The sequence below is a fragment of the Copadichromis virginalis genome, linkage group LG19 (assembly GCF_057382275.1).
Source record: "Copadichromis virginalis isolate Kocher_CV1m ecotype Utaka linkage group LG19, C_Virginalis_male_GT1.1, whole genome shotgun sequence".
Classification (NCBI taxonomy): domain Eukaryota; kingdom Metazoa; phylum Chordata; class Actinopteri; order Cichliformes; family Cichlidae; genus Copadichromis; species Copadichromis virginalis.
The window spans coordinates 9,752,143-9,823,313 of NC_140636.1; the positions used below are offsets into that span (position 1 = coordinate 9,752,143).

At 40.6% G+C, this 71,171-nt stretch overlaps 5 protein-coding genes and 1 pseudogene across 6 annotated transcripts; 3 read left to right on the forward strand and 3 right to left on the reverse strand.

Moving 5' to 3' along the window:
• Positions 1–13,190: 13,190 nt before the first annotated feature.
• LOC146685531 (uncharacterized) lies at positions 13,191–19,736 on the reverse strand (annotated as a pseudogene).
• LOC146685532 (uncharacterized) lies at positions 16,785–18,321 on the reverse strand. Its single transcript, XM_085442372.1, has 3 exons — positions 18,159–18,321; positions 17,740–17,915; positions 16,785–17,571 (listed from the first exon to the last, which is right to left on the reverse strand). Exons 1-3 carry the CDS (start codon positions 18,319–18,321, stop codon positions 16,975–16,977), a joined length of 936 nt encoding a protein of 311 aa, XP_085298498.1. The 3' UTR covers positions 16,785–16,974.
• An 8,010-nt stretch (positions 19,737–27,746) lies between the features above and the next one.
• On the reverse strand, positions 27,747–32,824 carry LOC146685533 (G2/M phase-specific E3 ubiquitin-protein ligase-like). Its single transcript, XM_085441825.1, has 10 exons — positions 32,524–32,824; positions 31,795–31,877; positions 31,560–31,612; positions 31,230–31,272; positions 30,005–30,075; positions 29,714–29,803; positions 29,279–29,589; positions 28,985–29,163; positions 28,530–28,699; positions 27,747–27,999 (listed from the first exon to the last, which is right to left on the reverse strand). Exons 1-10 carry the CDS (start codon positions 32,813–32,815, stop codon positions 27,747–27,749), a joined length of 1,545 nt encoding a protein of 514 aa, XP_085297951.1. The 5' UTR covers positions 32,816–32,824.
• Positions 32,825–35,325: 2,501 nt separating this feature from the next.
• Positions 35,326–37,054, forward strand: LOC146685534 (uncharacterized). The gene is made up of 4 exons (XM_085442419.1): positions 35,326–35,395; positions 35,534–35,785; positions 36,352–36,441; positions 36,613–37,054. The coding sequence occupies exons 1-4, from the start codon at positions 35,326–35,328 to the stop codon at positions 36,870–36,872; spliced, it is 672 nt and encodes a 223-aa protein (XP_085298545.1). The 3' UTR covers positions 36,873–37,054.
• Positions 37,055–57,669: 20,615 nt separating this feature from the next.
• LOC146685535 (histone-lysine N-methyltransferase set-1-like) lies at positions 57,670–61,067 on the forward strand. The gene is made up of 5 exons (XM_085442179.1): positions 57,670–58,245; positions 58,940–59,060; positions 59,144–59,306; positions 59,425–59,617; positions 60,939–61,067. The coding sequence occupies exons 1-5, from the start codon at positions 58,207–58,209 to the stop codon at positions 61,065–61,067; spliced, it is 645 nt and encodes a 214-aa protein (XP_085298305.1). The 5' UTR covers positions 57,670–58,206.
• Positions 61,068–64,570: 3,503 nt separating this feature from the next.
• On the forward strand, positions 64,571–70,467 carry LOC146685536 (uncharacterized). 2 transcript variants are annotated; one of them, XM_085441815.1, is made up of 7 exons: positions 64,571–64,668; positions 64,880–64,985; positions 66,682–66,752; positions 66,853–68,818; positions 69,117–69,275; positions 69,354–69,410; positions 69,840–70,467. In XM_085441815.1, the coding sequence occupies exons 4-7, from the start codon at positions 67,156–67,158 to the stop codon at positions 70,085–70,087; spliced, it is 2,127 nt and encodes a 708-aa protein (XP_085297941.1). In that variant the 5' UTR covers positions 64,571–64,668; positions 64,880–64,985; positions 66,682–66,752; positions 66,853–67,155; the 3' UTR covers positions 70,088–70,467. The 2 variants fall into 2 exon arrangements, with proteins under 2 accessions (XP_085297941.1, XP_085297942.1); XM_085441816.1 differs by having other exon boundaries at positions 69,357–69,410.
• The last annotated feature ends 704 nt before the right edge of the window (positions 70,468–71,171 follow it).

Here is a 71,171-nt window from a genome sequence, read left to right on the forward strand (position 1 = left end):
CCCGCTGAGTGTTACATACATGCCTCGGTGACCTTGCTATAATGAGTGGGTGAGTCGCGGGCATCATTATGGCCCCTGCCCCACAGTGATGACAGTCAGCTGGGCGGGGCTCCAGCTCTAGCTCTGTCGTGAATACGAAGCAGAGATGTCTGTGAGTTTTAACAGCCGAGGGATCACAGCAGGTCCAACAGAGCTTGTTAGTTGTGTATAGTCATCCGTGACAGCTATCTGCTGGGTGCCTGGTGGTCCTGGGCACCTGAGGCCTTCGGACCCTGCTCTCAGCTCGTTCCAGGTGGCTGGCCTCTAGCAGGGTTGCCTGTTGCCTCTGGTCCTCTCACCGTTGGCCGTTGGCACCCCACCTGTGGCCTCCCTTCTTCTCCTGCTGGGATGGGCACGTGGATATCACTGAGATGTGTGGCCTCAGGTCTTGGTTACTTTTGGGAGCTACGGAAGGCGCAGTTGTCCTGGTTCCATCTCTGTCTATGTTTGTTTGTCTCTTAGAGGTTCAGTAGTTATACTTACATTGATGATCCCCACATTTCTTGTATCAACACTACAGTTTGCTGGTGGTGTAATGGTGTTGGGGATATTTTTTTGAACATATAGTACCAACTGACAGCAATGTTTAAACACCACAGCCTACCTCAGCCTGTGGCCTCCACAGTCACAAAATATCAGTCCTCTAGAGCACCTTTGGGATTTTGTGGTATAGATGAATGGCTTCATGGATGTACAGCCAAGAAATCTGCAGCAACTGTGTGATACTATCGTGTCAATATGGACCAAAATCTCTGAGGAATGTTTTCAGAATCTATACTACTAATAAAGCAGTTGTGAAGACAAAATAGGTCCAGCCCTGCAGTAAATAAAGTGTATCTAATAAAGCGGTTGGTAAGTGTACGTGTCTGTGACTGTTCCTGTTCAAAGCATGCCTCTGCAGAGCAGGCAGACTGTGGTTTGCAGCTCTCTCAACAACTGCTCATCCGAAAAGCACGAGTGAGTGACTCTAGTCATTTGTCACAGGAAACTGAAGATAATAAATAAAATGAAAACATGTCAAGCTTTCTTTGTGACAGCCAGTTTGAATTTTAGGCCATCTGAGTGATGATATATCACAAATGATAAAAGGCCCTATGGTTTTTATACTCCTATAAGGTTCTGTTTGAGGGTTAAGACTTGGTTTAACGGTTTGAGTTTGGGATGTAGCTGTGATGGTTAAACTTGGGGGTAAGAAGCTGTGAGATGCATTAATGTCGATGAATGTGCTCACAAAGCAAACCAAATGTGGGTACACAGAGTGGAGCAGGCAGCAATCCCTGATTTTCCAAACAAAGCAAAGGAGGTCATCAGCATGATCAGTTCAAGATGTCGAGAAAGGCAAAGGACAGCCAGAGACTTCAAGAATTGTTAGTAAGATGTCTGTGTTGTCTTGTCTGTAACCTCAAAGTAATCTCAAACAAAGCCAGCACTTTAGCATCCTGTAGGGGGACGTGAAAAAGGCCTTGTCCATGTGACTAAACAAGTCACATGGACTTCGTCTACATGTGGTCATCTACTCAAATATTGTGCTCAGCAAAACTCTTGAGCCTTATTACCTTATTAACTCATTCACTGCCAGCCATTTTCAAATCAGGTAACTCCCCACTGCCAGGGTTTTTGAGCATTTTTACTCATTTTTGAAGAGCCACAGAAAACTGTGTGTTATGATCATATAAACGCTGAACCTACCAAAATGAAGAACAGACTCTCTTCTTTCATCCAAAAAAAAAGCTTGTTTCTACCATTTTCCATTCTTTAGTAATCAGCTGTAGAAGAGAGGTGGGTTCCACCAAAAATGCCTGTTTTGACCAAAAAAAGGGAGAAAACGAGCTTTTTGTGAAAAATACATTTCAAGCAGAAAAGTGCCTTTGACACTAATATTTCTTGCTTTGTGACACCTCTAACATATAAAATAGTTTTTCACTTCTATAAAACAGAAATAACACTGAGAAAGGTTATGTTTTATCAAAACAATTTATTTACAAATATATGAAAAAATAAAATTCACTGACAAGCTGCCCGAGGTTGTATTCTGGCCCCTCCCATTGAAAAACGTAATTGACGTCTATAGACGTCGATGGCAGTCAACGTAAGTTTTTCAATTGACGTCTATAGACGTCAATGGCAGTGAATGAGTTAATAAGTCTTTCCAGGCACAGCATGTACCTATTTCATGGAAGGATGGTGTTTTACTGATTCAAGGCTGAATTTTAAAGCTAAAGAAGAAGCATATAAGAAAGGGGCACCAGCAACTCTCACCTGTTTGGTTCTTTTCCTTGGTGTTGTGGTTTGGATACTTAGCTATAGAGAACAGAAACTCACTCAAATTATTATACGGTCAAACATGCAGACTGAACTACAGCTGAACCTAGCATCCCTGTACACCAGACATTTAGAGTGGTTGGTGGGTTCGATTTTTCTTGAGGACTTGTGCTCTTTGCATAGTAAGTTTTGTTTTCTTTCTTCTGAAGAAGGTTTCTGGTCCTAAAGTGTAGAGCAAACGGCTTTAAGCAGCTTTGTTCCAGCAGCCATCACTGAAATGACAGCTTTGTTACTTTGTAACACAATGCTCTAAATTATCATTAGTTTTTTGTTTTCAGTCTTTTGCTCTATGCTTACCTGGTGCCTGTTATGTTTACACTGAGTGTGCATGTGAGGATAGATGACAAAGGCCTGCAGACCAGACTTTATTTGTGCCTGTACCTTTGGGCAGAACTAAAGTAACCGGAACTTGAACCTGAAGGTTGTTACCTTCAGGTACAATTCATGAGTAATGGCAAAAATATTTTGTTGAAGCTTACTTCTTATGCCTAGCAGGCACTAAGAGGAAAAAGGAAGTCTCAAGTCATGATGTCAGGGTAGCAAATTCCTTAGAAATGTCAAAAATGTAAAAGTCATCTCATCCAGCAGAACCAGGAAGCCAAAATCTGAAGTTGTTTACTCATTATATTCATGTAAAAGAATAATTATATCACTAAAGCTAATAGCTTTATACAGGCTACTGGGATACTTTGTCACTGAAGGTTTACTAGGACATTTGGAGACACTTATTTAACTGGCATTCTTAGCAGAAAAACAACTTTTGCGTATTTCTATTTTGAGAATCTGTGTGTCAACAAAACCTTACCCGTAAAAACTCAGTTCGTCCTTGAATTTCAAAGGCACGACTCTCTTAAGGCTCTAAAACCACACAGCTGCCAAATAGTGGAAGCTGACTGATGCTGGAGAGGTCTGATTTACACCAAAGTCAATAAAAAAAAAACTTAGACATTTAAGTTTTATTAACAGCAGTGGTGGATGGAAAAAACAGATTTGACATGCCTGGTGCCGCTGCGAGAGCGGAGCGTCTCCACATTGTCTTGTGTCTCGTCTCTCGCCCCTCGTCCCTGTCTGACTCTCTCTGACTACATCATATCTTGGCAGGCAGATAAAAAAAAAAAAAAAAAGAAAACCTCTGGAGGGTTTTTTTGGACATTGAATTATAACCACATGAGTGTAATTACTGCATTCGGGGGGGAAAATTGCAGTCATTTCTAAAGTGAGCGCTTCAATCAATAAATCTAAGTAGAATGAGTGTCGGCTTTTAAAGACGCTAGATGTGGTGAAGTTATTTGTGTTTAAAAAGCAATTAAAACAGTAAAATGAAGTGCTTGTGGAGTGTGTGGTGTGTTACATTTCAAACACATTTAGTCATCCCGTCAGCGACTGGGACACCCGTCTGTATATCAAAGCAGGGAGACATTTATCAGTGTTGACTTTAAGCTGTGAGGGGGAAGAAAAGATAAATGACATGAAGTTTTTGATTTGGAGCTTTGATCTAATGAGGAAAATGTGAAACAGAAAGACTTGAATATTGCTTAAAAATATTGTTGCCGAACAAAAAAATGTTTAGGGTATTAAATTCTCAAGCTCTTCACGAAACTGGAACTTAAGACGCACTTTAACTCTTACCTCTGTCGTATACGTGCTATATATTCTGTATCACCTCATTTCTCAGACATTTTGGATGGTATGTGAAGAGTCTATTTTTTGTGGTCAACTTCTTGGAAGTAAAAGAAATAGATCCAATTTTATAAGGGTTGAAACATTATGGTCAGATGAGTGGCTCGGCGCATCTTTAAAATGGCAAGGCTTGTGGGTTTCGTCTCAAGGTCAGCAGAACCAAGAGTGGCACAAGGATAAGCAAACTATAAATCAACAGGTCACTGGAAGTATGTTGGGGAAGAAAAAGTCTAGTAAGTGGCAGCTCCAACTTTCAGCTCCTTCAGATGTCCATGCCTTGGCGGTTCTGGTCTTGCTAATGCATGAATAAGCTAAAGACATTTAGACAGGATGTTATGAGTATTTGAAATTATGTCCTTCCTGTTATTTTAAACAAAATTCATCAAAGATTTTAATTTTAAATAAAGCCCCACATACTTGAATATTATTTGGCTGTGGCTGAAATTGTACAAAATGACTATTTACGTGGTAATAACAGGCCAGACATAGGTCAACAGAAAGAATAGTTTCACCAAATACCCTCAAATTACAAGAACACTGGATCCTAAACTTCCCATGGACTGTTCTCTGCCTGGAAAACGTCTATCCCCTCACCCTTCCAATTTGTGACATGGTGATCCTGTTAAAATGACCAAATCCAAGGCAGGAATAGTCCTAATAATGTCCCCCATGACATCAACAGGGCTGTTTTCATGTGCATTTTCACAGACTGAATAATACTCACCATGACTAGTAAACCCATTTAGATCCTGTAAAAAAAGAGTATCCTTTGAAGGCAGATTTATAGCTCAGACCTTGAGATATAAAAGTTTTTATTCCTCTGTGGCATTAACATTACACTTCTTTTGCACCTCCTCCTAATTTCCATTTGATCTAATTATACTATAATGTCTGAACGCAAACCCTCGTGCAGTGGAGGACATCATTATTTGATCCCCTACTAAACTTTCTTTAGATGTTTGCTCACGTCTAAAGAAGTTAACAGTCCCTAATTTTTATGGCAGTTTCATAGCAGAGAGGCAGAATATCAACCAAAAATCAAGAAAAGGCAGATTGCATAAAAGTTAGAAATTCATTTGCATGATATTCAGTGAAATAAGCATTAGACTTGCGCTATCATCAGCAAGAAGCTTGGAAAGAAGGTGATGGCTCTTGGTGCTCTTGAAAAGCCTCAGCCTGGACCTCCATGCATGAGCTTGCCTCATGGGGTGAGAATGATCAAATGGATCAAAATCTTGCAGCATTCATAAGATCCCTCTGTTCAATAATGGACATACGCCAGTTTCAGTGAACATCTAAATGATTCAGAGAAGCTCTGTGAGAAAGTGCTCTCATCATTATGAAACCAAAATCGAGCTCTTTGGCATCAACTTGGCCTGCTGTGTTTGGAGGAAGAGAAATGCTGAGTATGACCATTCTTACACTCTAGCACAGAGGTGGTTCCATTTCTCTGTTAAGAGTATAGACTAAGGAGCTTGGAAAGAAACACCTTGGCTGATTGTGACCTACACCCATTTTCACACCTTGGCTCATGTGATTAGGTAGAGCAGACCTTCCCAAAGTGTGCCACCCCCCCGCATGGGGCGCCTACACAAACGCAAAGCAGGAGATGAAGCATCGCTGAATATGTTTCCAAACCAAGTTCATTCTAAGCCAAAGACTAGAAAATATGGTGAAGCATATCTGCCCTTTGGTTTCACCTGCACAAGTGCCAAGGTAGGTCTCCCCTGCAGAATTGGTCTTTCCTTCGTCGGGAGCACGGGCTGGGCTCTCCAAATCACGGACAAACAGTATCCCACATTCTTGATTTTTAGTTCAAACACTTGTTGTAATGACTAACTACTCCTGACATTTTGGAGATGTTAGCTCTTTATACAGTAAAGTTACAGCGGGATACAAATAATATCAGGCTGATCCTGCCACGATTTGTTCCCCCTGTCTAAATCACGGACAAACAGTATCCCACAGTTGTTTATGTTTTTAAACCCATTTTGCACAGAGAGGCATGTTTTTTGAAAAATGTATTGATAGCAATGTTGAATATTATTACACAGGAAAAAAACAACTACATGTAAAATAATTACACCGTGACGCCTCTGCCTTTCTAAATGGAGGGACAGTAACTGCGTGTTTATATGTAAGTGTGTAAAACCTGCAGATAGTCAGATTAACAGTATTTTGTCTCTATCTGCCATTCTGCAATTCCTCTCTTGTAAGCAATAACGTGGCGCACAGCTGACATGAAAAATTAATTGTTTACTAAATGTTTGATGTGTGAAATAAACCGCAATTGAGCAAAATATGGGTGTGTGTGTGGTTGGAGGATGTGTTAGTGTGTGCGTGGGGGGGGACATTTTTCTGTAAAACAAAGTGGGGCCCAGCGAAAAAAGTTTGGGAACCACTGTGCTAGACAGTGATCATGATTACCACCCGCGGGAGCGCGCGCAGCTGCTTAAAGCTGTAGCGTTCAGATTACTTACAGCTACTTCCATGCAACTGATATAAGATGCGGTGAGCTGAACACAGCTTCAACCGTCTGTTTGTTGAAAAATAGTAACGGAGCGCATTTTCTTGTTGGTAACTGTAACGGAGTTGTAACGATAGGCATAGTAATTAGTTAGATTACTCGTTATTGAAAAAAGTAACGCCATTAGTAACGCCGTTACTTGTAATGCCGTTATTCCCATCACTGGTAATAGTTTAACAACAAAAGTATAGATATCCCCCCTCCCAAAAAGACCATGTTTCCTTTTAGTTGAAAAACATTACACCCAGGTAACCTGCAGTGTTGAAAACATGTTTCGTACCCTACAATCAGTCCTACTCTGTAGTAAAATCAGCGACATTTGACCGTCCTGTTGCTCCCATTGAAATTTATACAGCCTATTTAAAATCAAAAACTTAAAAAATTACCTACTGTGTTACCACTTTCCTGTTTGAAATGGAATGAGAGAAGCTGGTCATTTTGTTATATGTGCCGATATTAAACCTAAGGTACTAACTAGCCAACTGACTTGATGCCCATTAACCTTATAACTCCTGTTGTGTGTGTGTGTGTGTGTGTGTGTGTGTGTGTGTGCTTGTTTGGTTTTGTGTACAGAGAGATAGCCAGGTTCATAATGGATATAAGGACGTTTTTTCTAAAAAGGAGCAACATTTAGGTAAAAGTGTAAGATCAAATGATCCATCAATAAAGGATCATGTTGGATCAGTGTTTCAATATTTATATCTTTTATTAGATGTACATGTGGTTTGGTTATTTGCCTTTCGGTTGAAAGTACACAGAGAGAGGACTTTATTAGTATCTTAATAGTTTTTTTTTTCATAATAATGTAATTTTTGCATCCAATTGAATACAATCTATTTGTGTATGATTGTCAGTCCAAAAAGGGAGAGAGGAAAGATGGGAACGTGAGGTGAAAGTACAAGGTCAGGAAGAACCAGGTAAGAAAACAAACAGGGAACAGTGACAGGCACAACAGAAACTGTTAAAATGACAAAGAGAAAAAATTTTTTTTACTCATACCATCTGGAAGTTGTGTTCTCCCTGCATTAAAGCTGCTATACAGAATCTGCAAAAAAACTAGGTTGAAAAGTTTTTTCACCCTCTTTAACAACATTCCAACATAACATTATCATTGATTGGGGAGTATAAGGAACAGGACTCCCTTACTACATTTATTTATATTATATTAAATTATCTGTATAGCACTTTAGAGCACACCTTTCACTTTATTAAAAGCACCTTTTGTTCCACTACACTTGCCTTGGTTCATCTCGCTGTGTTTCCAGCTGCTAAGGGCCGCCCTGTTACAGGGAGATTAAATTAATGATATATTTTTATGTGGTTCAGCTACAACTCTACTAAAACCTCAGCCAATAATAGGTAGGGCAACTTTTAGACCATCTAAATCTTATGATTTAATAAAGAAATTTGCAGACTTGCACAGAGATGGTAAAATTATGATGACTGAGAAGGAGATGAAGACATAAGAATGAGGACAGGGAGGAACAGGGGTTTAATTGCACCAAGGAGACAGTCAGAGAGAACTCGGGACAACTGGAGACATTTAAGGATGCAGGGACTGAGAGAGACAGGGAAGAAGTCTCATCGTGACGAGTAAAGTTTATGTTACCTGGCTGGGCAGCTCTCTGGGTGCTCAGCACCCCTAAAGCTCTGATCCTAGAATTGCCCCTGCTGCCATCAAGGCTTTTGAAGGAGAACAGGTAGATCCTCTTAAACTACTTTACAGCTTGGTTAGGCTGATCAAGTCTGTGAGCAGCAGGGTGCTGAATCCACTGGCAAATGGTGATGTACTCAAAGAGCCAATAGAGGGATACATCAGATCCAAACCATATGTCATGGTTGGCTGTGTGGCAGGCAGAAGTGGTGGACCCAAAATGCAGGACTCTGAAAACGCAGCTTTATTGCTGGACAAACTCTTCGTAAAATAAAACCCACAAAACCAAAGCAAAACCGAGACTCTAAACAGAGGTGCTGGAGGACTGGACATAACAAACACACAGCAAGTTGAGGGTAACCGACGTTATCGACGCGACAACAATAACTAACTGACAGGGACTAAAATACACTGGCAGGCACATGAGGAAACGAGGAACAGGTGGGCACACAGCTGGGACTCAATAGGCAAGACAAGACAAGGGAGTAAAGCAGAATACACTCACATGAGACAAGACCTTCAAAGTAAAACAGGAAATCCTCAACATGAACTCAGGGACACAAACAGGGCACAAGGGGAGGACACAGAATACCAAAATAAGAATAAACTAGAACAGAAGACAATAATCATACTAAACACAAAACGCTGGGTCAACGACCCAGCACCATGACACCATACCTTGGTTACATTTTTGAGTTGAAAGCAGCTGAGTTGCACCTTGCACCTGAGGATGAAAAAAAATGTCACAAAGTGGTGAGTAGCCTTATCCCTCACTAATGAGTCGAGAGTGAGACTGCCGGACAACACTGGAGCATTGCAGTACATGTCAGTTTTCAATGTGGAGGAAACTCTAAAGCACAACAAGAGCCCTGGAGAAATAGAAAAAATTGCTAACCTCCTTGGCTTCTCCCATGAAGCGATAGATAAGAGTGTCCACCAATGGCATGCTATCCATCTTAGTAAAAGGAATGTGACAAAAAACACAATGGACTTCTGGAGTGAGTTTTGGAAGTACAGGGATGCAGCTGATATCAACCCGTTTCAAGAACTTTCAAAGGCTGATGTGTCTGTATTGTCCTTGCCACACTCAAATGCTGAAGTTGAGAGAGTATTCAGCCAGATGAGTGTGGTAAAAAGCAAAAAAAAAACACCAGCTGCCTGATAATGTTTTGCAGCTTTTTGGCACATCAGCTGCTTACTCATTTAAGTCAAGTGCTACAGTTGCTGAACATGAGATGAAAATGAGGATAACCCACTCTTTTTGTGAGCCAGCACAGCCTGTGTGTGTGTGTGTGTGTGTGGAGGGATGTCTGAAAAAAACAAAACAAAGCAATCAGCCTGAATTAGGACCAGACTAATCTTTTTTTCACAGTGACACTGTTTATTTCTACTGTCTGTTTTTGGTCCATTTAGATTGCTAATGTAGTTTGTTAACAAAATGATGGTTAAAAACTTTTACCCTTAGTCTTGTGTGGTTTAAAACTACTTAAAAAGCGTGCCTATTTCGGGTCACTTTTGCTGGTCACAAGCCCAGATAAAGGAGGAGGGTTGGAATAAAGATAAATGTAACTTGTAGTTCTAAATATATTCTAAATGCATTTAGGGTGTTTTTTACTCACTTTATGCCTTTTCCGCGATGTTATTTCTCTTTCCTACAGCGTAGTTTACAAGCATGACCAATTATGCAAATTCGGCGATGGCATCACTTAGCAACTTCTAGAACAGCCTATAGCAGGGGTCGGCAACATGCGGCGGCTCTTTAGTCCTTATACTGCGGCTCCGTGTGGTTAGTTCTTTTTAAGATAAGATAAGATAAGATAAGATAGCCTTTATTAGTCCCACACGTGGGAAATTTGTTTTGTCACAGCAGGAAGTGGACAGTGCAAAAGTTATGAGGCAAAAATTAGAATACAATAAGAATAAATACAGTACACAACTGTACAGAATAGAATAAAATAAAATACTATATACAGTAGAATAAAATAAAATAAATATACAATAAGATAAAAATAGAATACAAATACAAATACTATATACAACTGAGTAAAAATACAACGATGACAGAAAGGATTATTGCACTTAGTATTATTGCATATGTATGGATGTGTGTGCTTGATCAGTTAAAGTCTTTATTATGGAGTCTGACAGCAGTGGGGAGGAAAGACCTGCGAAATCTCTCCGTCCCACACCGTGGGTGCCGCAGTCTCCCACTGAAGGAGCTGCTCAGTGCTGTCACAGTCTGCTGCATGGGGTGGGAGATGGGGTGCATGGGGTGGGAGATTTTTAACTTGTAGTTCTAAATTGGAAGATTATTGTGATGTTGAAATATAAAAATAAAATTATATTCTATTATTTTTTCATCGCTCAAAATAAGCGTCACACTCATGGAAGCCGGTATACCTGCCGAAACGCCGTGCATTTATCGAGACTTTCAACCCCAGATAGGCCAATTATAGATCTTCGGATCCACATTATGTCAGCAACTATTCTCCATTGTGAACTATGTTAAAAACAAACACCCCTCACGCCTCACAGACGACAGCTTACATTCCTGCGTAAACTGACTTCGTATATTGTGTTGACTTCAGTGTTTTGTGTTGTTTTCACTTTAAATTTGTAAAAGGAAACAGCTGAAAATTTAAATAGTTAAAAGTTGAAATGTGAATAGTTGGTTTTTGTATTATATGATTTATTTATTACATTTTATGTGGAGTGAATAAATAAAAGTATATTTATGGTGGCCCCTAGAGACAAAGCACCTACAAACCCTGAAGCACGTACAAACTCCAAAACACGTACAAACTCCAAAACACATAAAAACTCCAAAACACATAAAAACACGTACAAACTCCAAAACACGTAAAAACTCCAAAACACATAAAAACACGTACAAACTCCGAAGCACGTAAAAACTCCAAAACATGTAAAAACACGTACAAACTCCGAAGCACGTAAAAACTCCAAAACATGTAAAAACACGTACAAACTCCGAAGCACATAAAAACTCAAAACACGTACAAAAGACAACAGAAGTACTCCAGGATGCTAGGGGCAGTGTTGAGCTTTTGTTACCTAGTGGCAGTGTTGCCAACTTAGCGACTTTGTCGCTATATTTAGCGAGTTTTCAGACCCCTTAGCGACTTTTTTTCTAAAAAAAGACGTGAAAGCGCCTATCGCTTTTACTCTCAACAAGCAGCGGGTGCTGTAACGCAGTCAGTTCTTCTTTTACTCTTATGCTGTTTTGTGGATCACAAGGTTTAAAACTACTTATAAACACACACACACACAAAGTAACTCCACCAGAGCGCCTATTTCGGGTCACTTTTGCCGGTCCAAGCCCGGGTAAAGGAGCAGGGTTGGAATTGTGACATTAAAAAAAACAGTAATTGCTAAAAGAAATTTAATTTGTAGTTCTAAATAAACTCTAAATGCATTTAGGACGTTTTTACTCACTTTATGTCTCTTCCACGATGTTATTTCTCTCTCCAACAACATAGGTTACAATTACATTAGCATGACCAATTATGCAAATTAGGCGATGACGTCATTTAGCGACTTCTAGCGATTTTTAGGACAACCAATAGCGATTTTCCTTACTGAGGAGTTGGCAACACTGCCTAGTACCAACAGCAAGTACCAACGACCGGATTTGGTGTGTGGTAATAACAGGTAAATGAACTTTTTTTTTAACTTATTTGACTATATATGAATGCTTGTGTATAAATACACAAACAATACACGCATGCTTTCAATTGTGTAATTTAAGTGATCTAGGTAGCTCTGTTTTAGAAGTTCAGTTCATGCTAGAAATGTGTTTTGGAGTTTGTATGTGCTTTTTGGAGTATGTACGTGTTTTGTCTCTAGGGGCCACCGCATATATTTATATATAAACATGTATAAATAAAACCACTTTTTTTTTTTTTTTTACATTAGTAATTCCTTTTGTGCATAATTTTATATTATTGTTAATAATAAATAAATTAAAGCAACAAAACAACCTGAAGAGCCGGTTCGGAGCCAAAAGAGCTGGCTCTTTTTAGTGAGCCGAACTGAAAGAGCCGGTTCTCTTAAAAGAGCCGGAAATCCCATCACTACCCGACATACACCACCAACAGCACAGATAGCGCAGACGTAATGGCAGCGAGGTGTGATTGCGGGTGCCGCTCAGGTGCGTCCGCCTCCCCTGTAGCGGCGCTGCAGACGACGCCCCGCCGCACGCATTAACCAGGTAAAATACATATTTAGGCAGAATTTTGCAAATATCTATTTTTCCTTTTTTTTTTTAGCAGCATAGTGCTTTTTGCCTCTTGAGAGGTCAGCTCAGCTAAAGGTTTGCTTGCAGCTATGGTGGCAATGATCAAAAGTGTGAGGGCTTAATTTACAAGAGCTGTGTGCCTATGAATGGCAAGTGTAGGTGTGTTTTCTCTTTCCAGTGCCCGTTTACAAATGGAATGCAGCAGCCCTGTGAAGTCTCTGTGTCCTGTGATGTGCTGCTTCATTAACCAGATTCAGGATGTGCATTTATCTGATAGACTGTTCGTCTGCTTTGCTGACAGCCATGTATAAAGCTTTACATAAACAGATACACTGCCACTGGATTTTGGAGGCCATTTCCCTAGCATAAAGTACCAAAGGTCTCTCGTTGCCTCAGTGTGTGAGACCACATACCACCAGGGAATGGCAGCCTTATTTAAAGGGTTTATATGAGTGATATCATCACAAACCCAGAGGGTTTATACGAGAGGCTGATCCAAAAGCAGACTCAAGAGCTGACTTACTTTTTGATCAAGCTTTATTTACACACCAAAACAAGGATTATCTGTACACGCGTGCACACACACACAAACACACACACATGGAGAGATTTCTGGCAAGCAGTTCTGAAAGAGAGGAAAGACTGCAGTGAGCTAAGACTTTATTACAGAAGGTAGCCGTGGTTTGGGGGGTGCAGGACTGATCTGATTATGGTCAGAACCAGTCTGCTTGAGGAGAGGATGGCTGTAGAGGCTGTGCAAAGGGCCCAGGTTGGAGGTCGTTGAGTAGCGACATCATACTTTTTACAGTTTGGCTGAAGAAGGGAGGCGTTGACTGGCATTCAGTGGGCGCAACAGGGGAGGCCAGCAATTTGGATGGAGAGGAATTCTCCAGAGAAGCAGGGCTAATCAGAGTAGGAATGTTAGGAAAGGAGAATGTATCCGGCTGTGGAGCGGCAGGGAGGTGGTTAAGGAGTGACCACACGTCTTCCTGAATGTCAGCGAAACCAATAGGCTCTTTTTGGTGTTGAAAGAATGTGGCAGAAGAGGTAAATGGTGTGGATAGAGAAGTATATACAGGAGAAGCAGGGTTGGTCTGATTTAGGTGATGACCAGTGAGTGGAGAGGAGGGCTGCTGAGACTGCTCAGAAGTGAGGAGGGGGTCAAGCTGTTCCACCACTGACAGCAGTGCTTCATCAGTGTCACTGACAAAAGTGGCCTGGAGCTGGACGGGTGCAGCAGAGGAGGCCAGTGATGCAGATGGGGAGAAATCCACACGAGAAGCTGGGAGGACCGGATTTACTTGACACACAGGTGCATCAACTGTTGTCTGTGTGTTCTGCAGCTGCACACACGCTGACTGCTGATCAGGAAGGTTGGTAACAGCTGGCTGTCTCTGTGGCTGTTCAAGAGGCTCCTTCGCAACTGAATAGGAAGAAGATGGCTGTGTCTGAGCTGGCGTCACACAAAGCCTCTTGGCCTGTTGATCTTCCTGTTTAGGTTCATGTATGAACTGCATGTTAGCACTTTGGACATACGTAGTTTTCTTTGGTGGACCAGTCTGGATGTTCTGTGGCGTGACGGCATCTCTCGCTTTCAGCCTGATCAAAATATTTAGCTTGTTGTTCTTTTGAGAGAGAGACCTCCACTGAAGACAGACAATCATGAGAACCCACTGTCAGCATAGATAAATACTCAGCTACACTGTTACTACAGGACAGCTGGCACACATGCATAAACATGAGCATAAAGCATTAACAGATGCATAAATATATGCAGAGTTATGCTGGGCTTACACTGCGATTTTTTTCAGTCGCGCGATTCAGCTCCTGCTCAAACTGTACGATTGACTCGCAGGGGTTAGAAGTTCATAGGTCACGATGCAGGGTCTCACACTATACGACCCGATGCTCTGATGCGACCTGAGTGCTCACACTGTGCGTACATGCACAACACGTTGTGTTGTTGTTTCCGGAAGAAGAACCCGGAAGTCAACCGCCAATAAACAATAAGAAGAAGAAGAATCCGGAACTGGGGAGATTGTCATCCGAGAAATTTGAAAATGCTCACCAAAGAGAAACGCGCTGCCTTAGCAATGTGTGCCATTCTGTGTGCAGAAAGATCTAAAAATAAAAAGCGACTGCGTGTATGGACAAGGAAATGGCTTGGAAAACGTGGGCAGTACGGTCTGTCAATTCTACAACGAGAACTGGAGGTAAGCAGCAACAGCTAAATTGCACTTACCTACAGGACTTTATCTGCATGATGATGGGTAAATGTTTGAAGACATCTGATGCTTCTACTTTCAGTAGGCAACATTTAATTTTAGCCTATTAGTATTTTATTTAATTGGATTACTGGCCATTAACTACAGTACTTTTACATTTTACTTGAGTAGCATTCTAGTGAATGACTTGAACATCTACCAAAGTGATTTTTGGGACATCTTTCTGCTTTATACAACATTGGTTAAATATCAGTCCGACTCTTTAATTATCAATAACATTCAACCACTATTATGTCGCTTTGTTCTTGTGTGTGTTCTTGACTTTGACTTTGTTCTGTGTAAACAGGTAGATGATATGAGGGGTTTTCGGGACCTTCTCAGAATGTCTGTAGAGGACTTTAACTATCTACTGGAGAGGGTTAGTCCTGTTATCATCAAGAAGGATACACACCTCAGGAAGGCCATCAGCCCCAGGGAAAGGCTTTCAGTTACCCTACGATTTTTGGCAACAGGCAAGTGTGTGAACATGAAAATTCATACTACATAAGCTGCTACTACTGCATTATATTCTACATCTGTCACCTAAAATCTGTCACTCTACGAAGCTGCATCCATGTCCACTATCCACCTGACATTATTTAAGACACTTTGTTCTATTTGACAGGTGAAACCTTCAACTCATTAAGTTTCCAGTATAGGATTGGAAGCACCACACTGAGCACGATTGTCATGGAAACATGCACAGCTCTTACCTGTGCACTGCATGAAGATTACTTGAAGGTAATTTTGACAGAAAATACATTACCCATGCTCACACTATTGAAAGATTGACTTGCACATTGTCAAAAACGTCCTATCAGTTTATACAGCAAGTTTTCACCAAAAACAATTCTGAGTCACAAAATGTATTTGTTCAGTCTTTGTTACATGTGTATATAAAAAAGTAAAGTGAACTCATAGTGTGACAGTGACTTGAATGTATGGTTAAGAAAGGAAATCATGAATTCACCAGAGATTCTTTTTGCTGTATCACTTTCTACTTGTCTTTCACAGACACCATCAACCGAGTCTGAGTGGAAGGCCATTGCCAGAGACTTTGCAAACAAGTGTCAATTTCCACACTGCCTGGGAGCTATAGATGGTAAACACATCTTCATCCAACCCCCTCCCAAGAGTGGCAGCATGTATTTTAACTACAAGTCCAGGTTTTCCATCATTCTTATGGTTGTTGTTGATGCCAATTACAAGTTTGTGTATGCAAGCGCAGGGACACAAGGTAGGGTCTCTGATGCAGGAGTGTTTGCCCATTCAGACCTGAAAGAAGCAATGGACACAGGCACACTGAACTTTCCCCCTGCTGATACCCTGCCAGGCACTGATGCTATGATGCCACACATGCTAATTGGAGATGATGCTTATCCCCTCCGACCAGATCTCATGAAACCATATCCATTTCGAAACCTTAACACTGATCAGAGAATATACAACTACCGTCTGTCCAGAGCACGTCGCGTTGTGGAGAACGCTTTCGGAATTTTGGCGAATCGCTTCAGAGTGTTCAGAACAACAATTTGCCTGGACCCAGACAAGGTTGTCACCATTACCTTTGCGTGTCTTTGTCTGCACAACTATCTCCGGGACCACAGATCTGACGCCTATGTACCACCTGGCTATGTGGATTCTGAGGACGCCAACCACCAGCTGGTTGAAGGAGCATGGAGAAGGGAGGGAGAGCTTCAGTCAGTTTCAATGGGCCTTGCACGGAACCCCTCAGTGGAAGCAAAGAAACAACGAGATGTCCTTTGCGAGTACTTTGTCTCACCTGCAGGGAGTGTTTCATGGCAAGAAGACATGGTGTAGGAAGACAGAAGGGTTTTTTTGTTTGTTTTTTTGTTTAAATTGCCTTGTTTACTTTCCAAAATTTACTAAATAAAAAAAAAATCCCTTTGTAAATACTGACAACAATAAATCTACCTCTGGGAAATTGCAAAAATGGTTTGCTTTATTACATAAATACAAAAATATCTTCCATCAAATTGTGCAAATAGTTCTGCAACACTCCACAAAATTGAGGTACGAAAGACACATAGTAATAGTGTCACCAAGAAAATTCTAATGTACAATTTCAATTAACTGTTGGAACATTTAAAACATTTGAATGAAGCTGTAATTTCAATGGACTGTGTTTACAGCAGGAACTAGTAAACTCGAAAATATTCTTAGATATAACTGTTTGAAATGTATTATTTAAGTTACTCAGAGTTGAGCATTTTCAGAAAGGACATTGGCTGGGTTGATGGGGCCTGGCAGTCTGGGGGGGGGGGGGCTGGACCTGATGAGGTTGGGTGGGATACCAAGGTGGCCTAACCTGCGAACCTGCAAATTGAGAATGGTGGCCTCCCTGCTCAGCCTCCTGCGTGTCATAAATCATGTTCATGATGTTTCTCTTGAGTCGCAGCTGTAGAGCTCTGTCCTTTATGTTTCTCAACTCTGAGGCTACTTGTTGGCCAAACAGCTCCTCAGAATCTGCATTAGATGCTGATAGCGTTTGCTGGACCTGCTGAAGCAGGGAAAGTTTGGTCATCTCAATGCTGTGCTCTGTTGATTTTGGTGCATGTTTTTGCACTCTAGGCCTTTTAACAAGCTGACCTGTGGACTCTGAGATTGGTGGACTGTTTGAGGTGTTTTCCTCTTCCTGGCTCACTGAAACTGGGCTAGTGGTGTTTGAAGACATAAGGACATCTGCTTCAATTCCCATAGTGGACCGATCCTCATCTCCCTCCTCTGTTGCGCCTATGTCCTCTGACTCTGTTCCAAGCTGTAGGAAACCGTACCAAAAGCAGACAAAGGGAAAGTGATAAAGATCTAAACAGTATTAGTTACATCAGACACTAATTTTACACTGTATACTTTGTGGCATTTATTTTACTAAAAACATTTCAACTGAGAATTACCTTTGACATCATTCACCACAAATATCTCGTCAAAAGGTGTGTGTATCTGTGTATGCTTTTAAACTACTTGGTTATGAACTTACTCTCAGAGTGGACTCAGTCTGTCTATGGACAACATGTGCCTTCAAGAAGTCCAAATGTTTTAAGATCCAGGTCTGTTTGGGAGTTGGTGGTTTCTGGCCACTGCCACTAGGTTTCGGTTTTAGCAGTTTGCCATACTGCGTCCGAAGTGATGCAACCCGGGTTTTCACCTCATTCACTGAAAAATTTACATTAACATGTACTTTTTATTTAAATAGTTCAGATTCAAAGCTCTCCTCATACTAAAGTTAAAACTGCAGTTTGAGAGAGTTTTTACTTGGAAATTAATTATAAAAAAAAATATTTCTGATAGTCGATTTATAGGGTTTTACATCTGTCTCTTTCTCTCCCTCTCTTTCACTCAGTCACAAACACCACTACCACCATCAACTTTGCTAAATTGCTAATGACAAAAAATTACCAGGAAGCTGCAATTGGGCAGCAATGTCCACCCAACTCCTGTCACGTTTGTTGCGGTCATGGTAATTTTTTGAAGCCACATCAAAAAGGCTCGGATGAGCTTGCCAAAGTTCAACCAGTTGTGCCTCCATCGCTTGTGTCCATACAATACGCTGCGCTGCCATGCTACTCCGTCTTTTCGCCGACGTTTATGTGTTTGCGCATGCGCAGTGTGTGAAGCTGTGGTGAGCTGGTCGTGAGGTGTCAATTGCTCCTCGTTACCCCACGTATACTACACGATGCACGACGCACGATGAAGGCCAAAATCGGGCCGATCGCCAAAACGGTCGCACGACTCAAAAATCGGCTCAAAATGGGCCAAAAATCACACAGTGTAAGCCCAGCATTACACACTTACCCTCTTTGCCACAACTGCATTTACGGCTGCACTGCCAGTTATATTCAGTTCCGCCGTCATCTTTGGCCTCTGCTCCTTCAGGTAAATCATGAAGGCGTTTGGCGGCTTCTTTATGTACAGCCGGTCCGCATCCTGTTGGGCTTCACATTTCCTTTTTCTACAGGAATAAAACACAGAGTCAGAGCACATGTTAGCATTGTGTACAGCTGTGAGCAAAGTAGTTTAAAAACATGAGTAAAGCTGTGAAACTGAATGTAAGGAGGCACCATTAAAGGAAGCTGATTACAATAATTCGCACAAACATCTGCAGATGAAAGACAGACAGATTCCTGCAGATCACTGACACAAAGCACCACAGAAACTTACTTTGGAGTGGAGGTGATGGATGGGGGAGCAGGAGGGACAAAATCCCAGACTGGAACACCGTGCCTACACAGATGCAGAGACGGATACGAGATAACAGAGCTTATGAAGATACAGATGTTCAGCAGCTGTGTTCACTGGTGTGTTTGTGTGTTTTACGTACAGTTCTCCAGCAGGATGCAGGTACTGGATCATGTTTTGTGGAATCCCGAGCACATTACGCTTGAAACACACAAAACACACAACCGATGATGAGAAAAGCTGAATGCTGTGATCTATCCACTCGGTGTAGGAAGTGATCAGTGGGAGGAGAAGATGTGCATAAAACTACATTCATACATAGCTGGACTTTGATCTCCTGCGTTATTCTTTGGAATTATGTTTCACTGGCAGCGACTAAGTTTACTGTTCAGCATTTTAGAGTCAAATAAAACTTTTTCTTTCATGTGGACTGAAGAATGCAACAGTTTTAAGCATCTTTATCAATAAAACTTCAATGAGTCCTGTCACTACCTCTGGGTGTCTCAGCTGTCCCTGGCTATCTGTCCCTGGCTGACTGTAGAGGTGAGCTGGTGCTGAGACCATGAGTGGAACCAGCTGCTGATACACAGGAGGAGCTGGTTCTGGGAGGATGTTGCTAAAGAATCCTCCAGTCTGAGGATCTGATGCTGGCTGAGGGGGAGCAGGTGTCCCAGTGGGGAAAGGAGGGAGAGGCAAAGGGTAGGATGTTTGCCCCAGAATGCCAACTTCAGGAGTGGAAGGCGCTTCTTCCCACTGCACTGTTTCCAAAATATAATTGTTTGGGTCCCTGAGGTCCATTTTAAAGACAGACGGGTTGAGGGGGTCGCTCAGAAGAATGGAAAACTGCGTCTGTCTAAGATCCTGTGGCACACACAATTATAAAAGGTTTTGCTCTCTTTAGACTGCGTTCTTACATCTCATATAATACAGAACTAAACTAAGGACAAGTATTATGTGGGAACAAGGTGTGAGTTAACAGTTAAAATCAGTTAGAGCGAATGTCATATTAAAATTGATATTTACTGATGATAAGATATTTAAAAGTGTTATATTTGTACTAATTCAAACTAAACAGAGAAATACAAAAAACTAACAAACTAATTAACACCCTGTTAACCGTCATGACTTCACTGCATTTATATAACAGCAACTGTTCTTGCGTTTGTAACACAAACATTTTATATATTCAAGAATCTGTAATTCAATAACACTGACAAGGTACATGAGCACTTAGAATTTGATGATTTAAACAACATTAAATTTTGTTTACTTTTAATTTTGCATCAGCTTAGCCAGTTACGACATTAAAATAATGACTTTTGTGATTTAAAACCTGATCTTAGAACAATGCTGGGTCATGTGTGATGTGTCATCGTATGAGGTGTTACATTTTGACTTAATTCTGCTCAATTAAGTGTTTTGATCTTTCATTAAATATGGCAACTTTGTGTTGTGCTGCAAGTTGAAACCCACTGTCCTCATGAGCACAGTATCTAACAACTCACCTGAGAAAACTGATTGAATTCAGCTGGACACAATGGTTTTCAGTGGGAGAAATGTTTCATCACTCATCTGTGACACTGGAGAAGTCACTTGAATGAGTGACAAAACAATTTTCCTTGGAAACATCCAGGGGAACTAAACCTTCGGGCATATCCTTGCCTGTAATTCATTCATCAACAAATGTTTTTTATGTATAAATCTTTTTTTTCAAGTTCTTGTCTCTCTTGGTTTAATTTTAGTCTTTGCAGCATCTCAGAAGAAAACCACTGTAAACTAGCTTGTCCCTGCGGGCGGTTTATCCTTCAAGCTCGGGTCCTCTACCAGAGGCCTGGGAGCTTGAGGGTCCTGCGCAGTATCTTAGCTGTTCCCAGGACTGCGCTCTTCTGGACAGAGATCGCCAATGTTGTTCCTGGGATCTGCTGGAGCCACTCGCCTAGCTTGGGAGTCACTGCACCTAGTGCTCCGATTACCACGGGGACCACCGTTACCTTCACCCTCCACATCTTCTTGAGCTCTTCTCTGAGCCCTTGGTATTTCTCGAGCTTCTCGTGTTCCTTCTTCCTGATGTTGCTGTCATTTGGAACCGCTACATTGATCACTACGGCCGTCTTCTTCTGTTTGTCTACCACCACTATGTCCAGTTGGTTAGCCACCACCACTTTGTCCGTCTGTATCTCAAATCAAATCAAATCAAATCACTTTTATTGTCACATCACATGTGCAGGCACACTGGCACAGCACATGCGAGTGAAATTCTTGTGCGCAAGCCCCACAAGCAACAGAGATGTGCAAACACAACAACACAAACGAGCAAAATACAAGAATGGCCAACCTGAAACTAATAAATATATGTACAATATATGATAGTGTATGCATTTCTGGATGTGTATACTAAATATTTTCCTACGTGTGTGTGTGTGTGTGTGTATATACACATTTTTACAAATTAAATAGTAAAAAAAAAATAATAATAATAATAATAATAATAATAATAAAATATATAAAATATACAGAGTTGAATATGTGCAGAACAAGTGGCATTTATATACAGTGTGGAGTAGAGCAGGGCGATATGGCCAAAAATATTTATCACGATATATATTTGAAAATTTGCGATAACGATATAACCGACGATATAATTGATGCGAGACAAAATACAACTCCACAACATTACTAGCGCAAAAAGACAACCTTCCATTTATTTTCACTTAAACAAGAAGCTGGTTTTTATGTACATTAAAGCTTTATAAAAATGTAACAGTGCAAATGCAAATTCCTTGCTGAAAGTTTAACCAAAAGGCATTTCCAGTAGAAATGGGCTGACATATCCTGAGCATAACCATGTATAATATCCACTGAAGTTAAAAAGAGGTGCTTTGCAACATTAAACTGCAGTGTGCAGTACGTATTTTTCGGACCATAAGGTGCACAGGATTATAAGGCACATTAAGCGAAACAAAGCAGTCAGATAAATCAAACTTTATTAAACTCATTCTTCTTGCTTCCTCCACTTCTGTACCATTGATTCATTAATATTGAATTCTCTGGCAGCTGCTCTATTCCCATGTTGTTGCAGTATATTAATGACTAACCTCGTATTGTGGATGGATTATCTCAGTTGTTCTCCTGACTGAAGTTTGGTCCGTTTACAGCATCCTGCCATGCGATTGCATTTGTCTCTAACCATGAAGAACCTTCACGTTAACTTTTATAAGTGGAAAAGTGTTAGTGTTGGTCCTCCAGCTTCACTGTTTATGTTATGCTAACATAGCTGTGTCGCTAGCGATCACGTAGCACATCATTATATACCAGCTAGCCCAACTTCAGTAACCCTACAAACGTCACTGCTGTTTAGTTTCCTGTCTTCATTTATGTTGGAAGTGATAGCAGAGCTGTACGTGTGATTTTTTTTCAGAAATCTCTCAGTCAGAACATGCAATATCATGCTTAGGTAACTAGCGAAACTAGCGAGCTAACTTCCGCTAGCTTCCTGCTAACTTCTAACTCCGTTAAATGTAATAACTTTTGTTTTCATGGATGCCTGGAAGTTAAACTTTATAGTTACACCTGGTAAAGCAGCAATGCTGATCGTTTTATTAATGATTAAAGAATTTAGACAGTTTTTAACTCTAAGTGATGCTGCAGTGTTGTTTGACCTGAAGCATACGGAGTTTAGGACCCAGATTACTCCCAGATTTAAGAGCATCTTAGTCCGACAAATATGACAATAACAACGGCCGCTTGCATGTTCTGCAAAAAAATGTGCTTTGTTGTGTATCTGACGGACAAACACCAAACCAGTTCCACATCACGGAAGTTGCACCATTTTTACAAACCAATTCTGGTTCATCTGTTTCACTCAACAATCGGCCATGTGCGTATGAAAACAAAGGCACTGCGCATGCGCGTTTTACTCCCATTCTATCGCGATATTTCATTTTCCTATCGTTGCCTAACATTATACCGGTATTACCGTGAACGGTATAATATGGCCCAGCCCTAGTGTGGAGTGCATAATGTTGAATCTGGAAGTCCTACAAGATCTTAGCTCGGTCATTCTCCACCACCCTTGAGGGCGTCTCCCATTTTGACCTCGGAACTTCCAGATGTTTCTGTATAAACCATAATAGTGAATAGCCTGTAAAGACTCTGTGTGGCTTCCAGAGTGTTCTAGCATACACAATCACATCCTGGGGTCACGAGAAGAGGTCGTACTTTCTTTTTTTGTTTTATGGCAGGATAAACATATCTGTCTGTTTTAGTCTAAGTGCCTTTTGTTTAGATGAACTGCTGGACTTCCAGACCAGCAGAATTAGGGAAGTCATTTATGGGGTCTTGACCACACACACACACACACACACACACACACACACACACACACACACAGACGGTACCCTTTGTTCATGTGTACACCTATGTAAGATATCCTATGTTAATGAACCTATGAATATTCATGTAACCTCAATAAAAGAGCAGTGTTACGAGGGAGTAGACGAGAGCAACTGAGGTCAGGCGAAGGAACGGCGCTCGTCCAGTCCTCTCCCTCATGCATGAGTAACACAAAGAACTTTGCTTTTCCTGTGTAGTAGAACTGTGTCGTTCCAGCAGTGGGCCTCTGCTTGACAGACCCATCATTAATTGGTCCTTCGAGCCGGATCCCTAGAATTGACTTTCACCGAGGGGAAAAAGAGACACGCCGAAAGATGATTGATGATTGACGAGATTCGAGATTAATGCAAGAGCAACACCAAGTAAGTACAAAGAAGAGCGCTGTAGCTGCGTGGGTTCACGCGAGCACGGTCGCACGGTTTAACGCGGACTTGAGCCGTGCGGTTAATCGCAGGCTTATAAAAAAAAAGAGAGCGACGGCTCCTTAATTGCGCGGCCGTACTCACGTGAGTACGGCCGCGCAGTTTTACGTGGGCCTATGCCGTGCGGTTGCAGCTCAGTGACTGCGCGGGTAAACGCGAGTCCAGGAGCTCAACAGCCGTGTGGGTTCACGCATGCTAGGAAAAGTTATAGGCCTATTTTGTGTTTGTGTGAATGACTGCGGAGCAGGCGTGGTCTGTGGCACCGGTTTTGTTATTATCATGGGTTCCCGAGCAAGTAAGACTGCCTCACAGGGAGACGACACATTTATGCAAGAATTCACGGCAGCGTGAAGTATTTATATTGTCATAAACAATGTGATTTTGAGGGTAAACTGGTTACTGGACAACAGTGTTGGGCAAGTTACTTTGAAAAAGTAATTAATTATAGTTACTAGTTACTTATTCAAAAAAGTAACTGAGTTAGTAACTGAGTTACAATATTCTAAAAGTAATTAATTACTCGAAAATTAACTATTGTGTTACTTTAAAGAAATGTTTAACCCTCTGGGGTCCAGGGTATAATTGGCCATTTTTAACTACTTTTGATGTTTCCTCTACATTTCACCTTTAAAAACTATTTACTTTCCCTTGTTTGGTATCATCCTTTTCAGCACAACCTCATGTGTCTGAATTTACAGTCATGTTTTCATTTTGACATACTGTATTAACACAATTGATTTAAAATCAAACAAAAACCATAAAATCAGAGTAGAAAAAGTTATATTTTTTACTGTAACAACCACAAACATGTTTAATGAATCATATTTTATAACTTTAAATGCAAATATAAATGGTCAATTTTAAAATCCTGTGCACAAGTTTTGCAAAAAACAAACTTATTTGCAGTCATTTACCTTTTACCTTGATTTTTTTAAATAACCATTTCAAACTATTCACAGAACAAGCTACGGTGGCCCTGAAGTGCAAATCACACCAACAAATTGCTAAACACAACAACAAAATCGAGAAACAAAAAAACAAATGGAGAATCACAAAAACAAAACTGAGAATCACAAAAACAAAATTGAGAAGCACAAAAACAAAACTGAGAATCACAAAAACAAAATTGAGAAGCACAAAAACAAAACTGAGAATCACAAAAACAAATCAAGAAGCACAAAAACAAAAGAAGAATCACAAAAACAAATCAAGAAGCACAAAAACAAAAGAAGAATCACAAAAACAAATTGAGAAGCACAATTACATTAAGAAAACCGGAAAGGGTAGGTACCAGTCGGCAACAGGAGACATCACTGATTGGATGTCCGCGCTGTTCATCTTTGGAACCGGAAGTTACTCTGCCTGTGGCGCATTTTTTTCAAACATGAACATTAGCGGTGACCCAAATATAGCTGTCGCTATTCGAGAATATTTTGATTCAGGACATACATACGAGGTGATACTGGATATGCTCAAGTGTAATCATGACATTGCAATTAGTATGCGTACACTGAAAACGCATTTAAAAGAATCTGGACTGTACAGACGAGGCAACTATTCTCCACTTCCTGAGGTGAGGCGTGCCATTTTGGCCGAGCTTCGAGGACCAGGACAATTGTTTGGATATCGGACCATGTGGCAAGTTCTCAAACAAAAACACAAGCTGCGTGTCAAGCGTGATGTAGTTATGAGGCTGTTGAGACAACTAAATCCTCAAGGAATCGCTTTGAGAACTCGAAGGAGGTTCACAAGACGCACGTATCACTCCATGGGGCCCAATTACATATGGCATGTAGATGGCTATGATAAACTGAAACCCTTTGGCTTGGCCCTGTCAGGATGTATAGATGGCTTTTCAAGAAGACTGATGTGGCTTGTGTGTGGAGCAACAAACAACAACCCGGCTGTTATAGCTCACAATTATATAAACTGTGTAAAGAGTCTTGGTGTGATACCAATGAGATTACGAACAGACTTCGGGACTGAGAATGGGACTATGGCAGCAATACAGTGTACCCTCCGTCACGCGCACACGGACTATTATGCTGGATCGTCAAGCCACAGTTACGGATCATCTACTGGGAATCAGCGCATCGAGTCATGGTGGTCTTATTTCAGAAGAGGAAGGTGGGTACATTTGTGTCTGGTAGGTGTAAGCTACAGTGAAAGCTGATCAGATCGTTTTTTTTTACATGCATTTAAGAAAATAGAGTAGCGTCCTGCTGGACGTGTTGAAAAGTTGGATGAGATAGACGTTAACAGCCGTCACTTTATTGCAGGAACTCAAAATGGTCACTGTCAGCTGTTGTGCCGAAATGAGCATGCTTGCCTAGATTTAACGACGCCAATACAAAATGAAAAACTCAGACCAAACTCTCCACTCCTCACAATCAACACACAGAACAGAGTGAAAAGAATACAGCATTTTTAACAAGAACATTACTGCAGGGTCGCTACAATATTTATGGAAAACTAATATGCATTACTTTGTTTGACATCCATTTGTGGCATGTTTTAAATGGGACCAAAATGTAACAAACCCTATAAAATGACCAAGAACAAAGCTAAATTGATTCTTAAATATTAATTATATACCCAGGTCTCAGTTTTGGATGGACTTGTTTGGAGACCTAAGAGACTCTGGAAACTTAAATGGAAGCCACGAACACCAATGCTTGCTGAGATTCTGCTTCAGAGGGGTTCTACAGAAAGACCTGGATGAATGCAAAGACCTCTGGAACAAACACAGGATCCGGCCAAGCAGACTTGCATCGTGTCCAGGGGGGATTCCAAACGAACTCTATCTCTTGCCTCACAGGTATTTGAGTTCTTAACAAAATGAATTAACCTTTTGCATCAAACTAAATGCAAGGTGTTGTTATTGCTTAAGTTGGTTAATATATATTCATAATTTTACACATAAGTATGATACAGCAGTTTATAACATGTCACTGCATGCGTTGATTTATATAGTTCCATATTGTCAGCAAAAAATCCTTCACTGTTCTATTTTCATTTTGCAGATATGGTTCAAGAGACTGTGGATTTGCTGTTGAGGAGATGGAACTGGATGTGTTTCCCGAGGAGGGGCTACCGGTTGGATTGTGTGGTGATCCAAACATTGAGGAATATTTACAACAGGCTGTACAACAAAACACACTGCAGCAGCCACAAAACTGGGAATCGGCCACAGAACTGTATTTGGCCCTGAAGGACATAGCTGGGTTTTAGATACCAACTGAACTTCAGTTTGTAATGACATTTGTCAGAGTTACTCTGACGAAGACACACACTGTGTCGAAATGTTAGTTTCTTTCCTTTTTTTGCACCTAATAAAACCTTTGGACTTGAGTGCTCCAGCCCTTCTGTTTTTCCTTCATTTTTTTAATGTTAGTAGTGTTTCCTTTCCCTCTTGCTAAATTGAATATAATATTGTTCATAATATACAGCAACTGGCATGAATTTAAATATTAACATTTAACCACAAGGAAACATTTACAATTTTCTTTAATAAAACCATTTACAAATAGTGTCCAGCATTTCTGTCACTTTTCCAACATACACAATATTAAGAAAAAACAACTAAATGTTTAACAATATGGAAGTTGCTTATCACATGAATGTGTTAGGTTCAGCTGCCGTTGGCACACTACTTAACAGGGTAACTCAGTAACTGTAACTTGATGACCTTGCTGATTTAAGAACATCCAAATCCTGGAGCATTTTGAATTCCAAAGTCCATGTTGGCCTTAAAGATGCCATATGAGTCACAGATGGGTAGCTTCAGAGTATTTGCACAGGTGTTTGCAACTGGAAAAGGCGAATCACTTAAAAACTGGATGCATGGTGGTGGTGTCATTCCTGCCGGTGGAACTGCCGTCAGCCCTGTGGCAAACATCATCAAATCTTCCAGACACACTGCTGTTGCCTTCTCTGAAAGAAGAAAGTAAACACTGTAGTACATTACAGAAAATTAATTTCCTTACCTCTCCTTTCATAAAACTATAAACAAATAAAAACGGCCATTCAAACCTTCACAATCAAGGAGATAATCTGCCCAAAAGCCAAGTGTTAGGACCTCCTTATGCCGCTTGTTGCTTCCTGCTGGGCTGAGATCTGGTCTGAACATGCTCTCCAGTTCTGAAGCAGTCAGGGCCTTTGCAGAGAAGCATAGGAGTGGGGCCAGCACACTGGAATGTTTTTGCAGTGCACTTAAAAAATTCAGACTTTCCAGTCCATCTTTAAATCTGCAAAGGATAGACAAATAACTAATAATTGGTTTATAGCTATGACTATTGCAGTCTTCTAAATTGTGTTTAAATGACTTTACCTACTAGATCTTTCATTATAAATTTGGACAGATTTCAAATGCATACACAAAAATAATTAATAGTGCTCATAAATTAACTGTGACAGCAAAAAAAGAAGAGCTCATTGGGATTTCAGCATTTAAAAAAAAAAAATAGTGCTTTCACACTGGAATAAACAAGTGTGTCGAAAAAGGGATCACCTCTTTTTATAAATAACTGAAAAATTAATCATGTTGCATGACTGATTATTATGGGTCATTGTGAACAATAAATGTATACTAAATTAGAGTTCTAGTGTCAAAAGGTTAATAGCGTGCAACAGTGGCTCAGGAATTAAGTTGTTGTTCATCAGATCACCGGATGCTACCGAATCAGTTTTTTCATATACATCTGAAGGTCTGAAAATGTCAGTGGCTGCTGTGATGAGCAACTGGCCATCCTGAATTTAAAAGGAGTAATGAGTTTACCGTTGAATGACACTTTGGTTTCTTTCAAGGATGTACCATCTGAGGTATTCCTCCACAAATGCTTGTTTCTCACAAGGCTTGACATTTCTGAGGCATCCAGCAGTTTGGAAGATTGTGCTGTTTTGCAAAATAAGATTATGCAAAGACTCCTCTGATTCAGCTTTCAGGACCTATAAAAAAAAAAAAAAAAAAAAAGTTTTACTGTAAGAAAAACAAAAATAATTTTCACTACTTTTACGATTCATTCAAACATTGGATTAAAAAAATAATCAATTTGTTATTTCATTTGTGTTGTTGGGAGGTGGAAATCTGTCCTTTCAGATTACAGAATCTACCTTGAACCTACTTTCAAGATATGATCCAACACGGATAACTGTTATCCTGATTTAATCTTTTAAACTGGCCCCAAGTGTCTTCTAAGTAAACCCATTCCCTGAGCCTAGGTAATTTTCTACCTGATGTAGAACTTTTGTGATCTCCTCATCTTGCACATCTTCTACAGTGGCGCTGAAACTCTGATTCCCTGTGATGTGGTTGACCAGGTTCTTGGAGAGGAAATGTGGTGCTGGTCCCCCATGCACAATGGATACAGCGATCATCTTTCCTGCTAAAAAGTACTCATCTTGCCTGGCAGCTGTAATACAGGGCACATAATAATCATGGTTAATTGCTATTAAATATGCTAATGAAAAAAATAAGCCAATTTTTATTAAAATTTCCATTGTAATAATTACGGAGAAAACATCCACCTCTTGAATTATATACAAGATAACGGCTCTCTGGAGGTCCATCAAAGATGGGGCGATTTCTCAGACTGCCCATAAGAAGTGTGAGGAATTCACGCCTCGGGCCACCTGTATCCAAACCGTCTTCAAAGCTGCCAGCATCATCATTAAACTTGATGAACATGTCGTAGTTGTCAGAGTATGTGCTGCGTCGAAATCCTCTAACAGCTCCATCCCATACAGCTGACCTTGATATATTGAACCTGCTGACCTTCTTGTGGTCAAGTTCCAGTGCCAAATTTGCAATAATTTCATGTGCCTCCAAATTGGTGTCTCTAAAAAAAAAAAAAAAAAGGGAAACTTATTTTTTAAAGGTGTATATACTTCTCTCATGATTGCATGGTGTCTTGTACAGAACAAGATGGCGGTTAATTGGATTCAAATGTTTAAATTACTAACACAGGTTCTTCTGGGGGCTCAGCTTTGGCTTCGTTAGGAGTAGGATCTTCATCATCAATCACAATCGGTTCAAACAGCTGTGTGTAGTTTCTGCAGAGTGAAAACATGTACACAAAGTGTAGATGCAAAAATACAAATGCATAAACATGCAGTTCCACTTTTATAGAATGATTCTACTATTTATTTTTCTGAAGAATCAAATGTAAAAGAGTCAAACTACATACATTTATAATAATTGTGTGTATATATTTTGTGCAAACCTCTGGAATAATTACTCAAGATACAACGCACCTGTAACAGGAGCTCTCGACAGTGAGGCATTCAGTAGTGCCTGTATCGTTTTCTTCTTCCAAATCTATGACCTGGAAATACAGAAAAGAGGATGAATGAAAATTCATATTTGACCAATTGATAATTATTTTAATATAGGGAGCCTAAGTCTCCTCCCCTTCTGGTCTGCTCGTGGGTCCCTGAACAAAAGAAAAATGAATGGAAGTGAATGGAGCTATAAAAGTTATTTTCTGGTCTGCTTTGCCTTACTCTCTGAATCACACATATGTTGTACTTCAATTTAAATAATAAATAATTGTGTTTCGACTATGTCTGTAATGTAATTTGAGAGTTGTTAGCTTGTAAAAATTTGTCCTTAAAATGACTACAAGTCAGATGTCGCAAATATGATGTCGCCTCAGAAGCTTTTCTCCCCCAGCGTAGCTGCTAATTATCACATGGCCAGATTTATAGTGGTTTTCTCCACATCATCCTGGAAGAAGGATTCGAAGCTCGCTAAACAAAACTAAGCTTTTCCTCTTCTCTGTGTCTGGTTCGATGATGTCAATTTTGTGAGACGAACATTTACATTTCGCCACGTCTTTTCAAACAAAACATAAAATAACCTTTGCCACCTGTCGCTTAAGCACTTTTTGGCATCAAAATGTGTTTATATACTTCACGGACATCATATTTTAAATCCATTATACACATCAAACGGGATCAGAAAATAATTTTTATTGGCTCATAGACTCCTATTTTTTTAGCAGTATGGGACCCATGGTCCGGAAGTAGATGGATGTACCTTAGGTTTCCTATCCCAATAGATTATCTAAAGGTACAGTAAGTAAGAATGAAATAATAAATCCTGTGGTCAAATTTGTGTACTACAGTCTATCTTTATAAACAAACGAGTGACTCTCCCTCCTCCCGTTCCATGAGTTTCATGGCTACGGATCAGCGCCAGAAGATTCTAGATGACAAAGACGAGTCATACACAGTTAGTTTCAATGTAACCTTCCTTCCAACATGATTGAGACATTAGACTGCTTTGTGATTATTTCACTTAATGTACCTTTAAGGGGTGGATGTTATAATCTATTGATAGTATGAAAATTGATGATGTGAAATGCATTGTATAATAACAATGAATGTAATAAGCAAACAGTGAATCGTCATCTAATTGCAAAGTAAAGGCGGTGGAGATTGTCTGCTGCACTGTTTTACTAATAAAATAGTTTTTTACCTGTTGTACTTCATTAGCAAGCACAAGATCCCCAGCACCCTTCCTTAGAGAACAAAGAAAAGCATTATTGTTGTGTACTGTGAAAATATTAATTGACACTTTGAAAATATTTAAGCATCTTGATTAACAAACAAGCAATACAAGTATTATGTAGTCCATGTTCCAAAAACCATATACAGAATGAATGACTGTGTGTTATACTTGTATAACTATGCATGTGACAAATAAAGAACCTTGAACCTTTAACCTTGACAAAAGTGTATATCTCATTAATACAAAAGTTTAGGCAAAAAACAGTAAAAGATTACATGTTCTTAAAATATCACTTACTCATATTCTGCCGCTTTCTGTAAAGGACTGCTTTCATGTTGAAGTTCCCATGGCTGAAACAAACAAACAAACACACGCACGCACGCGAGCGAGCACGCACGCACGCACGCGCACACACACACACACACACAAAATGTATTTCACATATAACTATTAACTGTTTTACTGAACTGAGGCAAATGGTGGTGGCTAAACAACAAGAAAACTCTATAAAAAAAATTTTAATTGTACTTACCAGTGTATCAGCAAGATCAAACTCAGAGGGCCTTTTAATAACAATCTCGGGGTCAGAGTCAGACAAGTCTGAGTTTTCTCCAACTACAAAACATGAAAACAAATCAAGCTAAGCAAACTAAATTCATACTAATGTATGAAACTTTATTTGATCATGAATAATAGATTAATACGAAAGGCATAAAGTTAGCATTTAAAAATCATGACTCAGTAGATCCAAAAATGGCTGAATTTCATGTTTCCAGGAAGAAACATAACATATACAAGCTAATTTAGGCAGCAATGGTGGCAGAGGAGTTAAAAGCCCGCCCTGTAATCAAAAGGTTGAAGGTTTGAGCCCTGCTCAGTCTGTCACAGTCGTTGTGTCCTTGGGCAAGACACTTCACCCTCCATGCCAGGTGGTGGTAGTGGGAGGGATAGGTGGCATCTGTGTACAGCAGCCTTGCTTCAGTCAGTGAGTCCCAGGACAGTTGTGTCCACATTGTAGCTAATCACCAGCAGTGTGTGAATGTGTATGGGTGAATGACTGGTTTTGTTGTGAAGTGTCTTGGGGGGGTTGTAGAACCCTAGAAGTTGCTATATCAAATACAGGCCATTCACCATTTTAATGTAGGTATGCTATTGACTTGCGTGCTTTATGCGTAATGTTATCATTTTACAATTTCAAAATTAGTAGTTGTTGAAACTAAGGGAATGTGTGTCAAAATCAAAACAAACATTAGCAGCTTACCATCTTCAAAGTCACTCTTCAAGCAGATGAAAACAGTGATTCTTTGATAAGGCTTGCCAACTTCAGCCTTATAAGCCTCAAGTGTAAATGGTCTTTGTGTTCCAGGGACAGTAATGACCTCAGTGCCATCCAGATACAGAAGAAGGAAAGGTCCATCTTTTAGATCTTTGTTAAAGTCCTTCATTTTTTTAACAGCTTGATTGAGCAGACTTGTGGCAGTAGCGTCAGGGTCTGTTGTTAGGAAAATAGTTTTTCCACGGTATGGCTTCAAACCACCCTTTTTTATGGTCATCAAGCCGACATTTATCTGTAAGGAAAAACACATGAACAATGGGCCAAGTAGATACTAATATGACTCTAAGCAGATCTATTCAAACTTGAATATTTATTAACTGCTAAAGAGGGATCTTCCTGACAACCTAAATGTACAATTACTCGTAAACAATTGTTCTTATTCTGGATAGCTTTACTACACTGAACATTTTTTACACAACTCCCCTAAGGAATAACAAAAGAATGTCATTAGAAAATTAACCTCAACTTGTTTTCAGACTGAGCTAGCCAAACTACCTGAACCTTTCTTTTTTCCTTTTTCTTTAAGCCCTTCCTCCCTTCAGAAAACTTTTGCCTCTCTTCATTTTTCTTTTTTCTGTATTCTATGAAGGTGCTGAAGGTTGGAGTCGGGCAGTTTGAGGTAGTCTGTGATGCTAAAGGGAAACAAAGGAAAAATGTACTACAATGTCACACATTAAAGACATTCATTCATGTAACATTCCATTGTCTACACAACACGCAAATAAGGACAACACTGAATAATCTCACTAGAAAATTTCTACCAAGGAATGACAATGCAACTGATACTATTGACCAATACAATTCTACACCAGTAAGTTTTAATGTATAGACACATAATAGGGTTAGTTCCTAAAGTTAACCAAACATAATAAATGAACTAATTTATTATCGTTTCAGTTGTGGAAATGCTCAGAGGACTGTTCCACGAAGCAAGCTAATCCCAAAAGCCAGGCTCACTCTGAAAATCCAGGCTCGATTGCCCCAAATTCGGTTCCAGGAACGAGGCTAACCTGCAGTCTTTCTGCTCATTCATTATGCAATATGCTTGTGGACAAGTCTGGTCCGTGGCACCCTAGCTGCGAGGTTTGTTAACACTAGAACTGCCCTCAAACCTTCACTACTAGAAAGGTCTTGAGCAGTCATTTTGACAGCTGCGTGCATTTTCAAATGAGCCTCGATTTTCTGAGCTCGCTTAGTGGAACAGCCCTCTGGTCTGCTGTGGGCTGGAAACAGCTAACGCTAGGCTAATAAATCAATAAATAACAAACATTTTATTATGCTTATTAACTTACTCAATGGGAGTGAAGTGTCTCCGATGCAAGATGCGTGATAAAGCCTCTCGCCACAGCCGCTGCAAAAGTTCGGCGACTCCTCAACCAGCTTTTTCCCACAGCTAGGACAAAACATTCCGCCGTTCTTCTTCAAACGAAATGCGCCACAGGCAGAGTAACTTCCGGTTCCAAAGACGAACAGATCGGACATCCAATCAGTGATGTCTCCTGTTGCCGACTGGTACCTACCCTTTCCGGTTTTCTTAATGTAATTGTGCTTCTCAATTTGTTTTTGTGATTCTTCTTTTGTTTTTGTGCTTCTCGATTTGTTTTTGTGATTCTTCTTTTGTTTTTGTGCTTCTTGATTTGTTTTTGTGATTCTCAGTTTTGTTTTTGTGCTTCTCGATTTGTTTTTGTGATTCTTCTTTTGTTTTTGTGCTTCTTAATTTGTTTTTGTGATTCTTCTTTTGTTTTTGTGCTTCTTGATTTGTTTTTGTGATTCTCAGTTTTGTTTTTGTGCTTCTCAATTTTGTTTTTGTGCTTCTCAGTTTTGTTTTTGTGATTCTCCATTTGTTTTTTTGTTTCTCGATTTTGTTGTTGTGTTTAGCAATTTGTTGGTGTGATTTGCACTTCAGGGCCACTGTAACAATCAGCTGTTCTGCATTCAATAAGATGCCACACAAATTATTTGTGCCACTCCAAAAAAATAATTTCTGTCCACTATAAAGGAGAACATCACAGCCTGATACCTGCAGGAGTGACAGCAGCAGGTGTATCACTCCTGTTTCTACCTGGAGACAGCAGTCGCCTCATTGTTCTGACACACAGCACAAAACTATCCACAACACTACACACTAACTACACAAGACAACACATGAACTACACACTCCAAACACGCTAAATGTCACAAATCTCTCACATCTCAAAACTCTCTTATTCTGCTCTCTCTCTCTTGCCTTCACTCCTAAAACTTCCCCTGTTTTTGTTTGGGGTTTTTTTTTGCTCATAAGCAGAGAGTGCTCGCTGCGCTGTCCTTACGGTGTGTTCACACCGAACGCGATAGAGGCGGGCAGAGCGTCAGGCTTACATGTAAAGTCAATGGAAAGGCGCGATGACCCGCGATTGCGGCTCCCGCGAAAATTCGGAAGCAGATTTGCGTCGCCAAAACGCCTGAAACGCGCGTGAGTGTAGCGCATTTCAGGCGTTTGACTCGTGAAAAAAACCACGCGCGTGAGTTTATGTGTTGCATTTTGTGCATACACGCGTTTCGTGTCCCCCGCTCGAGTTGGAAAAATCTGAACTCCAGCGTCAAATCGCGCCGCGACAACCAATCAGGAGCCTGGTGACGTGGCTGTTACCTAGTTCAAAGGGGCAGATCCCGCCAAAGCCATTCATTCTGCATTCATCATGGAGGAAAAACTAATCAGTGCTGTGGCAAATCATCCCGAATTATATGATGCTACCTACTATTTCTACCGAGACAGGAATAGCTTGGAGACAAATCAGTGAGGAGATCGGGCAACCTGGTAAGTTCATTCCTTCTTTTTAATTTTCAGACTGACCCGATGAAGCGGCGCAAAAGCTAGCAAGCCCGTCTACTGTCCCGCGATTTTCCCACTGTTGTACAAATACCTTTCCGCTAACCAGATAATGCTTTTATTCAGAGGACATCTGCAGGAGAAAGTGGAAGAGCCTCAGGGACACCTATAATAAGGAGAAGAGGGCAGAGAAGGAGAAGAGGAGTGGGTCGGCAGCAGGATCGGGGAGGAGATGGAAGTTCTTCGCGGTCATGGGGTTTCTGGACCCCTTCTTCACCCCGCGGGAGACTAGCGGAAATATGGTGCGGACCGTGGAGAACTTCTCCCCCGAGGACCAGGGACAGCCCGAAGAGGCAGCAGGGGAGTGTCAGTCAGAAGGTATGTTTACAATGAATTAATGTAGGCAGTTAATTAATGCGTGTTGTCATACAGGAATATATTTTGTTTATTAATAAACAGTATACAGTAGTCCCACTGTTCATCCGTCACTGCCTCGCCTTTTCGCTGATTTTTTTTTTATTGCACCGTACAGCTTTCAACAATGCGCATTGCATTCTGCAGCCGAAATGACAAATCTCCTCCATGTCATGTCTCCTGCGCTTGCCAAACTTATCATGTTTGGTTTTGATAACCATCACTTCAAATAGAAAAAAACAGCACAAAAACACTCATAACTATGACCCTCATTCGGAAATAGGCACCTGCACCGGGAGCGAAAAAGGCGCACAAAAGTGGCGCCGCAGACGGAGAAAAAGCGCGGCATACTTTTACGTTTTAAAATTGACTTGGTTTGCACTTTGAGAATCAACTTGTGAGAAATGTGACTACTGTTCATGTGCTGCAATAAACGAGAGACCACTGTATATAATAATAAGTATATAATAATATAATATTCTCTATGACTATTGTCTTCGACCTGTTAACATTTAATATTGTCTTGATAGAGTCAAGTAATCATGCAGCAGAGTCCTCCCCTGTTGCTTCTCCTGACTCCCCAGTCCCTGGTCCCTCCACTCCTGCTGCTGCACCCACAGGTATGAACATCAAGCACTGATAGCTTTTTACTTGCTTGAATCCCCTTGTGATCACCTTTACTAAATATCTACAACCAATCTGTTCATATCCTGGTTTTCTTCAATTTTGAAAATGAAAATCTAGTAGCAGCCTTCTCATTTCTTTGTGGTGTTTTGTTCTGTGTTTTACAGGCCCACAGAGGAGGACAGCTCGAAGGCGGGCGAGGGAAGGGTCCCAGGACGGTCCATCGGCGGTGGAGCTGGCTATCCTGGAGTGCCTAAAGAGGCCACGCCCGTCTGCAACAGAATATTTTCTCCTCAGCCTTGTTCCTGCTCTGGAGAGCATGCCGCCTCAGACACGAGAATTCGTGAAATTCCAAATTTCTAAATCAGTTTTTGAAAATAGCACAGCTGTGCTAAATTTGGAAACATTGGACCCTAATGATCAGTAGTTTTCTGATGAGGCAGCAGCTCTCCAGGGCAGAAACAATGTTCTTATGTTTCTCCTCCTTCTCCCTGAGGCTCTTCCACTCCAAGCTGGGTCCTTTTTATTCCTGTCTGTCTGTAAATAGTTAGATTTCATATATTTATGTTATTTATGTCCTTTTGTTACTGAATTTATATATTTTATCAAATAAACATTTATAATGACAAATGTCTTTGTTCTACTACACAGCAAATATTGGCACCCGACTTGACAAAAGTAGAATTTATTTCATATTACACTAATAACAAAACATACTAATACAGTGGGATGCATAAGTTTGGGCAACATTGTGAAAAGTAATTATTTTCCTGTACAAATTGTTGGTTGTCTCAATAAAAATTGTCAGTTAAATACATCATATAGGAGACACATAGTGATATTTGAGAAGTGAAATGCAGTTCACTGGATTTACAGAAAGTGTGCAATAACTGTTTAAACTAAAGCAAGCAGGTGCATAAATTGGCAACACAAAAAAAGAGAAATAACATAAATATGTAGTGTATATCAATGTGTGTGTCTCCTATATGATATATGTAAGTGACATTTTTTACTGTAACAGCGATTCATACAGGAATATAATGACTATTAATAAGGTTGCCCAAACTTTTGCACCACACTGTATATAGGAACATAGTGAAGACAAGTTGCAGAGTAAAAAGAGGTTAGTTTATTTTGGAGTAGAGCTCCATTTATTAAGAAAATGTTAAAAACACAGGAACACTCTTTAGAGGTTTGTGGGTGGCTCTTAAAAGAGCCGTTGTGGGGAAGTCGTTCAGACTTCAAACAGGCTACTCCTTTGGTTGCCAAGACACAGCTCCCTCTGCCGAGAAGTGAGCCATGAACTTCTCCCTCACCAGGACAGCCTCTCTGGAGGAGTTGTTTGCTGCCATACGACCCAGGTCTTGCAACGGCTCCACCACAGCAGGCGCCAGACCTCTCACAGCAGGTGCCCCTCTCTCGTCCACACAGCGCAGAAAGTTGTGGAGAACACACGTTGCCTTCACACACTTCTCCGCAATTTCAGGACGGAGCTCCATGGCACGCCGATACAACCTCCACTGTGAGGAGAGGATACCGAAGGCACCCTCCACTATCATCCTGGCCCTGGAAAGGCGATAGTTAAAGATCCTCTTCTCTAAAGGGAGGAGGCGTCCAGGGAAAGGTCTCATGAGCTCACGCCGCAGCGGGAACGCTTCATCAGCCACAAAGACATGGGGCTGGGCTCCACGGTGTTCTCCACCAGGTAGAGGCTGGTCAGGAGGCAGATGGAGAGTCCCAGCCCGAAGAGCCTGACCAAAGGTGGAGTTGGCCAGAATACCACCGTCGCTGGTCCTCCCGTACCCCCCAACATCAATGACGCGGAAGCGATGCTCTGCATCCACAACCGCAAGGAGAACAATGGAAAAAGTTCCCTTGTAGTTGTGGAACATGGATCCTGAGTTGGGGGGTGCCTTCGTCTGGACGTGCTTCCCATCCAGAGCTCCACAGCAGAGAGGGAAGTTCCAGCGCTCCTGGAATCCCTCTGCGATGGACCGCCAGTCTTCAGTTGAAGGCACAGCCATGAAATCGTCCACTAGACAGTCCCAGATGGCCGTCGCTACCTGGGGGATGATCTGGCTCACTGTCGCGCTGACCTAGTAGGTGTGGCTGTTATTCCTCTTTTCCTCCTCCTGCCCTCTACCTTCCGGTGCTGCTGCTTGCCCATGGCCGCTGATTAGACCTTGGGTGCAATCAACAACTAAGCACGGACTGGTGTGCGCCGCCCTGCCAGGTGAGCCACATTAGAGCAATCAAGGGTGGGCGTGCCGAGTAAACCTTTAAATGCATGCAGCAGTCATTTGACCCGTGTGCAACATACTGAGAGGACGGCAAACAAAGCACTTTTCCACTGTGAGGAAGACTTTGAACAAGACAGGCTATCGGTAAGCTCTTGAGTTCACATTTTGCTTTTGCAGATGTATCTGGGACTATGGAAGCTCAGTTGTGCAAATGTTTTACGCTTAGGGAAATAGTTGCTGCATTTAAGTTTAATTATATTGACAAAAATGAATGTTTAAGCTTGAATAAATTGTTTGTGCAGTTAGTGTTCCCACATATTTATGTTAATTAATATTAAAAATAGTTACCCCAAATCCTTGGGTGGATCGTAAAACTAGTGAATAAATGTTTGGTTTTGATTTAAAGAAAATAATTCTTTGTAAAGAAAATCCTTAGTTAAAGTCTATTAAAATGTTTGAACTCTAAAATGTATACTTTAAAATACAATTGTTTATAAAAAAGTGTTAATGCAAAGAAGACACATTTTGTATATTTAAGAACCACAGTTAAATTAACACAGTTGACCACATGGTAAATGGCTTTACTGAAGTGTATTTTGTTATTTCGTCTGTCTTTTGTGAATGGTTAATGGAATGTTCTTTATTTTTGTGTTGAAAGGTTTTTTACCTGCTGCTACCTACCAGCTATCAAACTAGTTGGTCTAAATAAAGTTGAGTGAAATTCAAAGTCTGGTCTTTTTCAAGTGTGGACACCTCACAGTCAGAGGAACACTTGACACTCACCGTGGACACACCGACTCGAAAACTGAACGCGAGATGGTCCTGAAGGAGTCCCCGGTGGCAAGGAACCTGGACAACAGTGTTTAAAATGAGTATTATGTGTACTGCAGTTACAAAATACATTATAGAAATTACAAAACATAAATCTTACATAAAACATTTTGTAATTATAAGGATAATTACATGATATATATTTGATATAATCTAGAACAATCTGCCGTGATCATAAACAAATATTCAACTATCCCAGAATTAAACCAGGTCTAAATGAAAAAAGGAGTGAGTATCACTACAAAGATTAACCCACATTGGTCCTAGTACAAGTTTGATATCAGCAAACACCGAGAGCATACCTATGACACCACAGCCATGCTATCATTCAAACACTGATAACAGCATAAATCGAATTAAATCGGGACTTGATGAGACCGTCTGAGTATCACTACAAATATTATGAAGTCGTCTCGTACCAGTTTGCTATCGGTAAACACCGAGAGCATTCACTGTTAGCATAGCACATCCATGTTAGTATACACTGCTAACATGGATGTGCTATGCTATCAGTAAACGCCGACAGCATTCACTGTTAGCATAGCACATCCATGTTAGCAGTGTATAAATGGATGGTTTAGCATATATTAGCGCAGGTATCAATAAAGGACTACCGTATTAAACACTTTTACTAACCTCAGGCAGATGGACAGGCGCTCTGCTGGTGGGATTGAGCGCCTGTAATTGGTGTCTAGGCGGGCAATTCTGGGACCGACGCGGGAAAGCAGGTCCTCAAACTGGCCGAGTGACAGACGATGATATCGCTGGAATCTGCCGTCATCCAGGCGCAGCTCCTGTAGCAAATGGTGAAACTCTTTATACAGTAAAGTTACAGCAGGATACAAATAACATCAGGCTGATCCTGCCACGATTTGTTCCCCCTGTCTAAATCACGGACAAACAGTATCCCACAGTTGTTTATGTTTTTAAACCCATTTTGCACAGGATCATTAGGCGGTCCATTGTCCCTCTCGGTGGGTTACTCCCACAGGGTTTAAATCTGGGATTCTCCACCATTTGACCCTAGAACCGAAGAAGCTTCTCAGATGAGAGGTGAAACGTCTTCAAGCAACTTAAAGAAGTCCAGACGGTTTTCTTTCCAAGCTTCTTAGGCTACGTCCACATGTACATGGGTATTTTTGAAAACGGAGATTTTCTGTTTTCGTTTTAAAAAATAATCCCGTCCACACGTAAAGGCAGAAATGAAGGAAAACGCTGCTAGGAACATGCCAAAGCAACAGGTGGCGATATATTCCTAACCGTGCAGAAATGTTGGCCAATCAGAAGTCTAGAAGCCTCGGTGGGAAAAAGCTGGGACATAGAAGCAGAACCGAGTCGTATGTGTGGAGGGACAGTAACTGTGTGTGTATATGTAAGCATTTAAACACTGCAGAGAGTACAATTAACAGTAACAGTATTGTAGAAATTAATTTCACCGAAACAATAACGTGGCGCACAGTGTAATGTCAAAAAATGTGCACACCTTTGACGCTGCGTTTTCTGCGTTTTTCTCGTCCACATGTAAATGCAAAAACGGAGTTTTCAAAAATATCCACCCTGGCCAGAGTTTTTAAAAATCTCAGTTTTCAGTGACCAAAAACGCAGTTTACGTGTGGACGAAAGGTGCAAACGCATATGTGGACGTAGCCTTAGACTACGATGACCTGGATGACTGAGAACCTTCACAGACATCTTAAGAGTATAGGACAACTAAGGGTACAGAATGTGTGCAAACCTGTTGGCCAATTACAAAAAAAAAATGTTTCCTAAGGAATGGAATAGGCAATGAGAAATTTCTCATAAGGATTTAAAATATTTGAACTACCAGTGTCTAATACTGATAGGACATTTTTGTATACACAACATTGTAACATATTTGAATAATATTAACAATTAAACAATAAATCAGGAAATAGAAAGCAGATAAGGTCAGTGAAATTGTTTGCATTATTTTATGTTTTCAGCTCCGAGTAAACAATTCCTTTTTTGAACCAGATGAGTACCAGATGTGCATCACAATTCTACAGTTTCTACAGTGGAATCAGTGTGGCTATCACTTTAAAGTCTCTTTGGGCTGGTTTGTGTTCTCAGCTTTTTGTTCAAACATAAAAACTAAAAGGGAGATTTTGTGTGTGTCCTCTTTGGGATAGGGATGTGTATTGGTGTGTCGAACTGTACCATATAAGTTTTAGATTACCTGGTATTTAACTGGTTAAAATGTGTTTCGGGTCATTTTACAGAGTACCGAGAAATAATTGGGACCTCCAGTTTGTTGCGATTCCACGATTACAGAAATTGTAATCAACAGTTTACTACATTTTTTCCCCCGATGCTCCATATTTTCTCATTTATGCAAACAAATGATAGAAAACACTTGGTATAAAAGTACAGTTCATTTACACCTCTTGCTGGTGGCAATATTCTAATTCAAAGTCACTGCTCTGTTGTTGCACACCATACTTCATACCAGGTGATGCTAATGATTTATAATGGCCACCAAGCTGCTTCTGCCATCTCTCATTAGTGCAAAGAAATGGAAAAAACAGTATCCTTCTATCCTTATTTAGCAGTGCCTACAATAAAATGCTTTGCCACAAAAGGAAATCCACCATCCATCCATTCGCTTCCGCTTCTCCTTTTCAGGGTCGCAGGGGGCGCTGGAGCCTATCCCAGCTGTCATAGGGCGAGAGGCGGGGTACACCCTGGACAGGTCGCCAGTCTGTCGCAGGGCGGAAATCCACCATAGATTACCATTTGCAAGGACTTAAGCATCAGCAAGAGAACATCAAACAGCAAGAACATCTGAAGATGAACGCTGTCCGAACTTCAAACTGGAATGACCGTAGCAGGAGCAAAAGGAAACAAAGTAAGAAACTAATGCAATACACTCACATAATGGTAAGTAATATATAAATGAAACCTCATTAGTACATGTTTGCTAAGCTAACAAGTTTGTTCAGGTGTTGCTAATGCTAGCACATGAAAAATATAAGGTGAAGAAAGTGGCATACTAATATTATATGTTAATTATGACTGGGTTACACACTTGGTGGTCCAGTCGATGCATTGGTCTGTTTTTGTCACCCTTAGCATTGTACTGTGTGCACAAATGCATTTCTGCTTACCAGTATTTTAGCTAACTAGCTCCATCCTCAACTCCCAGACAAACTGAATGGCCAGAGGCAAACATTTGTTTTCTATAAATTTACTGTGTGTTTGTGTGCGTGTTAGTGTGTTAATGCAAAGAAACTGCAGTAACACAGCTGTTGTTTGTTAATGTCTCATGATGTAATAATAACAAAATAACTTTTGTGTTTTTGAGATTCTGATCGGATGAGATTTATCCTCTCAATTTTCACTGACTTTGCTATGTGGCTCCCAAATATATCTTAATCTTATTAAATAAATCATCGTTATCTTCTAAGTCTGGGTCTGCTTTTGCACCGCACTCAACATCCCCCTTTTCATAGTCTGACCGTTCTCTCGTGAGGCAGTTTCTGTCTGAAAAGGTCTTAAATGGTGAAAGAAGGCAAGGCAAGGCAAGTTTATTTGTATAGCACAATTCAACAACAAGGTGATTCAAAGTGCTTTACAGAGACATTAGAAACAAGAACAAATAAAAAGCATGATTTAAAATTGAATAAAACAAGCAAATAAACTAACTAACTAATTAACAAACAAACAAACAAACAACAGTATATAAAATCAAAACAGATAAAATCAGAACAGTAGATAAAATCAGTAGTTAAATGTAAGTTTTGAAATTTAAGCTTAAAGTGTGGATTTGGTGCTTTATTCAAATGCAGCTGAGAACAGGTGAGTCTTCAACCTGGATTTAAATAAACTGAGTGTTTCAGCTGATCTGAGGCTTTCTGGGAGTTTGTTCCAGATATAAGGAGCATAAAAGCTGAATGCAGCTTCTCCGTGTCTGGTTCTGACTCTGGGAACTGATAAAAGACCGGATCCAGATGACCTGAGGGATCTGGATGGTTCATACTGGGTCAGGAAAGAAAGAAGGAAAAGATAAACGAAAAATGCACAGTTAAAGGAAAAATATATCAGGGGAACCTGCTGTTGCTGTTATCTTTGATGAGACACCAGATACAGATCATGGCCCCTTTGAAAAAAGATGACTCTGAAAGAATCCTAGCATATCCTGCTCACCGTTTTCTTGGATGTAAACCACTTCACAGTTCCATTGTCAGTTGTCAAAAACACTTTAACAGTATGACATTCCCAATTGTCTTTGACAATACAACCTACATGCTGAAAGCATACTGGCAGTGTTGGGAGGTAACACATGTACTGGCATTACATATTTAAAATACAAAATATTAGTAACTGTATTCCATTACAGTTGCTGTTTAAAAAGGTGATAATTAGAATACTGTTACTTTGTTGAAATAAATGGATTACACAGTGGTCTTTTCCTGTTTCATATGTTAGGCTATCCCCTCTCTAATTTTGGCAATTTCATGCATTGCCGGAGACCCAAACAAAACACGCAATAAGAGGCTCTAATGTCCTGTTCATGTTGATGGCGTCAGTTACACAATGGACCCGGAGCCAGCACAACAGAGCCAGCAGCGCGCGAGCAGTAATGCATTTCTTACTTGGAAATTCCAACACCACTTCACATGTAAAGAAGAAAGGGATGGGCAAAATCTGGCTGTTGAATGCAAACTCTATATACAGTACAACCAAGCTGCTCTCAGCATCAAAAGACTCCACCTCCAACTTAAAGAAACATCTGGAAGTAAGTATTTAAAAACTAACATTAGCCTACTGCGGCTACCCTGTTTTAGTTGTGGTAGCTACCTGGGTTATGTCCCACTTCAGTATCTTCGATGCACTATTGTTGTGCACCGACTGCAGACGGTTAGACTTGATGGATAGCATTAACAACCTGTTAGCTGCAAATAATCATGTGCAGTTCTGAAAGCAGTCCATGAACTAACCTCGGCTAACGGCAGCTAACAATGTTAGCTCAGTGGCGAGTAACCTTCAGTAATAGTAATAAATCACACAGCAATAGTACATTCATGTAGTTGTAAAAAGCATGATAATATATTAAGTAATCCAAAGTATTCAGAATACGTTACTCTCATTGAGTAACTTAACGGAATATGTTACAAACTACATTTTGTGCCATGTATTCTGTAATCTGTAGTGGAATACATTTTAAAAGTAACCTTCCCAACACTACATACAGTGGCTTGCAAAAGTATTCGGCCCCCTTGAACTTTTCCACATTTTGTCACATTACAGCCACAAACATGAATCAATATCATTGGAATTCCTCGTGAAAGACCAACACAAAGTGATGTACATGTGAGAAGTGGAACGAAAATCATACATGATTCCAAATATTTTTTACAAATAAATAACTGAAAAGTGGGGTGGGGTACTTGTTTCTACAGTCAGTTCATATAACCTGCATAGCACATCATTGAATTTGATTGGGAGCGCCTTCTGCAAACCTTTTGCTGAGCTCAATGCATTCATGATGTAATTGAGTAAGATATTATTCTTAGCAGGGGGTAAAAAAGAAGGTACCTGTCTCATTCGGCAGACAATCTGGAAGGCTCTAAAGCACAGTGCAATGCACTGAAATTTTTAAGCATAAAACATAACAGTCAGTGGTATTACTTGTAAGTTTTCTAATGAAGTGCTATTTCAAACAGTTGAAGAAGGTTATATAGAAGAATGTAGGCACTGTTGGTGTGAGTTTATGTCCATATCAGAAATTTTAATACATAAGAAAAGAAAATGCAGATCATATGCAAGCTGTCTACTTTTTTCCCTCCTTTTCATCTATTTTGACAATTTAGATGGGACTTACTAAGAATTAAAAACACAAAATCTCTCTTTAGAACATACAACCACAAAACCAATCATTTCTCAGAATTCTGGAGGAACTGAATAATGTAACCAGTAGTGGAATGAATTACTTTCTCTGGTGAGTAATTAAGTAACCTACTGCATTAAGTTTCAGAAACTACTCGGTAATGTGTAATACATTACATTATTGGTTTTGAGTAACAAACATAACAGTGCTCTCATGTTAACAACACAACCATCTTATGGGCCAGATTGGACCCTTTAGTGGGCAAATTCTGACCCATGGACCATATATTTGACAAAAGCCTTCACACAAACCAAGCTGTGGATGGACATTGTTTTCACAAGTATAAAAAAGGCCTGTGTTGTGGTACAAGGACGCCACAAGATAAATCTAAGTGTGAGAAATTTGTTTAAGCACAACCCTAAAAGATGATTATACATTATGCCTGAACTGAAACACGCACATATTCTCTGCTGTCACTTCTAACTGCAGAGGCTGTTTCCTTCCACAAACCTCCATTTTTTGAGGAGATAATTACACACCCCATACACAAGACAGACGAGGAATGAAAATAAACTCTCTCTTTTCTTCCCACCGTCGATCAGCAGAACTGAGCTATTGGCTGATGGCACAGCCGAGGTGACAGATTGTACAAAGGAAAGGAAAGGAAGCCAAAACAAGAGAGACACTGTAACGGATAGGCAGGAAGAGAGAGAGAGAAGAGGAGGGATGAGACACGGATAGAAGGAGAGATAAGATTGGAAATGACGAGGTGACATGTGAGTAAGCAGGCTACATGAGAAAGAGGGGGAGATGGAGGCAATAAAAGGAGAAAAAGGTTGATATGGCAGGTGGATGGGACACGAAAGACATCTAAAAGAGAATAAGAAAAGAGACGAGAGAGCATGGGGTGATTGAGAAAAAGAAGAAATGGAAAACAAGCAGAAATAAATGAGGTGAAAAATGAAAAAGGTGAGGGAGAGAAAATGGGGGATGGGAATAAGGGAGAGACAAAGAAAGGATGCACAAGGAGAGAGAAGCAGGAAAAAACAGGAGCATATTTCATGTTTCTGACACACCCCATAACTCAGGTTGAGAATGCACCTGCACACCTGGCAGACAGAGATCAGAAACCAGGACAAAGAGTTTACATGTCAAAGTCTCTCGCTGGCAAGTTACTCAATCTGTTCTTCGTGTTACTGAAACTAAAATATGATGTTTCCAAGCACAAAAGCAGCATATTTAGAAAGATTAAAATATTTTGGAAAGAGGTCAGAGAGACATGTGAGAAGAATAGAATGTATAAGAGTTGAGAATTTTAAACTAGACTGAAAGCTAACGCGTGCTAGCTCGTTTTACTGTTTCAGTTCTGTGTGTGTTTTGCCGAAAATCCTCAGAAATGAATCAAAACAACAAGCAAGAAAAAAATGTGATTCTGAGAGGCATCTTACGTGTGAGTCACGTGTTTTAGAAAAAAATCTGCATTCTTTATCCAGAGTGCTTGGAATTGATGGCTCTATCCGGTCGTTCAGTGATGACGTGACGAATCCTATTTCCGGGCCTAAAGTAGTGTGCGTTTAATATGGCTTTTATGTTGTTAACATGTTTAATGTTTCGTATTTTCTTCTATTTAATCTCAAAAAGCTCCTAAAACAGTCAGTGATCACTGTTGACCTCCCTCGGCTTTTATTACCGCTAATCATTTATTTAAGCTCAGTTTTTAAAACCTTACCATGTAACTACAGCACAGCCCATGCAGCAGTATATGAATGACTAACCCCGTATTGTTGATGGATTGTCTCAGTTGTCCTCCTGACTGAAGTTTAGTCCTTTTACAGCATCCTGCCATGCGATTACATTTGTTCCTGACCACCAAGAACACTCACGTTAACTTTTATCGAGTGGAAAAAAAGTTAGCTTGTTTAAATTATGCTAACATAGCTGTGTCGCTAGCGGTCACGTAGCACATCATTATATACCAGCTAGCCAAACTTCAGTAACCCTACAAACGTCACTGCTGTTTAGTTTTCTGTCTTCATTTATGTTGAAAGTGATAACAGAGCTGTACGTTTTAATTTGTTTCCAAAACCCCGCAGTCAGGACATGCTATATTGTATTTAGATAGAAGCTAGCGAGCTAACTTCCTGCTAATTTCTAACTCCGTTAAATGTCATAAATTCCGTTTTCATGGATTCCTGGATGTTAAACTCAATTGTTACACCTGGTAGAGCAGAACGCTGATCATTTTATTAAAGATGAAAGACTTTAGACAGTTTTTCAACTCTCAGTAATGCCATAGTGATCATTGGATATATGGACCTGCAGCGGAGTTTAGGCCCAGACACGGCTAGTGACGTCAGACTGAACGATCGGATTGTGGTATAGCATCATTTTGCTCCCACTTCTTTCTTTGATCTGAGCGTTCACATTCTGATGGCTGCGGTAATTCATTGGTTTCATGAGGTCAAATATTTTGTGAATGATGTGCCTTGACTACCACAATCACCAAAGCCGAACGCTTCAACTTATCAGAATGATACTTTGGGGAATTTTGACCCTCATTTCAATCAGGTTGAGTGCTGGTCTTTGACTGAGTCACTGCAGCATATTTCTTTTCTTTTTCAGCCTTTCTTTTGCATATTTACTAGTATGGTTGGGGTCATTCTTCAGCTGCATGACTCAGTTTTGGCTGTTGGACAATTAGCCTCACGTTTGACTTTAGAATACTTTATTATTCAGAAGTGTTCATGGTTGACTCAATGACTGGGTGATGCCCAGATCCTATAGCTGCAAAACAAGCCCAAACCATCACCCATCCATCACTGTGCTTGACAGCTGGTAAAATTTGGTCATTCCAGGCATTGCCGGAAACCCAAACAAAACACATAATAAGAGGCTCTGACCGGAAATCTGACAGTGCAATGCAAACTCTGTTTACCAGCAACCCAACTGGTTTTAGCGTCAAAAGAAACATCTGGAAGTAAGTTCTTTTTTTAAAAGCATACAGCAACTACATTGTTTTAGTTGTGGTAGCTACCTGGGTTACGTCTCTCTTCAGTATTTTTGAGGTACTATTGCTGTGTGATTTATTACGATTACCGAAGGCTGCATTACAACCTGCTAGCTGCGAATAATCATGTGCAGTTCTGAAAGCAATACCAACTAGATTTTTACTAGAAAGAAAACATATTACTGATACAGAAATAGTTTTCTATATGAGATCACTGCAAAAAGTGCAGCTTTACCTAATGTCCACCCTACTGTTACTCATTTTATATTAAGATTTAAAAATCTAGTTGGTATTGCTTTCAGAACCGCACATGATTATTTGCAGCTAACAGGTTGTTAATGCTATCCATCAAGTCTAATAGTCTGCAGTCCATGAACTAACCTCGGCTAACGTCAGCTAACATTGTTAGCTCGGTGGCGAGTAACCTTCAGTAATAGTAATAAATCACACATCAATAGTACATTCATGTAGTTATAAAAAGGATGACAACATATCAAGTAATCCAAAGTACTAAGAATACATTAGTCATATTGAGTAACTTAACGGAATATGTTACAAACTACATTTAGAGGCATGTAGTCTGTAATCTTTAAAAGTAACCTTCCCAACACTGATTATGGACAAACATTTCCATTTTGGTCTTATCTCCCAAGGACGTTGGCCTATAACAGTGCATACTCATAAAACTGTCAATGAATTGATTGCATGAATGTTTTATACACAAAGTCATTATTTATCAATATTTTCACATCTGGATGTGTTCATCCTTTATGAACACACTTAGAACTCCCTATGATCATGCATATGAACAAAACATCTTTAAAACCAATATTACTACTACTGATTATTATTATTATTTTCTTTTAGTCATTATTTAATGCATCACAAAATCCTCAGAACAACATTACATTGCAGGTTAAAAAACTTTAACCTTAATTTAAACATATTCTAGTATTCTGTATCTCATTTTATCTTTAATCATCTTTCATTGCAGGCAGGGAGCACGAGCCCGCTGATTTAGAATAAGTTTGATTTACTAACGAACGCATAGTGTTAAATATTTTAAAAAAACATCTTTTCACATGACTTGTGAAGCCAAATTTCCCTTTAAGCTACTACTATAAACACCTTAAGTTATTTGTTACCCTATTTTTGTCCACGCATACTTTCAAACTTTGAACTTTAAACATATTTGTGCCACCTTTAAAGCATGCTTAACATTCACTGTTAACTTGAATGAAATAGAAGAGGAGTCAAACAAACACAGATGTGAAAATGCAAGAGTACAAATGAGAGCAAAACGCATGCTGGAAAAGCAGTGAAGCATGGAAGAAAATGAAAAAATGGGAGAAAGATAAGGGAAAATGACTGAAATGAAGAGAGCTAATTCAAGTATTGGAGAGCAAAGATGAAAAAAGGTTTCATCGCACTCTCATGGTCAGATGTGGTGGTGAAAATAGGGCTAGGTGAGATGAAGAAGACATAAGGTAAGGACAAATGACAGACTGCAAAGGAGGGATGGGTGGAGGACCCAAAGACAGCTATTGTCACCCCACCTGCCTGTGATGGTAGGATTTCCGGCACTAGTGGTGTTGTTTTCTCTCCTTTATGTGGTTTACAGCCCCCAGGATATGTGGAGGCATTGGGATATCTTTACACACTTCCTGTACCGCACAAAGCTGCCTACCGTTGCTCTGCAGATCACAAGATAATCCCAACAGAGACCAAGAAACAAGAGACCCTGGTGAGGCGTCACGTCACACCCGACACTGCTTTAAACATGTCACATACAAAATAGCCTTAATCATACTGTAGCTGTTTTCATGTCTGTTTTCATATCCACTGATTGTTCTGCGGCGATTGCTTGTAAGAGTTAAGGATAACTATGTGCTGAACAGAAAAACCTTGAGGCAGGTGGACTGCTGTCAGCCAAGAGCAAGGCTCCAGACTAACCAAAATTTGTTGAAGACTAAGAAAATAGAGCTTGGTGTGATGAAGCTCCAGTTCTGCTGAGGCGTCAGAATATGTCACAATCTTGTGTCAGCAGTGTGATCCACTGACCCAGCCTGGCTGGTGTAACCAGTCCAGGATTCTGCTGGCAGTGTCACATTATGAGGACTGTTTTAAAGACAGTCAACCATAGTTCAGATCCTTCATTCTGATTACTGCTGCTGAACATGTGCTTTGCATACTATGTTGGTGGTACAACTTCTATCAGACAATCACTGCATCACAAAGCAAAAGTCAGCTTAAACTGCTTGCTTAACTGCTTAAATGTGCTTATGAATAAGAGGATTGATTGAAGGCAGTGGCGTCCTTAATCACCTGATCTCCATCCTGGCTGGGACATGGCAGAATGGGGGATGATGATGAATTATTGTTTTCGTTTTTTGTTTCTTTTGTTGTACAATATACAATAATGATACAATTTTATTTAAACAGTCAATCTACAAAAAATGCACAAATAATAGTGAAAAGCGATGCTTAATGGTTACATTTGCCACTAAAGCACAGACTTAGAGACGTCACCTACTAAACCTGCTTCCTTGAGGTTTATTACCAATTGTAAATACCTGACCCATCACTGTGATTTGTACTTAAGAGTAAAATGGCCTTCTTTGGCCATTAGAAGACAGGGGCATTGGTACACTTTTATTTACAAAGCTATGCTAGGATTGCTGCCTCCTTATATTTGTACTTTGGTCACAAGGACAAATAGTGGTTCTTACTCCTTGCGCTCAAATGATCAGCTGCTGTTGTCTGTTCCCCTTGTCCGCACAGAGCTGGGTAAGAAAGCCTTTGTCCACTCTGCACCTTTTTCGTGGAACATGTTACAGAAAGACTGGAAACTGACTGAACTGTTGTCTTTAAATGTTTTTAAAACTAAACTCAAAGGCCTACAGACTGCCTCAATAATGTGTAATTGTTTTGTGTAATTTTAACTTTGTTTGTTTGTATGTATTTGTCTTGAAATGTGCTGCCTCTTGGCCAGGACTCCCTTGAAAAAGAGGTCTTTGATCTCAACGGGACATTCCTGGTTAAATAAAGGTTAAATAAAAAAAACTAAATGGCAGAGAAGGATTAAGATCTCTGTCTAAACAAATAAATAAATCTGGGTAAATTCCCAGATGATTAAACATGCAACTATTTTGCTGGCAATAACTGAAATGAGTAAAGAAACTCAACAGCCTATTTATGCAAGATAATTCCTCATTTTATTGGGGGTGTTATATTGGTTGGGTCTGATTATTGGGGGGGGGGGGGGGGGGGGGGGTGTCATAACCCCCCTGGAAATTACGCCCCTGGATACAACATAGTGAGGACAGGAGTTTTGAGAAGGTGTCAATATTGTACTTTGTTGCTGTTGCTGTCATATTCAGTGTAAATATTGCTTGGATCAAAGGATGGTGTGATGCAGTCTTTTTGTTTTAGAGAGCATGTAGATTGAGAAGCTCACTGATGAGTCTTTTATCAAACTAGCTTCTGCTGAAAAGTGTCTCAGATACGTATTTGTTTGCATTATTGTTGCAGATGTCATATTAATGAGATGAAAACGGTTTGTTAGGTTTGTGGCAGCTTAATAAAATATCACGAATGAAATACTTGTTTGGATTTGGCACATCCTTCGAACCTCTAGGTCTCACTACCAGGAAACAAACCCAGAAAGGCATTGCACTGCTACAGCAAAAGTCTCTTGAATTGTGCAGGTCACTAGTTAGAAGCCAGCAGCGTGATACTTTGTCTAATTTGATTCAATATAAGCAACAGCAGACTTGAATTACAGGGTGAAAATCCCGAAGACTTTCCAATCCAATAATATGTACCATAACACCCTCATCTGCTGGCAGGAAACCTGCCTCTTGGGCCTCTTCAGTCACCATGAGAGAGCATCACTTCACTGAATCTGTAGACATTTCTCAGCCTTCCTCTTTCTCAGCTGACTGACGCATTTGTGGAGCTGAATAATGACACTTGTTGGCTGCACAAAAGCAGCTGGTAGCTTCTGTTGCCAACGATGACAAGCAGAATCGCCTTACTCCGGCTGGAACAATGGAGGGCTGCGTTGATACGGTATTGTGTGTCAGTGTTATCTGTGGCTCAGCCCCGTGAAGATTTGTTCCACCACAAATAAGATTTTATTTCTTGAGAAGCCCCCATGCAACAAAGAAGTGGCTGAAATGCCTCCCTTTACTCCTGGAGGTCCAGAGGTTGAACACAAACAAAGCCCTCAGGATCACAGAGTCACAGCTGTTTGTGAAGTGCGGGTCTTATGAGGCTTAAAGACAAAATCCAACTTAAAACACGAGTCACCTATGTTGCTCCTGTGATCCACAAAGCGTAGCGGTGATCTTCCTGTCCCTGATCGGGGAATTTTGAGACACACGCAACCCCTTCATAAAGCAGCAGTGTCTGTGGTGACAGACAGTGAGACAAATCTAGCACCTGCTCCACTAAAAACAAACACCATGCTTGTACTCACGGTAATCCTACACTTCTGTGCTGTTTAGCTCCTCGTTTTAACTTCATAATGACATGACTAGGACACAGTAGATGATTTTTTTTTTCTTATTTGGACAGTTTGGTGGCCTCACAGCAAGAATGCCCTGGATGGATATTCTGTTGTTGGGAATCCTGATGGCATGCATACATTATTAATGTTATTAGCATTTGGTAGGTGTTTCTTCTTATGTTGATTAGGTTTAAATGAAACCCTTTTTGATGGCATGGCAACTGATTTTGTTTTCAAAAAATAATTAAAATAGTAAATATTGACTGAGTGTAATGCTTTATTCAGCCACTTGGGGGCAGCATAAAGAGTTGGACAGCACTTTGTGACATTAAAGCATTAATACTTTTTTTTTTTTTACCCTTTTTGGGTTTGGTTTTTTTTTTTAACGCTCCACTGGACTAGGCACTTACCAAGTGTTTGATCTGAACATCTTTCCCTTCCGTGGTTTATGAGTGATAATTGTGAAATTCACAAAAACTAGGCATAAAGATCAAGAGATGAAATAGCTGTGCAATAAAGCTTTCCTCTGATTTTGTGTAGGTTAAACTTGGAAAACTTTCAGTTTGGTTGTTCCCTTCATGCTTGTTTGCTCAGCTTTGGTACTAATTCTTTTTTCAAAAGCATTTGCATCACCTCTCTTAGGTAAGGCCATCTAAAATGCAGCCTTAAACAACATTACGCATAAAGGACTAAAATCATCTACATGACAACCCCTGTGCAACTGATGATGTGACAGCAGGACAGCCCTAAACCCTCACAGACTTCAAGAAAGTGCTCATCAAAGTCTTTAAGTCTATGATTGTGGACAGTGGAACACATAAATGACCAGTTACTGCCAGCAATCTTGGTTAACAAGACTGTATTCAAAGACTTTGGGTGCATTGCGCAGGCACAGATGTCTGCTATTCAATGCTAAACATCAGTACTAGTACAATATTAGGATTTCACCGATATAAACAAGAGACTTCTTTGGATGTATGTACACTCTGATAGAAGTCAGATAACTGCATTAAAAACAATTCAAAACATGGTGGAGAGGTGCAATCCCATGACTGAGATTAGTGGAGATGAATGGTGGCAGACAGCTGCAGCTACAACCAACTGTGTCAGGATCCATCTGTCTGCCAAAGCAGCCATCCTCTTAACTTGAAGCCTCACGTTGAAATGGGTATGTTTAAAAAAAATTATATCTTGTAATGTGTAAGTGGAAAATTGGTAATTTTTCTACCTGACTGTAACATGCCGATGTCTGCTGTGAACTCTCGATTTGTAACAACTTTATAGTTGAGCGTCTGTGTGGATTGACTCACTTTTGTTTGCAGCTCCATGATCTGTTTTTGACACTTCTACACTGGCTTCATTTGTCAGGTCCAAAGGTTAACAACTTGGACTTAACGTAAGTCAGGATGAGAGATAAAGAAATACAAACAACATGTATACATCATGTTTTTCTTTTCTTGAGGTGTGACTGGCAAATCTTCTTCTGCGGTTCCTTAAACAGGTAGTGACAGAGGATAGACTCATGATGTTAACCTTTTTGAATTGTATTTTCATATCCCATGTTATCACCTAACCTAGGTTAGTCTCTAACACAGTCTGATATTACTTGTAATTAAACTAAGCTCTATCTTTAACCACATCTTAACCCAAAAAAGAATTAGAAGAGCTCGGGAACAAAAAGTCCTCTCTTCTTAAGCTTTGAATGGCAAATTTATCTCCCTAACTAAAAAGGTACAAGAACACACACACATACAACAACTGCAGAGTTTACTATAGCTGTCTACCACCAGCACTTCAGGAGTAAATCAATAACATCTACTGTGTGCTAGAACACACACACAGACACACACACACAGAATTCAAAACCCAGACCCCCCTCCCTGTGACCAAACAACAGGTGATCAGCTGCAAATGGGTGAAGTGAAGTAGGTAGGGGGAGGGGGGAATAAGACCATTCATCACCACGGGGGCTGCCACCGTCTCCCTTCTCTGCAAAGGAACACGCTGTAGCAGACATCTCCATTTAAAAGCACTCGATCAGCAGCTAAACAAACTCAGGCCCTCAGGTCACGCAGCCGGGGCCACACAACTGGGTTTGAAGCTTGGTAGAAGTGCAGCGCAGCCTCCTATTAGGGCGAAGTTCAAAGGAGAAGCACACACAGACACACACACACACACGTTCTCAATCACTGGCAGCAAAGCAGAGTGGACTGAAGTGAGGTCAGCAGATCAAACAGTACCTGTGGGCTGTTAAGCAAAAAGAGTCACCATGCGATCTTTAATAATCTACAATTTGTGGTTTGTTTTTGCACAAACTTCACATAGTTTATTTGTTTTGGGATTTATTATTCTTATATAATTATAAGATATATATGAGTATGCATGAACTAGAGCTTTAAGAAGACTCAAAATTTTAAATAAACTGGAATTATTAGTGTTGTACGCCACATCCCCATTGAGGTCCTGATGAAGGCTCTTAGGGTCCTGTTTTATATATATATATATATATATATATATATATATATATATATATATATATATATATAAACACCCAGCACGCCCCTGCGGGCGGTTTATCCTTCAAGCTCGGGTCCTCTACCAGAGGCCTGGGAGCTTGAGGGTCCTGCGCAGTATCTTAGCTGTTCCCAGGACTGCGCTCTTCTGGACAGAGATCTCCGATGTTGTTCCCGGGATCTGCTGGAGCCACTCGCCTAGCTTGGGAGTCACCGCACCTAGTGCTCCGATTACCACAGGGACCACCGTTACCTTCACCCTCCACATCCTCTCGAGCTCTTCTCTGAGCCCTTGGTATTTCTCCAGCTTCTCGTGTTCCTTCTTCCTGATGTTGCTGTCATTCGGAACCGCTACATCGATCACTACGGCCGTCTTCTTATGTTTGTCTACCACCACTATGTCCAGTTGGTTAGCCACCACCATTTTGTCCGTCTGTATCTGGAAGTCCCACAGGATCTTAGCTCGGTCATTCTCCACCACCCTAGGGGGCATCTCCCATTTTGACCTCGGGACTTCCAGGTTATACTCGGCACAGATGTTCCTGTACACTATGCCGGCCACTTGGTTATGGCGTTCCATGTATGCCTTGCCTGCTAGCATCTTGCACCCTGCTGTTATGTGCTGGATTGTCTCTGGGGCATCTTTACACAGCCTGCACCTGGGGTCTTGCCTGGTGTGATAGACCCCAGCCTCTATGGATCTTGTGCTCAGAGCTTGTTCTTGTGCTGCCATGATTAGTGCCTCTGTGCTGTCTTTCAGTCCAGCTTTGTCCAGCCACTGGTAGGATTTCTGGATATCAGCCACCTCCTCTATCTGCCGGTGGTACATACCGTGCAGGGGCCTGTCCTTCCATGATGGTTCCTCGTCTCCCTCCTCTTTCTTGGGTTTCTGCTGCCTGAGGTATTCACTGAGCACTCGGTCAGTTGGGGCCATCTTCCCAATGTATTCTTGGATGTTTGTTGTCTCATCCTGGACTGTGGTGCTGACACTCACCAGTCCCCGGCCCCCTTCCTTCCGCTTAGCGTACAGCCTCAGGGTGCTGGACTTGGGGTGAAACCCTCCATGCATGGTAAGGAGCATTCTTGTCTTTATGTCAGTGGCTTCTATCTCCTCCTTTGGCCAGCCTATTACCCCAGCAGGGTACCTGATCACGGGCAGGGCGTACGTGTTGATGGCCCGGATCTTGTTCTTACCATTCAGCTGACTCCTCAGGACTTGCCTGACCCTCTGCAGGTACTTGGTGGTTGCAGCCTTTCTAGCGGCCTCTTCATGGTTCCCATTCGCCTGCGGGATCCCAAGTACTTGTAACTGTCCTCTATGTCTGCAATGTTGCCTTCTGGTAGTTCAATCCCCTCAGTTCTGACTACCTTCCCTCTCTTTGTTGCCATCCGACTACACTATATATATATATATATATATATAAGGCTTCATATATATATACGAAGGCTCTTAGGGTCCTGTTGATCTTGATATACAGGACCCTAAGAGCCTTCATCAGGACCTCAATGGGGATGTGGCGTACAACACTAGAGGCCAACTCCAAGCCCATAGCACAAGTCACCCTCAAGTGTGGGATCTCCCCAGGGGATGCTCTGTCCCCACTGCTGTTCTGCATAGGCCTGAACCCCCTCAGTGAGATCATTAACAAGACTGGCTATGGATACCGACTATGGAACGGAGCAGTTGTCAGCCACCTCCCGTACATGGATGACATCAAGCTGTATGTCAAGAGTGAACGAGACATCGATTCACTGATCCACACCACCAGGATATACAGCAATGACATCGGGATGTCATTCGGGCTGGAGAAGTGTAGTCGGATGATAACAAAGAGAGGGAAGGTAGTCAGAATTGAGGGGATCGAGCTACCAGAAGGCAACATTGCAGACATAGAGGACAGTTACAAGTACCTGGGGATCCCGTAGGCGAATGGGAACCATGAAGAGGCCGCTAGAAAAGCTGGTGGTCATGAAAATGCAAACTGATGATGATTCATATCATAAGTGATGACACACTGTTGTCCCCTACATAAGCTGCCTTTGGTATCGGAAGTACTGGCCCTGTGTGTACTTGGTATCAGACTGATACCAAATCTTGCGATATCGCACAGCCCTAATCAACAGAAAGTACCTGAAATGTCTTTGTACATTTAAAACTAAGGAAACTTATCACAGAGAGCTGGCAGTGTGATGAAACTATTTCAGATTTAATAGGAAAGGACCATGTGAAGGGCAAACTGAGGACTTTATAGTCATTTCAATATCTGTATTGTTTGTGTGTGTGTGTGTGTGTGTGTGTGTGTGTGTGTGTGTGTGTGTGTGTGTGTGTGTGTGTGTGTGTGTGTGTGTGAGTGCGTCTATGTGGTATGGATTGACATTTGACCTGCGCTGTACCTGGGCTCCGGGGACATTTCGACTTTTTGCTGTGTATTCATGTGTCCCCCTAAAACATGACTTGTAAATGCATTTTTAAGTGTCTAAATAATAATTTTTTCTACTTCTTATGAGGTCATTATTTATCTTTTGACCTGTATTTGCTTAAACTGTAGTGTAAATTCATTTATTAAACTATAATTAAAAGATTTTCTGATTTTCTTAAAAGTCCACCTATACCCCTCACCTGATTTTTGTGTATTCCAGTGTATTGCACAGCGACGTTTCGAGTTAGAGTGGATGTGTGTAGGTACTGCAATTTAATACACATTTTCAATACACACGGCCGGAAGTCATTGTGATTGGTAGGCTATATATATAGGCGGTACCTACAGGAAACGGCGCCACAACTTTCGCGCGCGTGCCCTTTAACAAGTGTATGTCGACGGCAATACGAAGACGGATTAAAAACACAAAGGTAAGCCTTTTTTAATGTAAAATGCACCATGACTTTAATACTATATGAAATTATAGGTGCACAGGCCTATATTAAACTGGTTTAATTTATGCTTTATGGACTGTTAGTGAGTCTTTGAAGAAGTAAAACGGCCCCAGCGTTTGTCATTGAGTAAATAAAATAGGGCTGATGACTAACCGCGTCAACGCGATAAAGCGGGCTAACCCGTGTTAGGATTTACTCGGTGTTAAAGCATTATTGTGGCTTAAACGTGTTAATGCCGACATCGCGACTAACGCGATTAACAATTAAACCAGCGCAGTCTGAGTCAAAATCCCTGATATCGCTGTTAGCTAATTTCGGGCAGTTTGTCCAATGTCTGTCCATTCTGCTGACAGCCCTAAAATAAAAGCAAGGGTATAAGTGTATTTAGTCGTGTATTTATTTATATGCCTGAAGAAAAAACTTCTTACAGTTTTGATGCCTAAGCTTTCTCAGTACTTGTATCACTCTCTGCAGTCGCCATTACAGAAATGTCACATGTCGCCATTTTGAGTACTAGGCCTTTAACATTTTAAAAGAAGGCATAAATTAGCACTATGAATAAGTCAGCTGTGTTTATGCTGTAAACTACACTACTGCTAGTTCTGCTACTACTGATGATGATGACAATGATGACGATAATCGTAATACTTTATATGCTTTGGTAATACAGCCAATCGTACAGGAGAACATGCGAAGGAGACGCATTCCTCCACGGGAGGATGCAGTCTGTCATGTTTCTGCTGGAAGGGACAAACTGGGACTTGATATCCACTACATAAATGCCTTCAAAGGTAAGTTGGTCTTTAGTTTGGATTAGATTTGGAGTTTGTCACTTTGTCTTTTGTCACTCACTTGGTATGCCTCTGCAATTCAGGTCGGGGCATTTTCACGACTGTTCCATTCCAAAAAGGAGACTTTCTTTTGGAATACAGAGGTAAACTCATAACAAAAGAAGAATGTGAGCGGAGACACAGAGTTTATCATGACAGCCTGAAGGTGTTCATGTTTGAATTCAAGTTTGATGGAAAACTCTGGTGGTGCGTATTATATCAGTGTAGTTTGATTAAGATTAAATGACACATTGCTTTTGATTTATGAAAAAAAAAGCTTCCTAACTAACTAGTTAAGCTAATACTTTTTTGCCTAACCCCACAGTGTGGATGCATCTCAAGAAGATGGGTCATTAGGCAGACTTGTCAACGACAACCACATCAGTCCAAGTGCTAAGATGAAAATATTAAATATCAATGGAAAGCCCCATCTATGCTTATTTGCAAGCAGAGACATAAGTCCAGGCGAAGAAATAGACTATAATTATGGTGACTCGGATTGGCTCTGGAGATGCAAGGTATTTCTACAATTGTACTTTTTGGAACTGATAAATTGCATACCCTAAGCCATTTTTACATTTGTACCTACTCAAATTGGCTTAACGTGACTTAGGGCATCTAGTTTTTCACTGAAATTGAGTATCACCTACTGTGCCTGGGGTAACTATAGCAATGCAGCCGAGCATCCAGTGATATAAATGCCACAGCAAGCATGGACGTCAAGGTGACAAAATGCCTGCTGCTCAGTCTATACTTTAGTGTTCAATTCAGGGATCACGCTGTTAATTTTGGTCGCTATTTCAAACATTTCAGAGTTTCAAAAATGATGGCTTGGATTTTCACGAAGGAGGCGCACTCATAACTTATCGAGTGACACCATTGACCAGCCACCTGGTGGCATTCAGTCTATGTCAAATTTTCTGATCACTTTGGATCACTTGGAACCTTGGTGCAGTAGTTACTGAAAAACTACATGGTACTATAACCTACTGGAAAAACAGGGGTAGGTACTAATGGAAAACAGGCAATTGTGATGGCTGCCACATCAAAGCCCTCTAAAAGCACTAAAAAAATATCAGCAGGTATGCAGAAATAAAAAATGGCTTTCGGTTTCTAAATTTTAACAGTGATTGATGTTTAATGTGATTCTACACAGCAAAATCTCCAGTGTTAAATTAACACTGGAGAGTGTCTATAAGGGTCCACACCTCTGAGTGTTAAATACAACACTGTTGAGTGTTAAATTAACACTTTTGACAGTGTTATATGTTTAAAAGTAACCTAGTCAGTTTTGAAGATTAACAATGGCTAACACTGAGCAGTGCTGATTTTCTAACACTGGAAAATAACTCAAAATGTTAGAAATATTCCAGTGTTAGAAAATCAGCACTGCTCAGTGTTAGTCTTTGTTAATCTTCAAAACTGACTAGGTTACTTTTAAACATATAACACTGTCAAAAGTGTTAATTCAACACTCAACAGTGTTGTGTGGACCCATATAGACACTCTCTAGTGTTAATTTAACACTGGAGATTTTGCTGTGTAGCCTCTTTAGTTAGATTCATTTTAAATTTTGTCCCTTGAAGATAAATGGGCCCTAGTGACAGTTCGTTGCTGCTACAGGTGATTGTTTTACTCCTTTAGCAATGGCTTAAAAAATAAAGAAATCACACTGACTATTTGTCTCTTAATCATAGGGCCTTAAATTCTCTATACATGACAGTGAATATTTTAAAGACAATAGCTTGAAACTTATCTTTCTCATACAGTTTATTTAATGTTTCAAAAGCCTCTTCAAAAATGCACTGTATATTCATTTTCTATCTGTTACACACGAAGACGGAGACCAGCCAGATTCAGAAGACTGTGAGCTGCCTAAAGCCGCAACCAAACAGCTTTCCAAACAATGATCTGGACCTGAAACATCCAGAGCCTGAAAGGGTAAATATAATCCAGTGTACCACTTAATGAACTAATAATTTAATCTATCATCATTCTTTATGGATGCTGTGTGTGTGTGTGTTTGGCAGTCACCTGGGTGTGATGTGATTTACATGGACCGTGGCTTGTAGGTCCTTTTCATTGTTTCAAAGTGCAAGTCTGGATAACATCTGAGTGTGTGTGTGTTAACCACCCAAATGTGACTTAGGAGGACCACACTGTTATTGGGAGACTCCGTCAAAGTTTGCTTCATGGTGACATCACTCTGGTTTTAGGAGGGGTCTTCTCGTATTTCTTGACAGTTTGACCTACAGCATGCAGAGCTGACTGCATGTGCTTTGTTTCTATGTTGAAATTTTTTGAAACTCAGGCTTGAACATTAAGATAGATAGTACTATACAACTTCTTAACTTGTTTTAGGCACTTTTTACTGCTTTAGTGCATGGGCTCTCTCTGGCTGTGTACTCTGGCTTCTTCCCACAGTCCAAAGATGTAGCTTATGGGGTTAGGTTAACTGGTGATTCAAAACTGCCCTTTGGTGTGAATGCAAATGCTTGTCCTTCCATGTTAGACTGGTGATCTGTCCAGGTTGTACTGCCCTATGGTAGCTGGTATAGGCCCCAAAACTGCTACCCCACAATCCTGATAAGGATAAGTGGAAGAGGATGGATGATTGCAAAGGAATCAGTTGTTAACTATTGTAGCCAGTATTTTTTTCAGAAGAAAACATTTCTTGAGTGGAAAGCCCCCCCCCCCACACACACACACACATGCAAATTAAAAACAGAAGCACAGGCCTGCCCAGTACAGTTGCAAGAAGAGCACTTGGTCTAATCTTTGTGCCATCTTTTCTTTGTTGCAGGATCTTGATGAAGAAATGCCTCAGCAAGGCTCAGAAGCCATGCATTCTTCTTCAGTGCAAGATTTTGAAGAGGTAACATTGACCTAGGACAGATTTTAATGAATGTTTCTCATGCACGATGTGTACCTTACGCTATTTGCCGATAGTGAAATGGTCTATTCATCCTCTTGAGTGATGCATTTTTAGTAACTGTCAGATTACTGTTCTTTTGTCTTCATTCTCTATCTGTTACACACGAAGACTGAGACCAGCCAGATTCAGAAGACTGTGAGCTGCCTAAAGCCGCAACCAAACAGCTTTCCAAACAATGATCTGGACCTGAAACATCCAGAGCCTGAAAGGGTAAATATAATCCAGTGTACCACTTAATGAACTAATAATTTAATCTATCATCATTCTTTATGGATGCTGTGTGTGTGTGTGTTTGGCAGTCATCTGGGTGTGATGTGATTTACATGGACCGTGGCTTGTAGGTCCTTTTCATTGTTTCAAAGTGCAAGTCTGGATAACATCTGAGTGTGTGTGTGTGTGTGTGTTAACCACCCAAATGTGACTTAGGAGGACCACACTGTTATTGGGGGACTCCGTCAAAGTTTGCTTCATGGTGACATCACTCTGGTTTTAGGAGGGGTCTTCTCGTATGTCTTGACAGTTTGACCTACAGCATGCAGAGCTGACTGCATGTGCTTTGTTTCTATGTTGAAATTTTTTGAAACTCAGGCTTGAACATTAAGATAGATAGTACTATACAACTTCTTAACTTGTTTTAGGCACTTTTTACTGCTGTAGTGCATGGGCTCTCTCTGGCTGTGTACTCTGGCTTCTTCCCACAGTCCAAAGATGTAGCTTATGGGGTTAGGTTAACTGGTGATTCAAAACTGCCCTTTGGTGTGAATGCAAATGCTTGTCCTTCCATGTTAGACTGGCGATCTGTCCAGGTTGTACTGCCCTATGGTAGCTGGTATAGGCCCCAAAACTGCTACCCCACAATCCTGATAAGGATAAGTGGAAGAGGATGGATGATTGCAAAGGAATCAGTTGTTAATTATTGTAGCCAGTATTTTTTTCAGAAGAAAACATTTCTTGAGTGGAAAGCCCCCCCCCCCCCACACACACACACACATGCAAATTAAAGACAGAAGCACAGGACTGCCCAGTACAGTTGCAAGAAGAGCACTTGGTCTAATCTTTGTGCCATCTTTTCTTTGTTGCAGGATCTTGATGAAGAAATGCCTCAGCAAGGCTCAGAAGCCATGCATTCTTCTTCAGTGCAAGATTTTGAAGAGGTAACATTGACCTAGGACAGATTTTAATGAATGTTTCTCATGCACGATGTGTACCTTACGCTATTTGCCAATAGTGAAATGGTCTATTCATCCTCTTGAGTGATGCATTTTTAGTAACTGTCAGATTACTGTTCTTTTGTCTTCATTCTCTATCTGTTACACACGAAGACTGAGACCAGCCAGATTCAGAAGACTGTGAGCTGCCTAAAGCCGCAACCAAACAGCTTTCCAAACAATGATCTGGACCTGAAACATCCAGAGCCTGAAAGGGTAAATATAATCCAGTGTACCACTTAATGAACTAATAATTTAATCTATCATCATTCCTTATGGATGCTGTGTGTGTGTGTTTGGCAGTCACCTGGGTGTGATGTGATTTACATGGACTGTGGCTTGTAGGTCCTTTTCATTGTTTCAAAGTGCAAGTCTGGATAACATCTGAGTGTGTGTGTGTGTGTGTGTGTGTGTTAACCACCCAAATGTGACTTAGGAGGACCACACTGTTATTGGGGGACTCCGTCAAAGTTTGCTTCATGGTGACATCACTCTGGTTTTAGGAGGGGTCTTCTCGTATGTCTTGACAGTTTGACCTACAGCATGCAGAACTGACTGCATGTGCTTTGTTTCTATGTTGAAATTTTTTGAAACTCAGGCTTGAACATTAAGATAGATAGTACTATACAACTTCTTAACTTGTTTTAGGCACTTTTTACTGCTTTAGTGCATGGGCTCTCTCTGGCTGTGTACTCTGGCTTCTTCCCACAGTCCAAAGATGTAGCTTATGGGGTTAGGTTAACTGGTGATTCAAAACTGCCCTTTGGTGTGAATGCAAATGCTTGTCCTTCCATGTTAGACTGGTGATCTGTCCAGGTTGTACTGCCCTATGGTAGCTGGTATAGGCCCCAAAACTGCTACCCCACAATCCTGATAAGGATAAGTGGAAGAGGATGGATGATTGCAAAGGAATCAGTTGTTAACTATTGTAGCCAGTATTTTTTTCAGAAGAAAACATTTCTTGAGTGGAAAGGCCCCCCCCCCACACACACATGCAAATTAAAAACAGAAGCACAGGCCTGCCCAGTACAGTTGCAAGAAGAGCACTTGGTCTAATCTTTGTGCCATCTTTTCTTTGTTGCAGGATCTTGATGAAGAAATGCCTCAGCAAGGCTCAGAAGCCATGCATTCTTCTTCAGTGCAAGATTTTGAAGAGGTAACATTGACCTAGGACAGATTTTAATGAATGTTTCTCATGCACGATGTGTACCTTACGCTATTTGCCGATAGTGAAATGGTCTATTCATCCTCTTGAGTGATGCATTTTTAGTAACTGTCAGATTACTGTTCTTTTGTCTTCATTCTCTATCTGTTACACACGAAGACTGAGACCAGCCAGATTCAGAAGACTGTGAGCTGCCTAAAGCCGCAACCAAACAGCTTTCCAAACAATGATCTGGACCTGAAACATCCAGAGCCTGAAAGGGTAAATATAATCCAGTGTACCACTTAATGAACTAATAATTTAATCTATCATCATTCTTTATGGATGCTGTGTGTGTGTGTGTGTTTGGCAGTCACCTGGGTGTGATGTGATTTACATGGACGAAGTTTATTAGTTGATATCTGCAACTGAATTGAAAACACACCTTTCCAACTGTCCAAAACAAATAAATGTTGCAATATTTTGCTAACAGTGTCACAATCATCGTCTGGTGTGCACAACAATATCATCTTTGGACAAGTGCATTCAGTGTGTGGGACCGGTTTCCTCCCTCAAGTGGCTTGGCTTTAAGTGCAAAGGTGAGACATTTAGTGAATAGGTACAGTGTATAGTAAAAAGCATTAATAGAGTTCAACAAGTTAAGACGTGCTGAAATGAACACTGCTCCCTTTTTAATTAATGGGTGGTCACGTCTAATTAAAGAAATGCAGTATTACCTCATTGGTGCAGGACCTTGTAAAAATGGTATACTTGGGATTGTCCTCAATTCCCCATTCCATAACATAAACTGCTCAAAATAATAAAGGGAACACTTAAACAATGCGATGTTACTCCAAGTCAGTCACACTTCTGTGAAATCAAACTGTTCACTTAGGAAGTAACACTGACAACCAGTTTCACATGCTGTTTTGCAAATAGAGTAGACAACAAGTGGAAATTATAGTCAATTCACCATAATAAAGGACTGGTTCTGCAGGTGGTGACCACAGACCACTTCTCAGCACCTATGCTTTCTGGCTGATGTTATGGTCACTTTTGAATGCTGGCGGTGATTTCATTTTAGTGGTAGCATGAGACAGTCTACAACCCACACAAGGGGCTCAGGTAGTGCAGCTCATCTAGCGTAGCACATCAATGTGAGCTGTGGCAAGAAGGTTTGCTGTGTCTGTTAGTGTAGTGTCCAGAGCATGGAGGTGCTACCTGGATGTGGAGTAGGCCATAGGAGGGCAACAACCCAGCAGCAGGACCGCTACCTCCACCTTTGTGCAAGGAGGAACAAGAGGAGCCCTGCAAAATGACCTCAAACAGGCCACAAATGTGCATCTGTCTGCTCAAATGGTCAGAAACTGACTTCATGAGGGTGGCTTGAGGGTCCAGCATCCACAGGTGGGGATTGAGCTTGCAGTCCAACACCATGCAGGATGTTTGGCATTTGCCAGAAAACACAAAGTTTGGCAACTTCAGCACGGGCACCCTATGCTCCTCACAGCTGAAAGGAGGTTCAAACTGAGCACGTGACAGTCTGGAGATGCCGTGGGGAATGTTCTGCTGCCTGCAACATCCTCCAGCATGATCATATTGGCAGTGGGTCAGTAATGGTGAGGGGTGGCATTTCTGTGCCTGCCAGAGAGCCTGACTGTCATTGGGTAACAAGATGAGGTCCTCGGACCCTTTGTGAGACCACATGCTGGTGCATTTGGCCCTGGGGTCCACCTAATGCGAGACGACACTGGGCCTCATGTGGCTGGAGTATGTCAGCAGTTCCTCCATGACAAAGGCATTGATGCTATGGACTGGCCCGCCTGTTCCCCAGACCTGAATCCAATTGAGCACATCTGGGACATCATGTCTCACTCCATCCACCACAAACTGTCCAGGGGTTGGCAGATGCTTTAGTCCAGGTCTTGGAGGAGATCCTTCAGGAGACCATCTGCCACCTCATCCCGAGCATGCCCAGGCATTGTAGGGAAGTCGTACAGGCATCTGGAGGCCACACACATTCAACTACACACTTTCATGCCACTCAACTACCTAAAGAACAAAGTATTTAATAAGAATAATTCCTTCATTCACATCTGGGATGTCCTTTTTTTTGGGGGGGGGGGGGAGGGGGATTAGCAGTGTATGTGTAGTCATTAAAATATCCTTAATGTGAACATTTTTTTTTTTTTTTTTTTTTTTCAGCATTTGACATTACTGCAATGCTTTGACAAAAAACTACTTCACTTAAATAGAACTGCAAAGCTAAATTAAGTCTATCAAAATGTGTTTCAGTTTGTTTAGGGGTCTGGCACAAATCTTGCCTTGCAAAATTGGCAAATCAGAATTGCCACCAGTCAACACAGGTGTGTATCCCATTCATATTTGGCTTGACTTTTTTTCAGTTTATTTTTTACCTGTCTAAAGTATTGATCAATTAAAAAAACTTTTGTTCTTACATTCCAGAAAGAAGAAATTTCTGAATATTCAGGGGAGGATGGATTGCCACATTCAGTTCTGGATCAAATATCAAGCGATGATGATGGCAACCACAGCATATCAGAAGAAGAATATGTGCCAGATTCAGAGTCATATGATGAAGATTCAGATGAAGACATCTCATTATTGCCAAGCACATCAAAAGGTCTGCTATGCCAAGATGACATCTCCAAAGCGCATGAACAATCAGATTCAACTAATTTAATCCACAACTTGACAAAGGACAAGCCACAAGATAAAAGTGAGCTTTGCGAAACTGAATCAGAAAAAATGACTTTAAGTAAAAGAAATTACTGCTATTTTTGTGGCAAACCACAAGCTAAAATTTCCCGCCACCTGAAAACGCACAAAACGGCTCCTGATGTTGTGCATGCATTTTCCCTGCCTAGAGACTCAAACGAGCGTAAAAGTCTGTTAGAGAAATTGAGAAATAAGGGAAATTTTAAGCATAATGCTGCAGTTTTGCATGGTGGAGTGGGACCACTGAAAGTGAAGAGAAGACCCAAGATTAAAGCAGTAGAGGGAAAGTTTGCTCATTGCTTTTATTGTCAAGGGATGTATGTTCGCAAGGATCTTTGGAGACATGTCCGCAGATGTCCTAACAAACCAAAAGATGACACGGATAAAGAACCTGGAAGAACCAAAGTACTCGGCCTGGCTTTAACTCTGGAGTCTCAGTGTTATCCGCAGGTGTCAAGTGGAGTCTGGAAGGTTCTTGCTGTTATGAAACAAGATGAGATTGCCTCAGCTGTGCGAAATGACTTTACTGTTATTCAGTTTGCCCAGTCCCTCTACAATAAACATGGACAAGACCCTACAAAGTATGATTATATACGACAGAAGCTTCGTGAAGCGGGACGTTTGTTGTTGTGTCTGCGCACAGAATTCTCAGTGCATAACATGGAAGAAGCTATTAAGCCTGCTAATTTCCAGAGAGTTGTGCAAGCAGTAAAGAAAGTTTCAGGTTTTGATGAAGAGACACTGTCATACAAAACTCCAAGCCTTGCGCTGAAACTGGGACATACACTGCATAAAATGTCTGACATTATCCATTGTCGTGCCCTCATGACAGAGGATGAAGCCCTAATCAAGTCCACTGATGCGTTCAAGAAGTTGTATGTCTCCAAATGGTCTGAGATGGTGTCTCACCGTGCCTTGAACACATTGAGTGAGGCAAAGTTTAACAAGCCATCAACATTGCCCTTTACAGAAGATGTTCGGATTCTCCATCACTACCTTCAAAAATCTGCAGAAAGTGCCTTTTGCAGCTTGGAGAACGAAGCCACAGCTCAGAATTATGCCCAACTTGCACAAGTTACACTCTCACAAATCATTGTGTTCAACCGAAGACGTTCTGGAGAGGTTTCAAAGATGCGCCTCAAAAGTTTTCTTGAAAGAGACAAAACAGCACTCCACACAGATGTTGCCATGGGGCTCTCAGAAATGGAACAGAGACTCTGTAACTATTTCTGTAGAATAGAAATAATGGGAAAAAGGGACAGAAATGTTCCAGTTCTGCTAACACCAAGCATGCTGGATGCTCTGTCACTACTGGTTAGTAGGAGGCCTGACTGTGGTATTTGTGCCACTAATATCTACCTCTTTGCAAGACCCCGATCAATGAGTCATTACAGAGGAATGGACTCCTTGCGTGTTCATGCACACCAGTGTGGAGCAAAGCAGCCTGAGTATCTAAGATCGACACAGCTCAGAAAACATGTTGCCACACTCTCACAAGTCCTTAATTTGAAAAACAACGAACTTGATCAGGTTGCAGATTTCCTGGGTCATGATATCCGCGTTCACCGCGAATTCTACAGATTACCAGTTCCCACAACACAGCTGGCCAAGATTTCCAAACTGCTTTTAACACTGGAAAAAGGACAACTTTCCCAGATCCAGGGGAAATCACTGGATGAGATCAAAATAGAAGGTTTGTATTGAAAGGAGCAAATATTAGGGCAGTAGTTGAATATTATGCTTTATCAACAGAATTAAAACCTAAAAGCACAGACCATTCTGTTAAATGTCCATGATTTAAGGTTCTTGAAGTCTATTGTTTCATCACTTTGCAACATTTGGCAAACTGCAGAGTGGTGGCCTTAAATAGTAAAACTATGTACTATAATTTCCAGTATTTGTTCTGTATTTTGTCATATCTCGTTGTTAATGTGAGGTTTTTGGGGGTTTTGTGTTTGGTTTTTTGGGGGGGTTTTCCCACAATTTCTCAGATGAAATTGCATTAAGTGATGCTGAAACAAAGGACAGTGAGAGTGAATCAGATGATGATGACACAGCACTCACAATGTTGGCGTGTGGCACCAGTGAGCCTGTACATGCAGTAGCTGATTCCACAAACACAGCGCAGCTCCAAGACACTGTAGATTGTGGTAAGTTACCACTAGCTTGGTTTCTGTGGATAAAATGTTTGTTACAAATATTAAAACTTAATCAAATTGTGTAATCAGCAGATGAAGGACCACTCACAATGCCTGCAGCAAGTGAGACTGCTGCTCCCTCTGAAGGTAAGGGGTGCAGTTGGTTCTCTAAGCTTATTATTGTTTCATCACTTTGCAACATATGGCAAACTGCAGAGTGGTGGCAAAAAGTCACTTGGATGAGTGACAAAATGTTTCTCCCACTGAAAACGCTACGTCCAGATTAACAGAATCAACGTTTTGGGATTTACTTACCTGGATGATTGAGCATGCATCAAGAGACTTTTATTCAACTTTTTATTCAGTCTTTTATTCACAGCGGAACACTAAATGTCTCATTTTAGAAATTTGATAAATTTTCAAAGAGAATTTTAGCTCGTTTTGATATTGATGGTAGCAACACATTTCAGAAGTTAGTACAGGGTAGCATCCATTCTTTTAACCACCAAATGTTTTTTGTTTTTTTTGTTTGGTTTTTTGTTTGTTTTAACTACTACTACTTTATATATCTTCCAGAGAAAAATGCTGCTCAATCCCACAATTCCCGAAGAGCTCCCAAAAACATGTGGTCCAAGGCTGAGGTTGCTGCAGTGATGAGGCATTTTAAAGACCACATAAACGAAGGGAAACTAGCCACCAAAAATGAATGCAGTCATTGCAAATTGGTAGAAGATCCGGTGTTGGCAGGAAGAACAGTTCAAAACATAAGAGATTTTGTAAGAAACAGAGGATTAACTGCAAAAAGGCAGAAAAAAATGAACTAAAATAACTGTTTAGAGAGCTGTGGTTTTACATCTTGGTCAGATTGCCAATTGTTGTTAACACTGATGTTCTGTTTAAAGAAAAAAAAGTTCTTGTTAAATACAGAAGTAGTTTGTATTTCATAATTTTTACATTTAATTTATTTAGGGTTTTTTTTGACGGGTTATATTTAAAATAAAAAATTATAAATGCATATTTTCTCCCCTTAATATTTACCTTTAAACTATTAAAATTCATTTTAAATGTTTTTAATTTTTCTGTTTTCTATATTTTTATATTTCTGTGGGAAGCGTGGGCATTTTTGTCCATAGATTTCTTTTTTTATTTATGGTTAAAATTAATGTTCAGATCCAAGAACACTAATAAAATGATGTTCCAGTAATCCTGTGTCCTGTCAGATGTGTATTCATGGTAATGATGAGCTATTTACATATTACATCATTGTCCCTTTAAAGACCCAATATTGTTTTTTTTGGACCTCATAAAACACATTGTTGTCAAGTGCACAATGTCTCCAGAAAACACAATAGAGTCTGGTTGGTGTGTATCAGTGTATCTAGACTTCTATAGGGAGTGTATGAGGTCTGAAGTGACCCAAATTTTTTTCAGATTTTTTCGAACACTTTAACCTCGCTCCCTTGGCTCTAAGTCCTTTCAAAAGGGTAGTCCACTTAAACCACCACCGGGCGGATTGACGTAGTATAGTCCCGCCATACCATATAGACCCGTATGTGTGTGTGTGTGTGTGTATTTAAAGTTGATACATTAGGATCCAGATTTACTAACATACATATTGCTAGAGCACAAAAGAAAAGTACTGTCTGTATCCACAAAGAGAACACACTGGCAAGACTGAGAGGTGGAAACTCGGTTTTGCGACTGACCCTGAGTTTCTTTCTCAAGGTGCAAAATTATCAACGTTTATGACACCCAATTTACTGATAAGTATACTGAAACTTTTGTAAATCGCCCATAAAATTAACCACACCTATGAGCACTATTTGGGGTAAATTAGTGTCACAGCTTTTCAGTTATCTTCAAAAGCACCTGCTGTGTAAACATGATATCGTGGATATCTCGTGACGC

Bases quoted from the DNA above. Each gene is read 5' to 3' on its own strand.
- LOC146685532 (XM_085442372.1), bottom strand. From the start codon at position 18,321: ATGGCAGCGCAGCGTATTGTATGGACACAAGCGATGGAGGCACAACTG. The intron at 17,916-18,158 runs GTAATTTTTTGT...TAAATTTTTCAG, and splicing joins TGCCCAATTGCAGCTTCCTG to TGAATGAGGTGAAAACCCGG. The intron at 17,572-17,739 runs GTAAGTTCATAA...AACTAATACTGT, and splicing joins AGACTGAGTCCACTCTGAGA to TTAGATCTTTATCACTTTCC.
- LOC146685533 (XM_085441825.1), bottom strand. From the start codon at position 32,815: ATGACCATAAAAAAGGGTGGTTTGAAGCCATACCGTGGAAAAACTATT. The intron at 30,076-31,229 runs GTAAAAAACTAT...CTGTATTTCCAG, and splicing joins TTGCTAATGAAGTACAACAG to GTCATAGATTTGGAAGAAGA. The intron at 29,590-29,713 runs GTTAGTAATTTA...TTTTTTTTTTAG, and splicing joins GAGCCCCCAGAAGAACCTGT to AGACACCAATTTGGAGGCAC.
- LOC146685534 (XM_085442419.1), top strand. From the start codon at position 35,326: ATGCTACCTACTATTTCTACCGAGACAGGAATAGCTTGGAGACAAATC. The intron at 35,786-36,351 runs GTATGTTTACAA...TTGTCTTGATAG, and splicing joins AGGGGAGTGTCAGTCAGAAG to AGTCAAGTAATCATGCAGCA. The intron at 36,442-36,612 runs GTATGAACATCA...TGTGTTTTACAG, and splicing joins TCCTGCTGCTGCACCCACAG to GCCCACAGAGGAGGACAGCT.
- LOC146685535 (XM_085442179.1), top strand. From the start codon at position 58,207: ATGTCGACGGCAATACGAAGACGGATTAAAAACACAAAG. The intron at 59,061-59,143 runs GTAAGTTGGTCT...TCTGCAATTCAG, and splicing joins CTACATAAATGCCTTCAAAG to GTCGGGGCATTTTCACGACT. The intron at 59,307-59,424 runs GTGCGTATTATA...CTAACCCCACAG, and splicing joins TTTGATGGAAAACTCTGGTG to TGTGGATGCATCTCAAGAAG.
- LOC146685536 (XM_085441815.1), top strand. From the start codon at position 67,156: ATGACTTTAAGTAAAAGAAATTACTGCTATTTTTGTGGCAAACCACAA. The intron at 69,276-69,353 runs GTAAGTTACCAC...TTGTGTAATCAG, and splicing joins CCAAGACACTGTAGATTGTG to CAGATGAAGGACCACTCACA. The intron at 69,411-69,839 runs GTAAGGGGTGCA...TATATCTTCCAG, and splicing joins GACTGCTGCTCCCTCTGAAG to AGAAAAATGCTGCTCAATCC.